This window comes from Oncorhynchus clarkii, chromosome 19 (genome assembly GCF_045791955.1).
Source record: "Oncorhynchus clarkii lewisi isolate Uvic-CL-2024 chromosome 19, UVic_Ocla_1.0, whole genome shotgun sequence".
NCBI classification, from domain to species: Eukaryota; Metazoa; Chordata; class Actinopteri; order Salmoniformes; family Salmonidae; genus Oncorhynchus; species Oncorhynchus clarkii.
The window spans coordinates 54,063,555-54,134,513 of record NC_092165.1 but is presented as its reverse complement, the minus strand read 5'-3'; the positions used below and the strand labels follow the sequence as shown (position 1 = coordinate 54,134,513).

Below are 70,959 nucleotides of genomic sequence, written 5' to 3'. Positions count from 1 at the left end.
CTGTTTGAATTATGTCTGTGAGTATAACAGAACTCATAGGGCAGGCAAACTTCCAAACAGGAAGTGGACATTCTGGGGCTGGTTGATTTTCAACTCATCGCCTATTCACTTCCAAATAAGATATGGATCTGTTCACACTTCCTACGCCTTCCACTAGATGTCAACAGTCAGTAGAATGTGGAATGAAGCCTCTAGTGTGATGTGAGACTGGATGGCAGCTATTTGATTCACTGGTCTGGCAGAATGCCAGTTCCTGGTTACGCACAGTACTTATATCGCCTTGCGTTCCATTACTCTGTAGACAAAAACTAATGCTCCGGTTGGAACGTTATTGGATATATATGATAATAACATCCTGAAGATTGATTATCTACTTAGTTTGACCAGTTTATTCGACCTGGAATATAACTTTTTGAAGTTTTCGTCCGAGTTCGCCTGGACCGGCGCCAGCTTTTGGACATGTGAGCTAAACGTGCTAGCAAAAGTAGCTAATTGGACACAAGTAATGGACATTATCGAACAAAACAATGATTTATTGCGGAACTAGGATTCCTTGCACTGCATTCTGATGAAAGATCATCAAAGGTAAGGGAATATTTATGATGTAATTTCGTATTTCTGTTGACTCCAACATGGCAGAGAAATATGTTTACTTCTGAGCGCCGTCTCAGATTATTGCATGGTATGCTTTTTTCGTAACGTTTAAAAAAAAATCTGACACAGCGGTTGCATTAAGAACCCGTGTATCTTTAATTATATGTAAAACATGTATCTTTCATCAAAGTTTATGATGAGTATTTCTGTTATCTGACGTAGCTCTGTAATTACTCCGGATATTTTGGAAGTATTTCTGAACATGGCGCCAATGTAAACCGAGATTTGTGGATATAAATATGCATATTATCGAACAAAACAAATGTATTGTGTAACATGATGTCATATGAGTGTTATCTGATGAAGATTATCAAAGGTTAGTGATTCATTTTATCTCTAATTCTGCTTTTGTGACTATCTTTGGCTGGGAAAAATGGCTGTGTTTTTTTGGATTTGGCGGTGATCTAACAAATATATGTTGTGTTTTCGCTGTAAAACGTTTTAATCTACCCATCGTGTCCGATTTTTAACAATATGTTTATCTTCCATTTGCTGTATTGGACTTGTTAATGTGTGAAAGTTAAATATTTCTAAATATTTTTAAATATTATTCTAAATATTATTTCTAAACATTCCGCTGCCTTTTCAGCGGAATGTTGGGGGGGGGGGTTCCGTTAGCGGTTAAGTCATATACAACTGTTGTTGACCCGTCATATACTCCTGGCCAAAGTAAAATAAATAAATAAATAAAAAACTTCAAAAACCCCACCTCAAACAGACCATTTTTTTAAAAATGCTGGTATTTCCTCAGAACATGTCATCTCACTGAGGATAGAGCTGACCAATTAGCGGTTTACTTACAAGAATATTTAATGACCAGTATAGACGGATTGGCTGACAACGGCATTAAAATGATGCGTGCATTGATGTCTAGCAAAAATGTCAAAAATCTTCCTTGTGGGAAATTGCAGATTGCTCATTTCGTATCTTGTTTTGAGGTGCTTTGACTGATGTCATGTCTTACGCTAATATGGCTCAAACTCACTAGCTAACCAACAATTGTAACGATGTATTTCAGAGACAATAAGCACTCATTGAGCAAATGTATTTATGTTGTCATTAAACATTGAGACTAATTATATAGTTTACATGTTGTCAACAGTGTAAGCCATACCGTCCGTTTTACCCCATAGTTGCGCACACGTTGCTTTTGTTGCTAAACAACCAACCCGTCTTTACACCCACAACATTTTGTTGGGGTACGTTGACATCATTCCAACACAGAAAAGTTGCTTTTTAACATACTTAATTACCATTTTTTGGAAGGAAAACCATTTCACTCATATTGTAAGTAATTCTAGGTCATATTTCATAGAAATCTGCAAACACTGGGCAGTTACTTCACATTTTGGGAAATTGTAACTGATATTTTACGAAAATAAGTTTAAACTTTATATTGCAATGACATATCAAAATCAGAGGTAGAAAAGTCTGATCTCCTACCTCTGTCCGGATGACACGCACAAGGAAGAGCAGATGGTAGACAGTCTTAGCAATGGCACCTAGCTGCAGGCAACGCTCCAGCAGTGACTCCAAAGATGGGTCGATCCTTCTCTGCAGCTTACTCCACAACAGTGTGAGCTCCCTAAAAGACAGAAAAGATGAAATAGCATAGAAAAATATAAAATTGGAACAAGACCCAAAAACACACACCAGCGCAGAAATAAGAATTTCAATTTATCCATATGCTTTGCAAAACTCTTGACATTGACCACTGAAAACTCACCAGGAGCAGTACAGGCTCTGCTGCTGCAGCTGTTGAGTTAAGAAGGTAGTACACAGGATGAAGGCTGTGTTATCCTCCCCCTCAGTCTCCAAATTGCATGTAATATCCAGCACATCCTTACAGTCCAGTCTGGATATCTGTGGGATAAATAAATACAAGGCCAAGTCGGTGGCCTTCAGAAAGTATACACACCCCCTAACTTTTTCCACATTTTGTTGTGTTACAGCCTGAATTTTAAATTGAGATGTGCCACTGGCCTACACGCAATACCCCATAATGTCAAATTGGAATTATGTTTCTAGACATTTTAACAAATAAATTAAAAAACGAAACGCTGAAATGTCTCGAGTTAATACGTATTCAACCCCTAAATAAGTTCAGGAGTTAAAATGTTCTTAATAAGTCACCTAAGTTGCATGGACTCACTGTGTGCAATGATAGTGTTTAACATGATTTTTGAATGACTACGTCATATCTACATCACCCCACACATACAATTATATATAAGGTCTCTAATCAAGCAGTGAATTTCAAACAGATTCAACCAAAGACCAGAGAGGTTTTCCAATTCCCAGCAACGGGCACCTATTGGTAGATGGGTAAAAAAATAAAGCAGACATAGAATATCCCTTTGAGCAAGGTGAGGTTATTAATTACTGCAAATATTGTTCAATCCAGGTGTGCAAAGCTCTTAAAACATCTGGATTAGTGCCCCTTCCACGGGACGGTTGAGCTAACATAAGCTAATGCGATTAGCACGAGGTTGTAAGTAACAAGAATATTTCCCAGGACATAGACATATCTGATATTAGCAGAAAGCTTAAATTCTTGTTAATCTAACCGCACTGTCCAATTTACAGTGGCTATTACAGTGAAAAAATACCACGCTATTGTTTGAGGAGAGTACACAATTTTAAAAATGAAAAGTTATAAACAAATGAGGCACATTTGGGCAGTCTTGATACAAAATCTTGAACAGAAATGTAATGGTTCATTGGATGAGTCTAAAACTTTACATGTACACTGATGCCATCTAGTGGACAAAAATGTCTTTGTATTATCTTTTACCAGATCTAATGTGTTATATTCTCCTACATTCCTTTCTCATTTCCACAAACTTCAAAGTGTTTACTTTCAAATGGTACCAAGAACATGCATATCTTTGCTTCACAGCCTGAGCTACAGGCAGTTAGATTTGGGTATGCCATTTTAGGCGAAAATTTTAAGGGCCGGATCCTTAAGAGACTTACCCAGAAAGACAAATTTGATTCTAACATGTATTGACTCAGGGGTGTGAATACTTATGTAAATGAGATATTGCTGCATTTCATTTGCAAAATGTTGTAAAATCATGTTCCAATATGTAATTATGGGGTATTGTGTCTAAATCTATTGAATCCATTTTGAATTCAGGCAGTAACAAAATGTGGAATAAGTCAAAAGAGGTACGAATACTTTCTGAAAACATAAACTACAGTATTGTGGAAAATATCACTTACATTTTAAGGGCAAAGGAGTTCAAACAAACAACACTGTCAAATTCACTAAGCCATCACATTTATTTCCTTACATAACAGCATTCTCTGAAAGCTATTTAAATAGCAGTATGAATAATAATGCAACTGAGCTGAGCTCAACAACACATTGACAGACCTCCATGATGGCCTCCTCGCCCGGCAGCAGTTGGCAGAGGAGAGAGACATAGGTCTGGCGGAAGGTGGTTTGGTTGGAGACAAGATGGCATTCAGCACAGGCCTTAGCCAGTACCACAGCCTTCGCCACCTCCCCCACTTTCTCCAGATGTTTAACCCGCATCTCCATGAAGCCCTCCCCCTCCAAGGAGATGTACGCGTCAACTACAGGAACATGACAAAGCAACAGATGCTAGTTGATTGGCTGACTGAAAACATAGTAAAATGTATGTGTATATATATATATATATATATAATTGATTTATTATTGCACTGTTGACAATAGAGTAAGGTTGTGATACTGACCTTCCTCTGCAGTTGTGGGATGACCGGTGAGAAGGGCGCTTAGGACAGGGTTACTCCACGCTCCACCCTCCCCTGTGATTTGGAGGAGGGCTTGTAGATCTATGCTCCCATACTCTAACAAGGCATCATGTGCCACCTGCAAAACCGTCAAGAACACACAAAAAGGGGGTTGTGTCACAAATGTCAGGTGCGGTAACAGTGACAGCATGGTAAAAGTAATAGGGCTGTGACGATACCAGTATTGCAATACTTTTTTCCACAGCAAAAAAAATGAAAACATGAAGCAGACCAAACTCTTTGGTATTTTAAAAACATGCAGTATATAAAATATTGTGTGCTATAGGTTGGAAAATAAATGTGACTCTGGATGACAACATGTTTGTTTCTAACATTAGGGACGTTTTCCTAAAGAAGTTATAATCCGCTGTGTGTTTTCTTTCCTTGCCATGATACTAATGAGTATCGTGATACTGGTATTGTCCTGGCCCAATAAAGTATGTAATGTAGGACAGGTCCTCACTATATCAAGATTTCGATTGGATGTTTTTTTTATTTTTTTATCCCTACTGCAACTTGTCTCATTTCCCCCTGCTAATGTGTTGTAACGCTTTCACTCCCTTCTTCCAGAACACATTTACTTTCAATGTAAAACATTTACTCAAACCCCTCTGGTGGATTCCCAACTTCCTATCAAACAGGCCCCAGGTGGTCAAGAACCACGGCACGTTATCAGACAGGCCCCAGGTGGTCAAGAACCACGGCACGTTATCAGACAAGCCCCAGGTGGTCAAGAACCAAGGCACGTTATCAGACAGCACCAGTGTATAACGTAGTATTCTCTAGGGAACATTGCTTGGGCTACTGCCATTCATCAACAACACAGCATGTCAATAGTACCACCAAGCGAAAGTAAATAAACCCCTCTTTGAACTATAGAGAAGTGGATGCAGTATAATCAGTCGACCAATCATTATTTTTCCCTTCCATCTCCTCTCTCTCATTAGCTACTATTTCTTAACATCTCACAGCCCATCCTTTACCTGAACAGAGCGGTGAAATTGAACCCAGGCCTCATAAGGGATTTCGTTTTCAGGCACAGATAGCAACAGTTCAAAACAGCTCCTGGAAGCAAAATAACAGAGACAACGAAGGACAACTTGTGAAACTTCATGACACAACGTTATCTATTTCTAACATGCAGCACAAAAAAAAAAAAAACTGTGAAGCCATGTCAACAACAAAAGAAGGCTATGCATTGGAGCACACAGTAGAAATGTGGTGATCACTATACTTCTCTGGCTTCAAAATAATAATCTAGGTACAACCCTAACAGTGTAAAGCACTTTGTTACTAAGTTGACTCACAGTGCTAGTCTCTTCAACACCAGGGCAACAGTGTCGGAGTCTGCAGTGAGATGTGGCCTTGCAGCAGCAAAGCAGTTGATGGCCAGGCAGTATACCTCCAGGAGAGGAAGACCATGTTCCACAGAATTCCTGCTCCCAGCGTAGTCCATCAGTGCCTGCAAAGACAGACATGGAGAAGTCAAAAACACTTTCAATGACAAAAAAAATAAAATAACAGGCAGCTGGGTTGTGGTTATTAAAAAATATGTTTTTGCACTTTCACTTTCATTAGGATTAAGACAACTATCTTATTTAGTTACGGAAAACACCCTGAATGCCAAAGACATTGTGTTGATGGCAGGCAGGGCAAGCACCATATGTCACTGTTAATTAGTCTTCCTGTGAGGTGTGGCAAGGCTCATTGAGAAGAGAGGCTACAGAGTGTTTCCCCTAGGATTTATTTTATTCTCCCTCCTAAATTGCGTGGAATTTGTTGTTTCAGTTTCTTACAAAAGGCCCATTACTTTTGGTCCAAAGTGATGAGTCTTGTTTTTACGCCATCTATGTGTAGAAAAGTACATCTAAAAAATAATATATATAAAAAAGTGTATGTATATATATATATATATATATATTTATTTGAATTGCCATGGCGGGGGGGGGGCTGTCTGATTGGTCCCAGCTTGCACTCTCTTTTTTACCTTGATTGGGCCTGGGGGAGCAGCCTATGTATTTGACAGCTCTAAGACAAGGTGTACCTAGAGAGCTGTGGACCCCCAGTCTGTCACATCAACATTTCCCCAAAGCCCCTCTTGCCAATAGTCCTCAGTGTGCACTTCTCTACCACCATTACAGTGGGTTGGCTAAATTTAACCTCCATCTAGGGTAAATATGAGAGTCGCTCCTCCAGAGAATAAGCTCCAGCCTGAGTATATCTAACACCCAATTAACTTCCAATTAATGGTTAGCAGCTATAATTAACCCAGTTTAGGGTTTTTGGTAAAATAGTTAAATGGGAAATCTGCAGTTCAAACAACAAAGTAATCTCCCCACCACTGATTCTGTAAACAGCTGAGGAATGGGGCTGGAGAAAAGTAAGCACCATCAAATTTATAGACAGAGCTATAGATGCAAGGACAATCAATTATATCAACATAGATTTAACCATGTTGAGGTTATACAGTGTGTGTTTAAAATGACATTGTTTACAAATACATTAGTTTAGAAAAAGTCTATAAAACAGACAAGACAGTTAAACTAATAGAGGCATTTAAAAGTTACATTCAAGAATGAATGGCTATATCATGAATTTACAAGTAAAAAAAGGTATGTAGCAATCTGATTGTCCCTTTTAAACTCTCAACTTTACGAATGTAGATAAAACAGCATAGCAAACTGATACTACAGAACAGTCAGTTAAAAACAAAAGTCTTAATTTTCAAATTATTTATACTTGAATATTGATTTTGACAAAAATGAACGTGGATGAACCACGTTGCCATCAACTAGCGAGAAAGCATGTTTTTGTACAGTGAGGGTCAAATAAACTCCTTAACTCGATAATGAAACAAGTAAGGTTTAAGTTGTAGTTAACAAATAAAATGGCTAATAAATAAACTAACTAGGCTAATTGATAAGTAGGCTGACGAAAAACACTTGCACTGCAGGCCTATTTACATGCATGCCTGCAAGTGCCTGAAACAACGTGAAACACCCCGCCCCACTTACTCTAAATATTCTAAACGTTGCAAATAGCAGCGCGATAAACTAGTTAACTACTAGTTTGTACAGACTGGACATAGTACTAAAATATTTTGCATGCCTGGTTGTCGTCCTGGACCACTGCATCCGTCTCTCTCTCGGACAAGCTTGCACAACAACCATGACAACATTGGTTGCTAACGTTAGCTAACTGGCTAACTATTAGGTAGCCCAACTGATGATAGCATGGCTATGTTTTGCACATCATTGGTGGTTATGTCATGCAGTTATGTTATACTTTGCTGGGATCGTTAATTGTGCATTAGATGCATATTGTTTGCTTATCCTGATCAAAATGTTCCAGCTAGCAGCTAAAGGCCATATTGGCGCTGGCGCATACACAGCCAACATCGCTAGCTAGTTAAGCTATGCGAAAAAAACATTGCTTTTCCTTTGAGTTTTGCATGCACGCACGCTAGCTACCTGGCAGAAGTTGTCGCAATATTCGGTGGATGATATTTCCGAAATGTCTTGTTGCCTGAGCGTTGCTTCAAGCGCTCTCAAGGTGGTGAGCAAGCATTCCATGGCGACGAGAGTGTCCTCGGCAGTGTTGGAAGGCCGATTACTCCAGTCGGGCTCTGGTTCAACATCACTATCCGCCATCTTCAGTCCCCGCCACCGCGCGTATGCATCCCCTTCATGTGACGCGCGTGCACCAGCGTGCGCTCACCACTTCTTCTTCGTGTTGTTTTCCGACAGACTAGATGCTTTGTGGCGTATTGCTGCGTTTTTCAGGTCGGAGTGGAAATTACACATTTTGTTCACAAAAAATGAACAAATCTAACTGCAAATACGCCACTATCCCTAACAAAACCACCACTTTGTTCCTAACAGATCCACCAGGCAGTTGGCCTGGGAGGCTGGAACTCCTTCTGTACAATATAATTGGGGCGGCAGGGTCCCCTAGGGGTTAGAGCGTTGGTAACCGAAAGGTTGCAAGTTCAAATCCCTGAGCTGACAAGGTGCAAATCTGTCGTTCTGCCCCTGAACAGGCAGTTAACCCACTGTTATTTGTTCTTGGCTAGTAAAATATTAAATAATGGATGACTAGAACAATCACTCTCAGCGGGCCTACTCGGCCAACCCAACATGTGACTAACATAAATTGAATAATGTGTCCTCGAACAAAGGGGGGGGGGGGTCAAAATCAAAAGTAACATTCAGTATCTGGTGTGGCCACCAGCTGCATTAAGTACTGCAGTGAATCTCTTCCTCGTGGACTGCACCAGATTTGCCAGTTCTTGCTGTGATATGTTACCCCACTCTTCCACCAAGGCACCTGCAAGTTCCCAGACATTTCTGGGGGGAATGGCCCTAGCCCTCACTATCCGATCCAACAGGTCCCAGACGTGCTCAATGGGATTGCGATCCTGGCTCTTCGCTGGCCATGGCAGAACACTGACATTCCTGTCTTGCAGGAAATCATGCACAGAATGAGCAGTATGGCTGGTGGCATTGTCATGCTGGAGGGTCATGTCAGGATGAGCCTGCAGAAAGGGTACCACATGAGGGAGGAGGATGTCTTCGCACAGCATTGAGATTGACTGCAATCACAACAAGTTCAGTCCGATGATAGTTTGACACACTTCCCCAGACCATGACGGACCCTCCACCTCCAAATCGATCCCGCTCCAGAGTATAGGCCTCATTGTAACGCTCATTCCTTCGACGATAAACGCACATCTGACCATCACCCATGGTGAGACAAAACCGCAACTCGTCAGTGAAGAGCACTTTTTGCCAGTCCTGTCTGGTCCAGCGACGGTGGGTTTTGTCCAATAGGCGACGTTGTTTCCGGTGATGTCTGGTGAGGACCTGCCTTACAACAAGCCTACAAGCCCTCAGTCCAGCCTCTCTCAGCCTATTGCGGACCATCTGAGCACTGATGGAAAGATTGTGTGTTCCTGGTGTAACTCAGGCAGTTGTTGCCATCCTGTACCCGTCCCGCAGATGTGATGTTCGGATGTACCGATCTTGTGCAGGTGTTGTTACATGTGGTCTGCCACTGCGAGGATGATCATCTGTCCGTCCTGCCTCCTTGTAGCTCAGTCTTAGGCGTCTCACAGTACGGACATTGCAATTTATTGCTATGGCCACATCTGCAGTCCTCATGCCTCATTGCAGCATGCCTAAGGCACATTCACACAGATGAGCAGGGACCCTGGGTATTTTTCCTTTGGTGTTTTTCAGTCAGTAGAAAGGCCTCTAGTTTCTTAAGGTTTCATAACTGTGACCTTAATTGCCTACCGTCTGCAAGGTGTTAGTGTCTAAACAACCGTTCCACAGGTGCATGTTAATTAATTGTTTGTGGTTCATTGAACAAGCATGGGAAACGGTGTTTAAACCCTTTACAATGAAGATCTGTGAAGTTATTTAGATTTTTTTACAAATTATCTTTGAAAGACAGGGTCCTGAAAAAGGGACATTTCTATTTTTTTGCTGAGTTTAGTCACAAAGTAGCTAAAAAGTAGTAAGTAGTTGCAAAGTTGCTGATTAGCAAACATGCTAAAGTTATCTGTGATGAGACTTAAAAAATGTAGTGTCCTTCCATATGGTTATTTTCTGTCCCTGAGGTAGTACAGGTTGTCACGGGTACCAAGACCTTCACTACATCCTGTGTTGCTAACAGCAGGCGCCCATCTCACTCACATGTAGCCGCGCTGTCAGCACACAAGGCAATTTACAGAAGCAATCTCATCCCCATTTATCTTAACGTTTGTTTTATATTGACTGGACTGGAGGTCTGGCATGATGAGAGAGATGGGAATTTCAGCAAATTGATGGAAATTATGTCCTGTTAAGTTTGTCTCTCTGTTTGGAATGGAGATATTCCCGTTAGGGGTCCTTGGAATCGTGACTTCTCATCATTGGCATTGTGAACTCTAGACTCGTCCTTATTATACGTATGCACATTACTGTTTATTGTCCTTATTTCTCAATGGGATGGAATGGCTCAGCTATAGGCTACTGTATGCCCGATATTCACAACATCAACAGATCTGTTCAGTAGCTCTATGCCACAACCACTTCAGAGCTGAAGTGCAGTGAAGGGTCATTTTTAAAATAAAAGGAAATCTACTGGGGGGGGATCTACTATAACAGTAAGGGAAATCCAACACTGCTTGTAGTTTTTGATACAAAGCAGTCGTCTGTCTGTGAAAATATTTGTCCTCAATGGGAATTTTCCAGTTGGTAGAAATTGGTTGTTCTTGAATTGCGGTGGCATTTGAGCATGGCATTTTGGGATTTTTTCTTTCTTTTTTTTTTTCTTTTTCAAAATGTATTTGGGTACATCTTCCCATTTTACATCAACTAATATAGCATCTTAATGACTAATGTTTACCATTATAATAACATTGTGCCAACTGTAGGTGTAACACGAATGATGCAACACCTGAGAAACGTTTGGTTGAGATTTTTCTTAAATGATGCTGAAATCATAAATCCTTTAAAAATAATTTACTGAATTGATATGATGACTAATTTTGCTCACAATGTAATTTCTGTTAATTTAAATGGACTAACACCAAGTGACATCAAATTGTCAATGGAATCCTCAAATGTATGCCATATTAAAAGGGTGTAATTAGCTAATACTTTTCTTTAATATAGACTCCTTCCCCCTATTGTCTCCACCCCCCTCCAGGTGTCGCCCATCTTCCCAATCCTCCCCTGTGTATACCTGTGTTCTGTTTGTCTGTTGCCAGTTGATCTTGTTTGTCAAGTCAACCAGCATTTTTGTGTCTCAGCTCCTGCTTCCCCCAGTCTCTCTCTTTTCTCACCCTCCTGTACCTTTGCCCCACCTCTGGATTATTGACCTCTACCTACCCTGACGCTGAGCCTGCCTGCCGTCCAGTACCGTTGCTCCACCTCTAGTTACTGACCCCTGCCTGCCTTGACCTGTCTATTGCCTGCCCCTGTTGAATTATTAAACCACTGTTAATTTGATGTTGTCTGCATTTGGGTCTTCATACCTGATCAAATCTGTAAATGGAATTAAAAAATATATAAATATTAGGATGAGCAATGTTGGAATGGCATTGACTACAATACAGTATATACATATGAAATGAGTAAAGCAGTATGTAAACATTAATAATGGAACACTAGTCACTTCAATAAAGTGACCAGTGATTCTATGTTTATGTACATAGGCCAGCAGCCTCTAAGGTGCAGGTTTGAGTAGCCGGGTGGTAGCCGGCTAGTGATGGCTATTTAAGTCTGTTGGCCTTGAGATGGAAGCTGTTTCTCGGTTTCAGTTTTGATGCACCTGTACTGACCTCACCTTCTGGATGAACAGGTATTGGCTCGGGTGTTTTTTGGCCTTCCTGTGACATCAGGTGCTGAAAATGTCCTGGATGGAAGGCAGTGTGCCCCCAATGATGCGTTGGGCAGACAGCACCACCCTCTGGAGAGCCCTGCAGTTCCGGGCGGTGCAGTTGTCATACCAGGCGGTGAAACCGCCTGACATGACGCTTTCAATTGTGCATCTGTAAAAGTTTGTGAGGGTCTTAGGGGCCAAGCCAAATTTCTTCAGCCTCCTGAGGTTGAAGAGGTGCTGTTGCACCTTCTCACCACACTGTATGTGTGGGTGGACCATTTCAGATTGTCAGTGATATGTACACCGAGGAACTTGAAACTTTTCACCTTCTCCACTGCGGTCCCATCGATGTGGATAGGACCATGCTCCCTCTGCTGTCTCCTAAAGTCCACGATCAGCTCCTTCGTTTTGTTGATGTTGAGTGAGAGTTTATTTTCCTGGTACCACTCTGCCAGGGCCCTCACCTCCTCCCTGTAGGCTGTCTTGTCATTGTTGGTAATCAGGCCTACTACTGTTGTGTCGTCTGCAAACTTGATGATTGAGTTGGAGGCGTGCGTGGCCATGCAGTTATGGGTGAACAGAGAGCACAGGACGGGGCTGAGCACGCACCCTTGTGGGGCCCTGTGTTGAGGATCAGCATAATGGAGGTGTTGTTTCCTACCTTCACCACCTGGGGGGGCAGCCCGTCTGAAAGTCCAGTTGCACAGGGTGGGGTTCAGACCCAGGCTTGATGATGAGCTTGGAGGGTACTATGGTGTTGAAGGCTGAGCTGTTGTCAATGAACAGCATTCTTACCTAGATATTCCTCTTGTCCAGATGGGATGGGGCAGTGTGCAGTGCGATGGTGAATGCATCGTCTGTGGCTCTATTGGGGCAGTAAGGTGGAGGTGATCCTTGACTAGTCTCTCAAAGCACTTCATCATGACAGAAGTGAGTGCAATGGGGAGATAGTCATTTACTTTTGCATTCTTGGGTACAGGAACAATGGTGGACACCTTGCAAGTTGGGACAGCAGACTGGGATAGGGAGAGATTGAATATGTCCGTAAACCCTCCAGCCAGCTGGTCTGCGCATGCTCCGTCTAGGCCGGCAGCCTTGCGAGGGTTAACACGCTAACATGTCTTACGTCGGCCATGGAGAAGGAGAGCCCACAGTCCTTGGGAGCGGGCTGCGTCGGTGGCACTGTGTTATCCTCAAAGCGGGCGAAGGTGTTTAGTTTGTCTGGAAGCAATACATCGGTGTCCGCGACGTGGCTGGTTTTCCCTTTGTAATTCATGATTGTCTGTAGTCCCTGCCACATACGTCTCGTGACAGAGCCGTTGAGTTGCGACTCCACTTTGTCTCTGTACTGACGTTTTTCCTGTTTGATTGCTTTACGGAGGGAATATCTACACTGTTTGTATTCAACCATATTCCCAGTCACTTTTCTATGGTTAAATGCTGTGGGTTCGTGCATTCAGTTTTGCCCGAATGCTGCAATCTATCCACAGTTTCTGGTTTGGGTAGGTTTTAATAGTCAGTGTGAACAACATCCCCAATACACTTCCTGACAAACTCAGTCACCATGTCCGTGTATACTTCAATATTATTCTCAGAGGCAACCAGGAACATATCCCAGTCCTCGTGTGTTACCTTCCGCTCCGATATCAAAAAGTTATTTCCAGCGGTATGTTATTTGGATTATCACTGAAGGATTATCACCCCCCACCACCCGCCAACCCCTCTTTTACGCTACTGCTACTCTCTGTTTATCATATATGCATATATGCAGTCACTTTAACCATGCCTACATGTACATACTACCTCAATTAGACCGACTAACCGGTGTATGTATATAGCCTCGCTACAGTATATAGCCTCGCCACTGTTATTTTCCACTGTCTTTTTACTCTTTAAAAAAATCTATGTCTTTATCTATTGTTCACCTAATACCTATTTTTTTTACTTAAAAATTGCACTGTTGGTTAAGGCCTGTAAGTAAGCATTTCACTGTACGGTCTACTTCACCTGTTGTATTCGGCGCACTTGACAAAGACTTTGATTTGATTTCCTGCAATGCATATTTTCATTTTTCGTTCACTACCTGTACAGTAGGTGGCGGCAATACACCAATAGTTGTAGTCTGTCATAAAACCTTGAAGATAAACTTTCATTATAACGTTGGAGAAGATACGTCCCTTACAAAGTCCTACAGGAGTAATGCACTAAAAATCATGCAGGAATCCTGCAGAATATACAGTACTAGTCAAAAGTTTGGACACACCTACTCATTCAAGGGTTTTTCCTTTCTTTTTACTATTTTCTACATTATAGAATAATAGTGAAGACATCAAAACTGACATAACACATATGGAATCATGTAGTAACCAAATAAAGTGTTAAACATATCAAAATATATTTTATATTTAAGATTCTTCAAAGTAGCCACTCTTTGAGAAGCTCCTGGGTAACAGGTGCTAACACAAAGGAGAAGTGGTAGAAAAGGGTCATGGGTTCACTAGAGTGTATCCGCTTGAGTGAGCCAGAGCCACACACAGACACTAAACACCTGCAGAGGGGTTGCCTTGGTGATCGCATGAGCCAGAACCACACACAGACACTAAACACCGCAGAGGTTGCCTTTGTGGTAGAGTCAGGGAACATCATACATGGCGTTAAGGGCCCGTCTCCTTTAACGTTCCCTACGGTTTTCAACATGATGGCAGGGTTTGCTATTGATTACATGCAGGGCACCTTACTTGGCATGTGTCGGTAAATGACTACACTGTGGTTTGAGTCCAAATATCACCCTGAGTCCTGGTACATTGGAAGAGAAATAGAGCACATAAACAAAAGACTGCTTGCCACAGATTTCCGACACTCCCTGCTATTCTATAGCTTCACCTGTTTAAATGGGATTTTTCCCAGGCTGAACTTCCACCATTTTCTGCTACAGGGCACCTATTGTCTACTGAAAGACACGGTTACATCTCATGACATTGGGATGTTCTTTCCAGAATTTGTTATTAGGTTTGAACAATTGTATGGGAAATATAGCTGACATGACAATGTCCACATATTTGTGCATGCACATACATCTGTCTGAAACTGGGGACCTTTGTGGGCTCAGTGCATTAATCTTTGAAAGTTGTAATGGGAGACTTGGTCAACTCTTCCATGGGACTCAAGGTGTATGAGGACAAATAGTGGAAATGTTCACCATCTACCAACACATCCAGAGACTCTACTCACTATTACATTCAACACAGAATCAAACCAAGCTAGCAAAAGGTTTGTTGAAGAAATGTTAAGGGGCTACAAACTCGGCCAAACAAATGTGAAAAAAGTTATGTATTTTTACTAGAGTATCCTGTTGCACGGAACCTCGAGGGAGGCTTTGCTCCTTGGAGAGTCAGACGTTACTTACGAAGAACCATGTCAATTTCACCATAGAGTGATCGTTAATGGGAATCGCATTCATTCCAAAACAGGAAGTACCTTATGGAAACGAGTGAACCATGTCGTGGTCACCCAACATGGGTCAATGGGGATGGTCAAGTATTTTGTTGACGTTGGCAGTGAAGAGGGCTACGCTTTTATAGACCCAGTGATGACAAGATGCACAATAAAATACCTAGGGAGAGGAGGCACTGCCTCTGGGATTCTTAAAGAGATTGGCATTTCAAATGAGGTTCAATTAATCAAATGCACAGACATCCGTACCACCTGTGGTTAGCTGAAAGACATCCCAGGTGTACAAGGGAACTACATCTGTTTACAGCCCAACAAATGGGAGGTAGACTGAGAAAGGGTTGAACCACTTAACTGTACACAACTTTATTTTACACAATTTATTCACAGTATGTGTGTGAATGAAGGTGTTTCTTAAATTGGCAGCATGATATATAAATGCATTATTACATTGACTGAAGTATGGGCCTACTGAAACCATTATAAATTGTGTTGGTATCGATCAAATAAAAATAGCATACACTATTTATTGCATGTGGAGATTATCATTTATTACATTTCTCATCTGCTGAGTTGAAATGTCTATTGCACCATATTTCAAAAGTCTATATTCTCTGTTGTCACAACATACTGTATCTCAAATCCTGTAGTTAACTTGAAATTGCCATATCTTGCAGGAATGACAAAATCCTGCAGGGTTCGTTTTTTGTAAGGGGTGTTAGGAACGTGTTCGCTGAACTCAAATGCTATTACTTTGATTGGCTAGAGTTATGCTTACCCATTTGCAATCCCTTTAGGGTTGCTTGCTGGCTAGCTGGTTATAGCTGGCTAGTTATCTGTTGTGTATTTAGCCTATTCCACTGTTTGTAGAATGCATGCTGGCATTTTAATATAGCGTAGTAAATGGGAATCCGGACACACTGTGGACACATTTAAATGTAGATTCATGACACGTTCTGAATTCCATTATCCAAACTCTATGATCAGAATACTACATCTGCATGAACTGTCAAGTCTAGACACTACTGTACATTTAAATATGTCTACCATGTCCAGTGTGTCCAGATTCCCTTTTCCCAAGCTATATTCAAATTCCAGTATGCATTCACCAAAAGGTGGAATAGGCTAAATACGATAACAGAACAACAACTTATGACAGTAGCTAACTACTGTAGTTAACTAGCCAGCTAACCTATGTAGCTAGCCAGCACGCTAGCAATCAATGCTAAAGGGATTGCAAACGGGATCATCAAATTCATTTATAAAGCCCTTTTTACAACAGCAGATGTCACAAAGTGTGATACTGAAACCCAGCCTAAAACCCCAAACAGCAAGCAATGCCGATGTAGACGCTCAGTGGCTAGTTAAAACTCCTTAGAGAAGATGGAACCTAGGAAGAAACCAGGCTCTGAGGGGTGACCAGTCCTCTTCTGGCTGTGCCGGGTGGAGATAAGAGACATAGCCATTAAAGCCATTGTTTTTCAAGATGTTCAAACGTTCATAGATGACCAGCAGGGTCAAATAATAATCACAGGGGTTGTAGAGGGTGCAACTGGTCAGTACCTCAGGAGTAAATGTCAGCTGGCTTTTCATAGCCGAGCATTCAGAAGTTGAGACAGCAGGTGTGGTAGAGAGAGCGAGTCGAAAACGTCAGGTCTGGGACAAGGTAGCACGTCCGGGGGAACAGGTCAAATCAAAATCAAATTTTATTTGTCACATACACATGGTTAGCAATGTTAATGCGAGTGTAGCGAAATGCTTGTGCTTCTAGTTCCGACAATGCAGTAATAACCAACGAGTAATCTAACCTAAAAATTTCACAACAAATACCTTCTTCACACAAGTGTAAAGGGGGTTCCAGTCACAGGCATAACAGTTGAAACTGGAGCAGCAGCACAACCAGGTGGACTGGGGACAGCCAAGAGTCATCAGGTCAGGTAGTCCTGAGTCATGGTCCTAGGGCTCAGGTCCTCCGGGAGGGGGAGAAATAATTAGAGGGAGCATACTTAAATTCACACAGGACACCAGAAAAGACAGGAGAATTACTCCATATATAACATCCAGCTATAAGGGCAAGGCGAAAAAGGGGTAGGCAAGAGAATGGTTGTTGACAGGCAAAAGGTCAAAACCAGTTCAGAGTCCAGGCGGCACAGTGTGGCATGCAGGTGGGTACAGAGTCCAGAAAAACAGGCAAAGGTCAAACCCGGGAGGACAAGCAAAAAGAGAATAGAAAAGGCATGCACACGTGAAAACCACACTGGTTGACTTGGAACATACAAGACAAACTGGCAAAGAGAGACAGGAAACACAAGGATATATACAGCAGGGATAACAAGCAACACCTGGAGGGGGTGGAGAAAATAACAAGGACAGGTGGAACTGATCAGGGTGTGACACCAGCTTCTTCACCTGCAGGATTGTCTGAGACCAGCCACCTGGACAGCTGATGAAACAGAGTATTTCTGTCTGTAATAAAGCCCTTTTGTGGGGGAAAACTCATTCTGATTGGCTGGGCCTGGCTCCTATGCCCTCCCAGGCCCACCCATAGCTGTGCCACTGCCCAAACAAGTGAAATCCATAGATCAGGCAGAGCTGCCAACTCTCACGGCACACCTCTTGTATCTCACTCATAGAAAAGTACTGCTTTTATTTTCTAATTAGTCCGTGCGTTAACTTTTCAACTGTGCTCCAAATCGTTTTGAAATCAGACGGTTGTTGCTAACGTGCGCTAACGTGACCAGAATGACGTTATATACAACAGCCAACTGTCAGGGACATAGACATGTCTTATATGGGCAGAAAGCTTAAATTATTGTTAATCTAACTGCAGTGTCCAATTAACTGTAGCTATTACAGTGAGAAAAGACTATGCTATTGTTTGAGGACAGTGCATAACAACAACAAAAAATATATAACGGCAACAGGTTTGATACATTCACCTCTGAAGGTAAATAATGGACTTATATTCAGTAATCTTGCTCTGATTTGTCATCCTGAGCGTCCCAGAGATAAAATGTAGCATAGTTTTGTTTGATCAAATCCATTTTTATGTTCAAAATGTAGGAACTGGTGTCTACAGTTTGACACCACTGCTGTCTCTGGCTCCACACTCATCTGGCCCGGCCATCAAGATGTGTGAAAGTTAGTGTATAAACTAATGATCCATCATGTATGACATTCCTGGGAGTGTGCAAACTTACATTTGTTATTACCATAGCATTTTATGTTCTCTATAGTTATGTACTTGGAAATGTATCAATTGACCAATTCTGCACTGGCAGACTCCTGGCAGACTTGATACAAAATATTCTGCATAATTCTTCACTGGATTTGTCTGAAACTTTGCACACACACTGCTTCTATCTGGTGGCCAAAATCTAAATTACACCTAGAATCCTTTCTGAAAGTGTGGCATTTCTATAGCATTTTTAATTTAAAAAAAAGTGTTTTTTTGTTTATTTTCTCTTTTACAGATCTAATGTGTTATATTATCCTACAGAAATTTCACATTTCCACAAACTTCAAAGTGTTTCCTTTCAAATGGCATCAAGAATATGCATATCCTTGCTTCAGGTCCTGAGCTACATGCAGTTTAATTTGGGTATGTCATTTTAGGCGAAAATTGGAAAAAAGGGTATGATCCTTAACATCACGAGCTGAACCTCAATCGTTGTCCTGTGTAAGGGATCAAGGGGATTGGATGCATGTTTTAAAGAAACGCCCCTCAAGATTAGAGTGGCGGTGAATGGAGAGAGTGAAAGTTCTTGCTGAGTTTAAAAAACTCCAAAAGAATAGCACAGTAGCGCTGTTTTATGTACAACGTTGTCAACAAAATTAGGTTGCTGTTACTCATGCATTCTTTTGACAGCATGTACTAGTCGACATAATACACACTTGCACCAGCCCCCTCGTTTGGTGATAAGCATTTAGGCTGTGACAACGAAAAGTCAGCAGACAGACCTACACTACAGTATGTTTTAGCAGGGAATTTTGGTAGGGTAATTTATTAGTAACTATTAAAATAATTTGGTCAAACAGATTGTGAACCAAAAGTGTATGTTTTTTTTTCTAGAGGGGGGACAATAGAAAAATAATTTGGTCAGGGTGTAGGTGCAGATTTATGTCATCTTGTCTTCAGGAGATTTTATTATTTATTTACTGTCACATCTGCTCCTGCATTGCCCTCTACTACTCATCCTGTGTCTCCCTGAATTGCCACCACTCCCCCAGTACTCTCTCTCTCTGTGTGATTGTGTGGGCGGAGACAGGTGTGCTGGATTCAGAGCAGATCCCCACCAGCTGCAACCTGTTCCATAATCACGACCTCTACAAATATTCAGCCCTGCCACACGGCCAGATCGTAATCACCGGTCGGTACATACGTACTATTAGACACTGGTTTCCTCTCCACTGTAGTTCCGCCTCTGGTCCCTGTCTCCAGTTCCACGTCATCCTGCTACTCCGTCCTGGATTCCCCACTCTATTACTCCCTTGGATTTTTCCAGCGTAATCACCTATTTGAAATCTATGGCTGTCTTTTTAAAATTAATTATGAGGCAATGAATTTTTGTTATACCAATAAGCATTGGATATTAAATGCTGCAGGAATCAAATATAATTGTCGTATTGTGCACATGTTAGGCAGAGATGGTAGGTGTACTCACAAATCATAAATGCGTCATATGTTTATGTATGGTAAAATGAAGGCAAGGATCTTCAACTAGTAGGAATTAACAACATAAATATTGATATTCATTCGATTTTGAGAAATGAATTGTTACAACAATGACATTTTCAAAAACCCAGCACTTAAGAGGCCAAACCTCCTGTGGAGCAAGTAGAATTTTCTTCCAGCCCTATTTTAAAGAGCAAGGTGTTACAAAAATACAAAATGTTTGTGTCCTTACCTTGAAAGCGGTCTATGGACAAGGAGAGCGCAATCTATGATTTGGTTACCCACTGCCTCAACCATCAATATTACAATTTTATTTTAAATTTCATCACTCCAAAATTGCAAAGTTGTCTAATTTTGAATGGTTTGTTTAATGTTAAAAGCATCCTATATACACTTGACCTGTGCTTTTAATTGTTATATTTTCCACACTGGTCATACGCTTAAACCATGTTAAAGATGTAGAATTTCAGTAACTGTAAAATTTTCCATTCTAGGGGTTGTGCCAGGGGGCAATGAAATTCACATAGCAAATCTCACCCCAAGCTTTCATCAAAAGTTGGCAGCCCTGGATTAGGGCCTAATGCATTTGTCAATTGACTGATTTCCTTATATGATCTGTAACTTTGTAAAATCGTTGAAATCGTATATTTTTGTTCAGTATATTTCCCGCTCCTCCGTGCAGGAGACCGGCTGTACCGCCCGTTTGCACACAGGCCTACTAATAACATTTTGGACTGTGTTCTCTCTAGTGGCGTGTGTAGGTAATGCATGTTGACCCGGATATGATTTCGTCAACAAACACGTGTGAAAGAATCTAGCAAACTAGCCAAGCTAAAATACGAACAGCACGGTTTTGTGGAAAATATTATCGACAGGGCGAGTTTAATACGGTGTTATGACAACAGAAAGGTCTTGCAATCATTTTTAACTAAGGTACGTTAAACTAGTTTTGAAAAGTGTTATTTCTCGCGTAGATTAAGATTTTGATTAGAAGACGGGTTCTGTCTCAGTAACTGCCGTAGCTAGCTAATTTAGCTACTACTAGATAACTAGCTAGTTAATGTTTATATCAAGTCAAAAACTTAACATATGGCAATTTTGACAGTTAAGTCAGAAAATATGCCAATGGTGTTGTAAATTGCTTGTAAACATAAAGCAGCACGCGGACAAATTAATCCATGCAATAGCAACTATTTTGCAAAACCCATTATATTATTCCAATAGGTATCACCTAGCACCACCATGGGGAAATCCAAGCAGATCGGAAACCACAACAGTACCAGGAAGAAGAGTATTGGCAAGACATGGAAGACAAAGAATTATACGAAGCACTTGGACCAAATCCATGCAGACATGAAGCCCTCAGCTGCAGCCAAGTTGCTCAAACAGGAGGTGGACTATGATGTCACTGGTAGTGCCCAGCACTACTGTTTACATTGCGCGTAAGCACTTTTATGCTCTTTCTTGCATCTATCCAAGAGGTTCACAGAAACCAAAAAAAATGGCAACTGGAAAGCCGTAATTTAATGTGCATGTGTTTTGTTTACAGACGATATTTTGTTGACGTGAAAGCCCTGAAGGAGCACTTTAAAACCAAAGTGCACAAGAAACGGTAAGATCCCCACTTTTCTTTTGAAACAGACAACTGTTCTTTGAATACATGTGGATACAGTTCCTGTGACACACCTTCCCTCCCCCCAGCACCCTAACTTTGTAGCTGGGCATGTTGATGTTTTGATGACTGAGCAGCTACATTTCTTCACTTTCCAACACTCTGTTCAGGATTAAGCGGTTGAAGGATGAACCCTACACTCAGGCAGAAGCAGATAGAGCTGCAGGTATGGGTTCTTATATACCTCACAAAACCGTAGAGGTGAAAACACAAGATGTGGAAGAGAAGATGGACTGAATGTGGACTGCCGTTCTTTAAGAACACCTTTCTTTTTGGTGACTTTGAACTATGGACATTGCTTTACATAAATGCATTACCCATATATATTTATATGTACATGCACCTGTAAATATGTAATGTCTGTGGCGCAAAATGTGAACTTGTTGACAGAAACAATAATAAACTAAAAGGAAATTGAAATTCTATTTGAAATGTTTCTTTTGTGTTATTGACTGTATGTTTTTATGTGTAACTCTGTTGTTTTTGTCACACTGCTTTGCTTTGGCCAAGTCACAATTGTAAATGAGAACTTGTTCTCAACTGGCCTATCTGGTTAAATAAAGGTGAAATAAAATACATTTCAAAAATAATAATTTGTCATTCTGGCAGCAGGCCTGAGACAATCTAGTGAAAAATGCAAAATATTTATACAGTCTGTATTCAATTCCTGTGCAACACGTAAAACATTCAATATAGCTCTGAATTTAGAATACACTATATAGACCAACTCAATAAATTGCTTGAGATTGTAACTTGAGCTGAAATGCTACTATAAAGCAGTTTGTACTCCTATAATTCACTGTTACCCTTAAATCCAATTATAGTACCATTCCATTAGTGTTTAGGATTTTTTTTTTTAACACTTTCATTGATTTTTTACAATGTGTTGTCATGCATCTTTCAATTTATTGAGCAGTTGTGTTCTGTTTATTATTGGCACCAATGTCAGAAATCTATATTTGTAGCAGCAAGAAGCCACAGATGTTTTGGGACAAGCACATCCAATATGGAAAGCTGTTTTAACATAAATTCATACCATTGTTGATATAAAATATGAATTCTGTTTTATATACATTTAGTTGATTTAAAGGAATTCTCTATACACCACCTTTCAAAAGTTTGGGGTCACTTAATGTTTTTGAAAGACAAAATCGCTTTTTTGTCCATTAAAATAACATAAAATTGATCCGAAATAGTGTAGACATTGCTAAGGACTTGTAGCTGGAAACGGCAGATTTTTTTAATGGATTATCTACATAGGTGTACAGAGGCCCATTATCAGCAACTGTCACTCCTGTGATCCAATGGCACGTTGTGTTAGCTAATCCAAGTTTATCATTTTGAAAAGCTAATTGATCATTAGAAAAGCCTTTGCAATTATCTTAACACAGCTGAAAACAGTTGTTCTGATTAAAGAAGCAATAAAACTGCCATTCTTTAGACTAGTTGAGTATCTGGAGCATTTGTGGGTTTGATTACAGGCTCAAAAGGGCCAGAAACAAATACTGTTCTTCTGAAACTCATGTCTATTCTTGTTCTGAGAAATGAAGGCTATTCCATGCGAGAAACTGAAGATCTAGTACCACGCTGTGTACTACTCCCTTCACAGAACAGCATAAACTGTCTCTAACCAGAATAGAAAGAGGAGTGAGAGGCCCCGGTGCACAACTGAGCAAGAGGACAAGTACATTAGAGTGTCTAGTTTGAGAAACAGATTCCTCAACTGGCAGCTTCATTAAATAATACCTGCAAAACACCAGTCTCAACAGTGAAGAGGTGACTCTGGGATGCTGGCCTTCCAGGCAGAGTTGCTTTGTCCAGTGTCTGTTCTTTTGCCCATCTTTATTGGCCAGTCTGAGATATGGCTTTTTCTTTGCAACTCTGCCTAGAAGGCCAGCGTCCCGGAGTCACCTCTTCATTGTTAATGTTGAGACTGATGTAAAAGGCTCTGCATGGTCAATCTGGACTCTGCAGTGGCCTTACAACATTTACTGCGATGCAGCCTCTGCAGAAGGCAGAGCTTTCATGCTTCACAGAGCAGAACTTTTGTGACAGAAGTGGTCAAGGAAGTGAGTTTGTGTTTATACAGGACCTCCGGCCCCCAACTACCGTCAACCATTCATGTCAGTGAGGTGCTATATGGATATATATATAATATATAAAAATCGAATTACTGATATTGATAAAATCATTTCTTGATATACATTTTTGAATGATTGATATCAAAACATACAATTATAGATGAAAAAAATTATATAAATATATGTTTTAACGGCTTTCCATTCATCCAATGTTCTCTGGCAAGTCCGACATTATTATGGTTATGATGAACCAAGCAGATATTCCAACGAATAACAAAATAGCATACTGGCCCTTTAATGCTGTCTTGCCCCTCAGGGAATGTATTCGTTGAATGGAGAAGAGATGTGGGAAATGAGAATATCAAGAAATTACATATATAGCTAGCTAGCTAGCTGTTGGTTGCAACAGAGTAGCGGATAGTTCTACCGAGTAGAGTACATTTTAACCGTAATTGGTAGCTGTATTTCCAATAGATAAGGGTACTTTTCGCCGATTTTCTTTCTAGAGAGCACGCCTGCGTTTGTGTAGGGGCGAGAGCAAGGAATGGCCGCGGACGTGGATAAAAGAATCCCGGAGGACAAGAAAGCTTGTTTGGGGGAGGATGAGCGTCTGGACAAATCTCAAGGCGGTGAACGACCGTCGCCTGGCAGGTCCAAGCGATCTTGGATCATTGGAGCAATGTCAACATTGCTTATGTTCATTATTGTTCCCCTTCTTGCCTTTGGTTACACATATTATCAGGACTCACAGCTACTTAAACGTCATGTAAGTTCAACATCTGTATCCATGTTTTACGCATCTTGTTCAGCAGATGTCTTTAGTTCTGCATCTGAATTGACTGTAGTGGTGTAAAGTATTTAAGTAAAAATATTGTAAAGTACTACTAAAGTCGTTTTTTTGGGTATCTCTACTTAACTATTTATATTTTTGCAAACTTGTACTTTTACTTCACTACATTCTTAATGAAAAAAATGTACTTTTAACTCTATACATTTTCCCTGACACTCCAAAGTACTCGTTACATTTTTGCAGGAAAATAGTCAAATTCACAGTTATTTATCAAGAGAACGTCTCTGGTCATCCTTACAGCCTCTGATCTGGCGGACTCACTAAACACAGATGCTTTCTTTGTAGATGGTGCTGGAGTTTGCCCCTGGCTATCCGTAAAAAAAAAAAAAAATATATATATATATATATATATACTGTTGTGTCTGGTTTGCTTAATATAAGGAATTTAAAATAGTTTATACTTTTACGTTTTACCATTACCATTTACTTTTGATACTTAAGTACATTTAAAACCAAATACTTTTACTCAAGTAGTATTTTACTGTGTAACTTTCACTTTTATTTGAGTCATTTTCTATTAAGGTATCATTACTTTTACTCAAGTATGAACATTGTACTTTTCTCACAACTGATTGTTGTGGAAAAAACATGATAAAACATGAAAACAGGAAACATAAAACATGAATTACCTTTTGAAATTATTGCAAAGATTGCATTTTCTCTGCCAAGTCTTGTGCTGATGGCAGTTATTTTTCTTAGCTGTTAAAAGTTAATCGTAGTATTTGAAAACATGTGGCTTATTTTACATTTTTGGGAAGGTTTTAGAAGTTGAACACACACCTTTTGTCTTTGTGGGATCCAACACTTTTATACCCCATAGTGTTTTTTAAACTTTTTTTTTTTTACCCAAAATCGTTTTATTAGGGGGTTGTATGTCTGCCACAGCTGGTCCCACAATTAACACCCCACTTACAGAAATAGTTGTCTGGCTCACAAGTTGTTCTCCTTATTCCATCCATTGAGCTAACATAAGAGGGCACGCAGTCAGTGTATTTTTGTGTAGAAGGGCCTCAAGGTTACAACATTCTTTTGGGAAACTAATCCCCTCACTTCCTTGGCATGTTTAATTTCAAGTACACTCATTTGATAAACTGATATATTTGTAGCTGCTTTCTTTATCCAAAACAATGTTTTCAAAATTGTAGTGTGCTTAGAGGTTAGTGTTAAAAAGGTTAACTCTGATCTGTCCCAGACATTGTTCAGGAATGTCACTGGAGTGTGAGAACTGACACGGTAAGATGCAAAAAGGAGCCCTTATTGTGTGTTCCTCCAACAGGAAGTGGCCTTGAAAGCACTGGGCACAGAGGGCCTCTTTCTCTTCTCCTCCTTGGACACAAACCATGACCTGTACCTTAGTCCTGAGGAGTTCAAACTCGTCGCAGAGAAACTCACAGGTTCACCACCAGCCTTCTTATGCACCCTAACACATTCAAATCCAAAATACTCCATCCCCACAAACCCAACACGAATACACAGTCATTGGTTTGTATCCTTTTGCCTGCCTCCCTGCAGGGATCTCACCTCCAGCAGATTTTGAGGAGGAAGTGACCCATGACCCCAATGGAGAGACCCTAACCCTGGAGGCCAAGATGCAGCCTCTGCAGCTTGACACAATGACGAAGAGCAAGGACGGCTTCCTCGGGGTAATAAGAGTAGACCAGCCCAACACTCACGTTATAATAACAGTGATAACTTACCTTACCTGTGAATTGCACTGAATTATAAACTGGGTGGTTCGAATGGAGAATAGATAACACTCTACATTGTAAACATTTTACTGCTTTCGAAGCTGTGTCTCTGAGTGGATTCAAAAGATGACCTACCAGTAAGTTGCTTTTATAAAAGGACTTATGGTGATAAATTACAGTAAAGGGAGAAAAAGGTTCAAATAGACAGTCCAAGGTTTAGCAGAGAAAGCCTCAGATAACAATTAACAATTAAGTCTCTGCCTCTCCAGGTTACTCATAGTTCCCTGAGTGGGCTGCGTTCCTGGCAGAGTCCTGCTGTGCCCTCCATGTCCTTCTCTGCCAGCCAGTTCAGGGCCTTCCTGCCCCCCAAAAACAAAGGGGAAGTAGGGGACACCTGGTGGGTCATTCAGAGTGAGCTCAACATCTTCACTGGGTACCTGCCAAACAATCGCTACCACCCTCCTGCACCACGAGGAAAAGAGGTACGGTTTTAGGAAGTGACTGTATCTGATATTTTATATTGAGTTTGATTTTAACTGTCTACTACACTTGATCATCACTCAAACTCTTGGCGATGATTATATATACAGTGCCTTGCGAAAGTATTCGGCCCCCTTGAACTTTGCGACCTTTTGCCACATTTCAGGCTTCAAACATAAAGATATAAAACTGTATTTTTTTGTGAAGAATCAACAACAAGTGGGACACAATCATGAAGTGGAACGACATTTATTGGATATTTCAAACTTTTTTAACAAATCAAAAACTGAAGAATTGGGCGTGTAAAATTATTCAGCCCCTTTACTTTCAGTGCAGCAAACTCTCTCCAGAAGTTCAGTGAGGATCTCTGAATGATCCAATGTTGACCTAAATGACTAATGATGATAAATACAATCCACCTGTGTGTAATCAAGTCTCCGTATAAATGCACCTGCACTGTGATAGTCTCAGAGGTCCGTTAAAAGCGCAGAGAGCATCATGAAGAACAAGGAACACACCAGGCAGGTCCGAGATACTGTTGTGAAGAAGTTTAAAGCCGGATTTGGATACAAAAAGATTTCCCAAGCTTTAAACATCCCAAGGAGCACTGTGCAAGCAATAATATTGAAATGGAAGGAGTATCAGACCACTGCAAATCTACCGAGACCTGGCCGTCCCTCTAAACTTTCAGCTCATACAAGGAGAAGACTGATCAGAGATGCAGCCAAGAGGCCCATAATCACTCTGGATGAACTGCAGAGATCTACAGCTGAGGTGGGAGACTGTCCATAGGACAACAATCAGTCGTATATTGCACAAATCTGGCCTTTATGGAAGAGTGGCAAGAAGAAAGCCATTTCTTAAAGATATCCATAAAAAGTGTTGTTTAAAGTTTGCCACAAGCCACCTGGGGGAGACACCAAACATGTGGAAGAAGGTGCTCTGGTCAGATGAAACCAAAATTGAACTTTTTGGCAACAATGCAAAACGTTATGTTTGGCGTAAAAGCAACACAGCTCATCACCCTGAACACACCATCCCCACTGTCAAACATGGTGGTGGCAGCATCATGGTTTGGGCCTGCTTTTCTTCAGCAGGGACAGGGAAGATGGTTAAAATTGATGGGAAGATGGATGGAGCCAAATACAGGACCATTCTGGAAGAAAACCTGATGGAGTCTGCAAAAGACCTGAGACTGGGACGGAGATTTGTCTTCCAACAAGACAATGATCCAAAACATAAAGCAAAATCTACAATGGAATGGTTCAAAAATAAACATATCCAGGTGTTAGAATGGCCAAGTCAAAGTCCAGACCTGAATCCAATCGAGAATCTGTGGAAAGAACTGAAAACTGCTGTTCACAAATGCTCTCCATCCAACCTCACTGAGCTCGAGCTGTTTTGCGAGGAGGAATGGGAAAAAATTTCAGTCTCTCGATGTGCAAAACTGATAGAGACATACCTTAAGCAACTTACAGCTGTAATCGCAGCAAAAGGTGGCGCTACAAAGTATTAACTTAAGGGGGCTGAATTTTTCAGTTTTCGATTTGTTAAAAAAGTTTGAAATATCCAATAAATGTCGTTCCACTTCATGATTGTGTCCCACTTGTTGTTGATTCTTCACACAAAAAATACAGTTTTATATCTTTGTTTGAAGCCTGAAATGTGGCAAAAGGTCGCAAAGTTCAAGGGGGCCGAATACTTTCGCAAGGCACTGTACATTGGCGAAAACCAAGTGTTACTTTGACTATGAGATGATATTACAGCATAGTCTGTCATGGTATCAGTAGAAAATGTAAAATGTCACAACTTGGTTGAAGAAAATATATGAACCTAGCAGTGACTGTATTTGTTTCCCCACAGGTTCTCATTCACTCCCTGCTAAGTATGTTCCATCTACGGCCCTTCATCAAGTCTCGTTTTGCCCCTCAGGGAACAGTGGCCTGCATCCGAGCCGCCAGTGACTTTTATCTAGACATTGTCTTCAGGTGAGGGAACTCTGAGATTCCTCATCAAGCCTAGTCCATTGCGTTTACAATTAGTTACCATGTTATTACCCCTGTACCTCCACAGGATCCATGCAGAGTTTCAGCTCAATGATGTCCCAGACTTCCCCTTCTGGTTCACCCCGGGCCAGTTCACTGGCAACATCATCCTCTCCCGGGACTCCTCCCACGTCCGACAGTTCACCCTCTACGTCCCCAACGACAGGTCAGTGAATAACACGGTTGACTGTTAGCGATAACCAGAATTACCTCTGTAGTCTACAGACTTTGTGTCTTATCCATTCAGAGTAGACCTTTAGGATGATAGTAATGCTACTGATATATCTGTAAGTGAATGTAAGATGGCAGACACTGACTTCTCCCGGTCTCACAGGACTCTGAATGTGGACATGGAGTGGCTCTATGGAGCCACTGAGAACAGTAATATGGAGGTGGACATTGGATACCTGCCACAGGTAGGCTACTGTGCCTTGTCATGCTATGGTATACCAACATTTGATTTGGTGTAATGTGACATAGTAGGATGTGTTGTATTTGTTATGGGATCTCTGTGGGTGTTTTGTCAATATGCCTACTACCGTGCTCCGAGCACGCAAATTGGAGCACGGGACTGTCAGAGTATGAGTCCAAATCAAAGTACGGAGCACGGAGGGCACCTCTCCGACGCATACTCTATTTGTACATATTTTGAAGCATCGACGCAAGCTTCAACGGAAAGTATGCACAGAAATATGACACAACAATTTAAAAAACGACTCAAAATATCTTGAAATCAATGGAAGAGAATATTTTAGCTGAGGCAAGCGAAAATAAACTCAGACTTCGGAATGAAATGGTGCCCATTCACATATTGCATGACAACAATATTTTGTCTTGATACATTAATAAATACTGTGTTAATTGTGGCATGTGCATCGATCAAGCCCATAGTACGTAAATATGGCTAACAGGCTAGCTAGCTACCCACAAAAAAATTGACAGCTAGTCATCTACCTTGCATAACAACCGTTGTAGGTCTTTGCCTGTTAAACTACCCAGCTGATAATTGTGAAGTAAAACGTTGGCTTTGTGGAAATCTTGTTTTTCGTTTCTATTGCCAATGTCGTGGCTGGAGGCAAGTTCAGGGAATGGGGAGGTACAGCGTGAGGTTATACAGTCAGGGGAGTGCGAGTGCTTCTCAAATGGAATGTTTTATGCGTTCTCCACACTCTCGTACTCAAGATAATGTCCTCGGAGAATGCACTCGTAGCATATGAGAGTGGAGCACGGTAGTATTCATATTAAGAAACGCTGTGTGTTGTCAGATGGAGCTGCAGGCCGCTGGTCCCTCCACTCCCTCCTTCATCCAGGATGAGGAGGGGAATATTATCGATAGCCGAGGGGGAGGCAGCGACCCTATCCAGTTTGTCTTCGAGGACATCCACTGGACGTCTGAGATCAGCCGCGAGGAGGCTGCTCGCCGCCTCGAGGTCACCTTCTACCCCTTCAAGAAGGTACAGCTCCATACGCCTGCTCAATTTTGTCCCATCTATTTAGGGGATTGTTCTCGTCACCTTTGAACTTCGGTCACAACTTGGTAGTTCCCAAGCTCTCTCAAAAATAACTTGATAGACTCCGCACCACTGTGATGATGTACATCTCTCCTTCCATTGTCCACAGGTGTCATACCTGCCCTTCTCAGAGGCCTTTCAGCGAGCACAGGAAGAGAGCAAGCTGGTGCACTCCATCCTCCTCTGGGGGGCACTAGATGACCAATCCTGCTGAGGTGAGACGGTTCACCTGTGACACTGCTCTATGAAGATAATAATGATTATAATCCACCTTAGTGCTCACTTAGGGCCATTTTAAGTGATGAACTTACAAAATATAAAGTATATCCTGGACCTGGGGGTAAAGGGGTGTCATCTTGGGGGGGGGTTGAAGTGAGTGACTAAGGGAAAGACATCCAGTTAAAGCAGGATACCCTTTTGTGCACTGAATATTACAATGTCTTTAGCTTTGCATCTGACCTTTTTGCTTCCTCCAAACACATCACAGGTTCGGGGCGGACTCTCCGGGAGACAGTCCTGGAAAGTTCGCCCGTCCTGGCCCTGCTCAACCAGAGTTTCGTCAGCAGCTGGTCCCTGGTCAAAGAGCTGGAGGACATGCAGGTGAGTGAGCGGCCCATATTGCTCAGCCCAGCCCAGCTGGTAGGCAGTTTAATCGAATGACTGGCTCATTGTAATGGAATGGATGGAAAGGTGTTAAACATGGAAACTTTGTATTTGTTCCATTCCAGATATTACAATGAGTCCATCCTTCGATTTAAAGTGACACCAGCTGGCACCACTGGCTCATCCTCAAGGTTCAAGCCGAAAATAATGATACCACTTTTAATGGATAGTGTTCATTACTAAATCAAAGTTTGTCTCAAGTGACCTAATGTTGAACATATTCCACTCCATCTGTTGTCGAGGTCCTGCTTTCTGTTTTGATTGATGTGGTGGTGATGTATCCTAATAATCTTAATCTCAGGCTAACAAGCAGAACCCGGTTGAGAGTCAGAGGGCCCGCCTACACCTGGAGAATTACAACTTTCCAGTAGAAATGATGGTGGCGTTGCCCAACGGCACTATTGTAAGTCCTTACAGTTCCATCATGTTTCCATCTCAACATCCCAGTTGTTTATCAACAACCTTTAAGTGGATACTTCACGTTGTTGATTCTGGGCGTTGCTAAATAGCCAACTAACACATTTTAAAAAAGGGTTTGGAGGAAATGACAACAGTCTACGGAGGGTTGAAAATGACTTGAATCTCTAATGACTTAAATTCTCTAGGTTCACCACATCAATGCTAACTACTTCCTGGACCAGACGTCCATGAAGCCGGAGGAGGAAGCTGCCACATTTAGCTTCTCTGGGGGGTTCGAGGACCCATCCACTGCTACGTACATCAACTTCCTCAAAGAGGGTCTGGAGAAAGCCAAGGAGCACCTGGCACAGTAAAGACGAACGGTGGTCAAAAGTGTGTGTGTAAAAACTAGAGGAATTCCTCTGTGAAGGATAATGATCAAAGAAAAAGCAAACTTGTGTGTAGAGATCAGATTCCTAAAGTGCTGGCTTGGCAGCTGTTAACTTTTCAGGTTGTTTTACTAGCATCCAATATGATCAGTATTACAACAACCTCTTCAAACGACAGTGGCCACTATACCAGTTGAGCCCTTCTGAAGCCTTTTTTTTTTTCCATAACTAAACTCAATACTCAGTTGCTAGATGTTCTTTCAAGTTAACATGCTTCTAATCCCATTCCATATAATCACTAATGTTGCTGTTACTTACCAACTATTTTAAAGTACAATGTTCAGGGTCAGAACAGTGGCCAGGCTCCGAACATTGCTTTGACCTCACCTACTAGTGGTTAATTAATTTGACTTATTTATGCCTTCTGTTATCATGTCATAACAGTGAGTGAGATTTGCTCAAACTTTTCTTTATATCTACATTTTCATATCAAAACAGACTGCACCATAATGCATTGTTCTGTTTTATTTGTTATATCTCGCAATATGCAAAGAACCACACGTTTTATTTCTGTTGGGGGGGCAGGGCAGGGCAAGTCGTTCCCTCTAGAGTTTCAGCAGTTTGTGACGGCCTTGCCTGAAAGTCCAAAGTTGGCTGGGTAGGGCCTGATGTCATTGCTTAAGGTTCTGCAGGCAGCACCCCCGTTCTGTTCCCCCGAGGTTGCCAACAGCTGTCATGGAAACCTGGAAACAAAGCTGTATGGTGGCACAATGTGTAATGTAATAATTGTTTGTTTTGTTAATATTTTATATGAGGGCCAACAGTCTTATGTTGACTGACTAGTTATTTCTTAACACCTTGACCATGAGATCAGAACTTAAGGGGTGACTACACCAAAGATTATATAACAAAATGAACTTAAGAGGCAAGAAGAAGTTAATCATTGTGGATTCTATCATGTGTACATGTGATAAACTCTGAAATGGGTCATATCTTAGGAAAGGTTTCTCCATCAGCCTCTTGTTAAGCGCTGCAATGTAGGTAGCACATTTAGCCATTGCAGAGGTGAGTCATCCCCTTGAAATAGGCTTTTTGACTGATAGTGGCAAATTGTCTGCAAAAAAATAAAAATGGATCTTTACTAAAAAGTAGTCTTGAGTGAGCTTGCACTGAACACTGGATGAAACCGACGTGTCCCAGATAAAGACGTTATAACATTCATAACGTCTATTTGTGTTGTACTGTGTGAACATTGATCAGAAATTAGATCTGAGTAAATTTCAGGTTGTATGTGGGTAACATGAAACATTTCTAAAGGTACTAAGTTTAGACCCCCTACCCCCCCCCCCCCCCCTCATATGCAACAAGGGGCAGTGATTTCAGTTCCTCCAATTAATGAATTTTAAACTATGGTGCCAGAATAATAGTGCGAGTTGTGCTGGGGTGGAAATGCAGGCAGGCATGGCCTTTAGATGGGGAGATCCATTGTTGGAAGGAAATGTGAATTCCACCATAGAATAACAGTATCCACAAGGCCGAGTCACCTGGAAGTGAGGACCATACCAATCTGCGGAAGGAGTGGGGGGCTGCAACAGGACAAGTCTTCCAATGCAGCGAGGGTACAATCTCCAAACCACCAATACCCCTCCACATAACGGTTATTTACAGTTGAGTTTCCAGCCCAAAATCACACATTTAAGTCAAAATAGTCAGGTACATCCAACAACTTATTGTACTAGAATATATGGTTTCTAGAGTCCTGTTTAATGCAGTGATTGGACAGCCAGAGAGAGTCAGTATGTGTTGCTAGGCGAGGTGAGTTGAGTTCATGTCTTCACCAGAATGTCCACACCTCCAACTCCATGACGTGGAAGTCGTCTCTTTCCGAGAGGCAGCAGTTGTTGAAAGTGTAACAGGGGCTACTCCTGCCCAGGTACAGCATCTCATCCAGCCACAAGCCAAAGTGACCACTGGGGAAGAGAGAGCGAGAGAAACTCAGGTCCTTGTTCATGACTTTAGAATAGAGTAAAGTGATGTGTTTTCCTAAACATTGACGCACACTACAGTGGGACAAAAAATGATTTAGTCAGCCACCAATTGTGCAAGTTCTCCCACTTAAAAAGATGAGGCCTGCAATTTTCATCATAGGTATACTTCAACTATGACAGACAAAATGAGATTTTTTTTCTCTCCAGAAAATCACATTGTAGGATTTTTAATTAATTTATTTGCAAATTATGGTGGAAAATAAGTATTTGGTCAATAACAAAAGTTTATCTCAATACTTTGTTGGCAATGACAGAAGTCAAACGTTTTCTGTAAGTTTTCACAAGGTTTTCATACACTGTTGCTGGTATTTTGGCCCATTCCTCCATGCAGATCTCCTCTAGAGCCGTGATGTTTTGGGGCTGTTGCTGGGCAACACGGACTTGCAACTCCCTCCAAAGATTTTCTATGGGGTTGAGATCTGGAGACTGGCTAGGCCACTCCAGGACCTTGAATTGCTTCTTACGAAGCCACTCCTTCGTTGCCCGGGCGGTGTGTTTGGGATCATTGTCATGCTGAAAGACCCAGCCCGTTTCATCTTCAATGCCCTTGCTGATGGAAGGAGGTTTTCACTCAAAATCTCACGATACATGGCCCCATTCATTCTTTCCTTTACATGGATCAGTCGTCCTGGTCCCTTTGCAGAAAAACAGCCCCAAAGCATGATGTTTCCACCCCCATGTTTCACAGTAGGTATGGTGTTCTTTGGATGCAACTCAGCATTCTTTGTCCTCCAAACACGACGAGTTGAGTTTTTACCATTTTACCAAAAGGTTCTATTTTGGTTTCATCTGACCATATGACATTCTCCCAATCTTCTTCTGGATCATCCAAATGCTCTCTAGCAAACTTCAGATGGGCCTGGACATGTACTGGCTTAAGCAGGGGGACACGTCTGGCACTGCAGGATTTGAGTCCCTGGCGGCGTAGTGTGTTACTGATGGTAGGCTTTGTTACTTTGGTCCCAGCTCTCTGCAGGTCATTCACTAGGTCCCCCCGTGTGGTTCTGGGATTTTTGCTCACCGTTCTTGTGATCATTTTGACCCCACGGGGTGAGGTCTTGCATGGATTCCCAGATCGAGGGAGATTATCAGTGGTCTTGTATGTCTTCCATTTCCTAATAATTGCTCCCACAGTTGATTTCTTCAAACCAAGCTGCTTACCTATTGCAGATTCAGTCTTCCCAGCCTGGTGCAGGTCTACAATTGTTTCTGGTGTCCTTTGACAGCTCTTTGGTCTTGGCCATAGTGGAGTTTGGAGTGTGACTGTTTGAGGTTGTGGACAGGCGTCTTTTATACTGATAACAAGTTCAAACAGGTGCCATTAATACAGGTAACGAGTGGAGGACAGAGGAGCCTCTTAAAGAAGAAGTTACAGGTCTGTGAGAGCCAGAAATCTTGCTTGTTTGAAGGTGACCAAATACTTATTTTCCACCATAATTTGCAAATAAATTCATTAAAAATCCTACAGTGTGATTTTCTGGATTTCTTTTTCTCATTTTATCTGTCATAGTTGAAGTGCACCTATGATGAAAATTACAGGCCTCTCTCATCTTTAAGTGGGAGAACATGCACAATTGGTGGCTGACTAAATACGTTTTTTGCCCCACTGTATATACACACACAAAATTATGTGGACACCCCTTCAAATGAGTGGATTGAACTATTTCAGCCACATCCGTTGCTGACAGGTGTATAAAATCGAGTTCACAGCCATGCAATCTCCATTGACAAACATTGGCAGTAGAATGGCCTTACTGAAGAGCTCAGTGACTTTCAACGTGGCACCGTCATGTGATGCCACCTTTCAAGTTGTCAAATTTCTGCCCTGCAAGAGCTGGCCTTGTGAACTGCAAGTGCTATTATTGTGAAGTGGAAATGGTAGGCCACACAAGTTCACAGTTGCAACACTCACGACAGAGTTCCAAACTGCCTCCGCAAGCAACATCAGCAAAATGTTCGTCGGGAGCTTCGTGAAATGGGTTTCCATGGCCGAGCAGCCGCACACAAGCCTAATGCCTCGTTCACATCGACAGCGTCATTGCATTTTGGTACTCCAGAAGTACATTAATTTCCAATAGAACGCTGCGTTTGTGTTGCAGTTGCAGTGTGTTCTGTGGTGCATACGTTGGATTTATCGAACGTACAGCTTAAGTCGGTTTAAGTCGGTTGGAGTCATTAAAACTGTTTTTTCAACCGCTCCACAAATTCCTTGTTAAACTATAGTTTTGGCAAGTCGGTTAGGACATCTACTTTGTGCATGACAAGTAGTTTTTCCATCTATTGTTACCAGACAGATTATTTCACTGTATCACAATTCCAGTGGGTCAGAAGTTTACATACACTAAGTTGACTGTGCCTTTAAACAGCTTGGAAAATTCCAGAAAATGACATCATGGCTGTATAAGCTTCTGATGTGTTAATTTACATAATTTGAGTCAATTGGAAGTGTACCTGTGGATGTATTTCAAGGCCTACCTTCAAACTCAGTGCCTCTTTGCTTGACATCATGGGAAAATCAAAAGAAATCAGCCAAGACCTCAGAAAAAAAATTGTAGACCTCCACAAGTCTGGTTCATCCTTGGGAGTAATTTCCAAACACCTGAAGGTACCACGTTCATCTGTACAAACAATAGTACGCAAGAATAAACACCATGGGACCATGCAACCGTCATACCGCTCAGAAAGGAGACGCATTCTGTCTCCTAGAGATGAACGTACTTTGGTGCGAAAAGTGCAAATCAATCCCAGAACAACAGCAAAGGACCTTGTGAAGATGCTGGAGGAAACAGGTACCAAAGTATCTATATCCACAATCGATATAACCTGAAAGGCAGCTCAGCAAGGAAGAAGCCACTGGTTTGCAACTGCACATGGGGACAAAGCTCGTACTTTTTGGAGAAATGACCTCTGGTCTGATGAAACTGTTTGGCCATAATGACCATCCTTATGTTTGGAGGAAAAAGGGGGAGTCGAAGAACACCGTCCCAACTGTGAAGCATGGGGGTGGCAGCCTCATGCTGTCAGGGTGCTTTGCTGCAGGAGGAACTGATGCACTTCACAAAATAGATGGCATCATGAGGATGGAAAATTATGTGGATATATTGAAGCAACATCTCAAGACATCAGTCAGGAAGTTAAAGCTTTAACGCAATTGGGTCTTCCAAATGGACAATGACCCCAAGCATACTTCCAACGTTATGGCAAAATGGCTTAAGGACAACAAAGTCAAGTTATTGGAGTGGCCATCACAAAGCCCTGAACTCAATCCTATAGAACATTTGTGGACAGAACTGAAAAAGCGTGTGCGAGGAAGGAGGCCTACAAACCTGACTCAGTTACACCAGCTCTGTCAGGAGGAATGGGCCAAAATTCACCCAACTTATTGTGGGAAGCTTGTGGAAGGCTACCCGAAACGTTTGACCCAAGTTTAAATTGTTTAAGGCAATGCTACCAAATACTAATTGAGTGTATGTAAACTTCTGACCCACTGGGAATGTGATGAAAGAAATAAAAGCTTAAATAAATAATTCTCTCTACTATTACTCTGACATTTCACATTCTTAAAATAAAGTGGTGATCCCAACTGACCCAAGACAGGGAATTTTTACGCGGATTAAATGTCAGGAATTGTGAAAACTGAGTTTAAATGTATTTGGCTTAAGTGTATGTAAAATGTATGCATCAAACTGTATGCGTAGATGGCTTGACAGAAATGGTAGCAGAAGGTGAATGTTGAACTTTTGTTGCACACATATCCAGATGATGCTGCATACCCTTTTGCACAAAAACACTGTCGGTGTGATCAATGCGTAAGATCACCATGCGCAACGCCAAACGTCGGCTGGAGTGGTGTCAAGCTCGCCACCATTGGACTCTGGAGCAGTGGAGTGATGAATCACGCTTCACCATCTGGCAGTCCGATGGACAAATCTGGGTTTGGCGGATGCCAGTAGAAAGCTAGTTGCCCCAATGCATAGTGCCATCTGTAAAGTTTGGTGGAGGAGGAATAATGTTCTGGGGCTGTTTTTCATGGTTTTAGGCTAAGCCCCTTAGTTCCAGTGAAGGGAATACTTAAAGCTACAGCATACAATGACATTCTAGATGATTTTGTGCTTTCAACTTTGTGGCAACAGTTTGGGAAGGCCCTTTCCTGTTTCAGCATGGAAATGCCCCCATGCACAACGCGAGGTTCATACAGAAATGGTTTGTTGAGATCAGTGTGGAAGAACTTGACTGGCCTGCACAGAGCCCTGACCTCAACCCCATCGAACACCTTTGGGGTGAATTGGAACACCGACTGCAAGCCAGGCCTAATTGCCCAACATCAGTGCCAGACCTCACTAATGCTTTTCTGGCTGAATGGAAGCAAGTCCCTGCAGCAATGTTCCAACATCTAGTGGGATTGCCTTCCCAGAAGAGTGGAGGCTGTTATTGCAGCAAAGGACCAACTCCATATTTTTGACGAGCAGGTGTCCACATACTTTTGGTCATGTAGTGTAGCTGTAGCATCAACATGCAGTAAGTGTCAAGCAAACAGAAACAACATCAGCATCAAGAAAACCATAACCTAAGACATATTGGTATGACTCTGAGTGACCCCACCTTCCTCCTCCGATAGCAAAAGAGTCCAGGTCTCCCTTTATGAAGAAGGAGTTTTCTCCAGTCCACTTGAAACACTGTGGGACGTGACAAGGACAGAGTCAGTATAGGATACCAACACAGGAGTACCCCTCTGTGCTTATGAATGACCTTGCCTTTCTGTAATGCTATGCATATACAGTACACTATTGATAGCAATGAGTTCCTACACGTTGTTTGTGCATAAAAATGCAGAAAGGGACCTTTTTCTTAATCCACATTCACGCACGAATCGATTATGTGACGTTGGTAGAGACCTTGATGTGAATAGTAATTTGGTTGCTATGGAAACTCCTGCAATATTATGTCAGCAAGATTTACAACGAGCAGTATTGTCTTTTCAGTTAGTTTGGCAAAATAACAATTCTGCACCATTTCAGATTAGAACATGTGGGAGAGAATTGTATGGCATTGTATGCGTCATAGTGTGTGTGTGTCATAGTGTGTCATAGTGCGTCATAGTGTGTGTGTGTCATAAGGTGTGTGTGTGTGTGTGTGTGTGTGAGCCATATTGTGTGTGTGTATGTGTGTGTGTCTTGGCTGACCTTGAAGCGAGGAAGCAGCATGAAGAGGAATGTCTCTCCTGTGCCGTAGAAGGTCTCGCTTGGCCTCAGAGGGTGAGAGAGGAAGCTCCCAAACACCTGGGGCAGAGAAACAAACCTACCATTAACCAAAATACAACTCTTTGGTAACCAAACAAGACAGACTTCATAAAATGGAGAACTTCATAGGTGACCACAACGAACTCTGTCTGTGGCTCCTGGAAAATCGGTATGTTATTCAAACTAACCCCACAGTAGTCTTGACCTGTGGGTGTCCAAGTTAATAGTGCAAATGAAATGCAAAGCAGGTAGTCTATGGCACACATTCTGTGTAATCTCTAACACCTAAGTCAGATAGATATTCGAAATATGGTGCGTGGAACATTAGGGGTGTCGTTTGTAACGTGAAAATAACAAATACGAGTACATAAAAAGGACACCTGATTAAGTGAGTCCTTGATGACCATGAGTATAGGCGAGTCGCTGCCTTTCAGCCTCCGGTAGAGGGACTTGAGGCTGGAGCCGTGACGAGACGTGCTGTAAGCCAGCTGCCACGTGTGGCCCACTGTCCTGGGTGGCAGTTCCACTGAGAGCTGGAGAAAGATGGACGGATGGAGAAGGAGAAAGAGTGGCGGGTGAGTGAGAGAGACGGAAGGGGCAAAAAGATAGGAGAATATACACTTATTACAAGTTTAAAATTAGTGGAAAAGAAAGTGAAAGGGAGAGAGGGAGATAGTTGGTATCTAAGTGAATGGGACTGGAAACCATAAGCCACTTGCAGAGCTGACCTGCAGGGCTCATTAGATAATGTATTGGTTCAAAGTGATCACAGCACTGCTCTGCTTAATTCATTTTTTTATTTAACCTTTATTTAACTAGGGAAGTCGGTTAAGAACAAATTCTTATTTACAATGACGGCCTACTCCGGCCAGACCCTAACCTGGACGACGCTGGGCAAGGTGAAGTTAAAAAAAACGTGATTTTCCTGTGTTTTATTTACACTGAGTGTACAAAACATTAGGAACACCTTCCTACTATTGAGTAGCACCCCCGAGAGCGGCCTGAACTCTACAAGGTGACGAAAGCATTCCACAGGGATACTGGTCAATATGGACTTCACCCTCTGAATGGCACACATACACAATCCATGTCTCAATTGTCTCAAGGCTTAACAATCATTCTTCAACCTGTCTCCTTCCCTTCATCTACACTGATTGAAGAAAGAGCAGGTGTTCCTAATGTTCTGTACCCTCGGTGTATATTTCCACACCGAGTTTGGAATAATAATGTGAAATTGTGAAAATTATGATTATGCTCTTTTAAATGTAAGAGCTGTTTGAAAAGACCGCTTGAAATGGCTAATTGCAGCCTATTGTGGTGGGACGGAATTTCGGCCTGCCTGGTGCACCAGGCGGTAAATTAAATAATAAATAATGTTCCCTCTACGCTGCACTCGTGTGTGGCAGCATATCTATTCCAGGACTGCCACGCAGAAGAAATGCCAGGCCGCGCTGAGACGCAAGAGATTCAAATTCACAGAGTTTGCCCCATGAGGTTTGTGCTATATAGATCATTGTTTTTTCTGTGATCGAATCAACATTATATCAGCCCCTTTTCAATGCAACAAACCAAACTAAATCTAACTTTGAAAGATTGAGTCTGTCATTTTGTTGTAGGCAGAGCCAGAGTGCAAAGGAGTAGATTTCTATTGGCTGGAGTAGACCACAAGCAGTCTTTCAATCACCTGCGAGTGATTGAGCTTTTCAGATCAGTTCAGATCAGAGTGCATATCAGTGGATATTCGTGGATATTCTTTGCTCGTTAGCGAGTTATAACCCCAGTTATAGATAAGTATAGGTCAGCAATGGGGAGTTACTGCATCCTACAAGAGCACAAAATGTGTACACTACATTTCAAGCTGTCTTTAAAAGGACAGTCCGGTAAAAAGCTCATGTCTTGTATTTTGAGACAGGCTTGAATAAGCAAATAAGCCAATATGCAGAGGGGTAGCCTACATTGTTTTATTCTCTGTATGGTAATAATTATTATTTTGTAAAGTGGTTTCAAATAGGTGACTGTAATTTATAGGCCAACAATATGCTCAAACAGCCACAATAATGTCTAAAACGGTGTTCACCGTAAAAGCGCGCCGGAAGTTGCATATAATTCTCACAATGGTCAAGTTTCCGCTCACAAGACCTACAATTTTCTCGGTGCCTCAAAAAATAATAGGGAACATTGTTAAAAGACACAATAATAAAATAGAGTTTCAAACCCCTCTGTCAATAACAGTTCATTTTCAGTTTGCCCCTCCCCACTCAGACCACTCCTAGCAAAATTCTTGCTTAAAAATTGCTAAGAAGCTATATTTTTGACCATTTTAATAAAAAATAATCACAGTAAGGTACTTAATTGTTACCCAGAAATAATATGATAGAGATAAAAATGGCTATATTGGATCTTCATACCTGATCCCTTCCTACTTGACCCTCCATCGTGAAACATGGCCACAGTAGAGGTTTTGCATATTTTCAGTACTCTACTCAGTACGAAGGTTCAGTAAATTAATTGCACTGTGTTTGACTGAAGGCCAGGGCTGCTCAAGGGAGCCTGAGGCAGAAGTAGTGAGGTCTCAGCCTCTGGATTTAACTTTAAACCCAGACCAGTCAACGCATTTGTGGAAGTAGAGGCAACAAGAGTAACGTGTGTAATTTCTTCTATATGTGTGGCGCTGGCTAGCGACATTAATTTCCCATTTGGGATTAATTAAGTAATTGTCTCTCCTTCTTATCCAAGAATGGATGAGATCTGTGAATGATCTTCCATTGTGAATGTGTGTGTGACTAGATGAGACAGAGCGTGTGTTTTGTGAAGTTCTGTCTATGAATATGTGCTCACACTCACCTCTCTGACAAGCGATGCGTCTAAGATGCGACTCTGGGCTACGATCTCACACAGTCCCTCTGGATCTTTGTCCATGTCCAGGGGGAGTCTCCCTCTACCATCCTCCACTGTCACCAGCTGCAACACAAGACATGCAACCTAGTTATAAACCCATTAAAATCCCATTGTCGCGAAAACTTGACACACCCATGTCAAACAATAACCCCTGACCCCACCTAAACACTTCTCAAACTTTTAAACAATTGCCCAAACTTCCCCAGGCCATGGTGTGCACAAGGGGTCTTTACTTAACGCTATAGTCAAAAGCAATGTATTGCTGTTTACCTGTATGTCCACATCAGGCACTCCAGCCTTTCTTTATGACTCTCCTCAACTCTAAAATGCAGCCCCAGTAAAATACACTTACCTCCCATTCCTCCGCAGTCTAAAATCCCGACTTACCTCCCAGTCCTCCCCAGTGAAATCCCGACTTACCTCCCAGTTCTTCCCACTCTAAATCCAGACTTACCTCCCAGTCCTCCTCAGTCTAAAATCCAGACTTACCTCCCAGTCCTCCCCAGTAAAATACAGACTTACTTCCCAATCCTCCCAAGTAAAATACAGACTTACTTCCCAATCCTCCCAAGTAAAATACAGATTTACCTCCCAGTCCTCCCCAGTAAAATGCAGACTTACCTCCCAGTTCTTTCCAGTAAAATACAGATTTAACACCCAGTCCTCCACAGTCTAAAATACAGACTTACCTCACAGCCTTCTCCAGTAAAATACAGATTTACCTCCCAGTCCTCCTCAGTCTAAAATCCAGACTTACCTCCCAGTCTAAAATCCAGACTTACCTCCCAGTCCTCCCCAGTAAAATCCAGACTTACCTCCCAGTCCTCCTCAGTCTAAAATCCAGACTTACCTCCCAGTCCTCCTCAGTCTAAAATCCAGACTTACCTCCCAGTCCTCCCCAGTAAAATCCAGACTTACCTCCCAGTCCTCCCCAGTAAAATCCAGACTTACCTCCCAGTCCTCCCCAGTCCGCCCATGGTTCTTGGACACCTCCTGTTCTTCTTCCTTCTCCTCCTCTTCTCTGTCTTCAACCAGTACAAACTCCTCCTCATCGCCCTCCTCCGACCCTCCCTCCAGCATGCACAGGCCAGGCCTCCAGTGGTTCATGTAGGCATACAGCTCATCGGAGCTACAGACGACAAGACACGACAGACCTTTGATTAACTAAAAAAAACTTGAAGCCTACATTCCTCAGCATTCAACAGCAATTCAAATCGCTACAGGAGACATGTTAAACTTGATGTTAATGTTAGACATTGTCATTGTGAGGTGTTAATGTTCACAGAATCTAAACGGAATGTTAATGTTAAACTAAAACAGTCTGTTTCTGTGGCTCCAGACTGCAGACGGTTACCTCTCCTGGGAGAAGGCGAACCAGGAGTCCCTCCGGGGTAAGGTTTTGTTTGTCCCCAGCAGCAAGCCTGCAGCCACACCTTTCTTCTTCCCAGTGGATTGCTGGAGTCGCAGCCTGACAAACACCAGACCTCCAGAAGTCCCTGAAGACAGTCTAGAGGGGCCTGGAGAAGAGGGAGGGGGAGAATGAGGGAGAGAGAGGGAGCGAGAAAGCGAGAGAGAGAACGAGAGAAAGGTGGAAAGAGAGGGGGAAGGATGGAGAAAAATTAACTAAACAGTATTCCTTGGGATAAAACCATGATAATAACCTATTGACTTGATTCCTTTCCTTACCTGGTGTCTGATTCCACACAGACTGCTGCTTCTTTGTACCCTCTCTGTCCACCAGCTCCATCCTCACTTTATTCCCTGTCCCTGCTGCCTCTTGTCCACCACAACAGAAGGTGGCAGCACTGCTCAACACAGTTCCTCCCACAGTCCTGGATGACTGCACAGCCAGCTCTTCCAGCGGACTACCCTTCCCCTCCAGCTGCCACTCAGCCATGTCACTGCTCCTCTCCTCCTCAGAGAACCCCTGGACCAGGCTCAGAGCCAGGGCAGACCTCAGCTCTGATGTAGCAGCAGACACCGGTGCTGGGACAGTCTCCCCCTTGTGGTGGGGAGGGCTACTGCTGCTTCGCCTCCCACCCTGCTCGAGCATCTTGACAGATTTGGAGCCAGTTTTCTGTATGTTTTTAGTTCCATTCCACCTAGTAACAGGTTAAATAATCATTTTTAAGCCTCGAGACAATTGAGACATGGACTGTGTATGTGTTTCATTCAGAGGGTGAATGGGCAAGACAAAATGAATGGTGGGTGTGCAACTCAATATTAGGAAGGTGTTCCTAATGTTTAGTATACTCAGTGTATGTTGCATGTTCTGCAATATCTGACCCAGCAAACATTCCTTGACACCATAGATGTCCAAGGGCCAATTTCATTGGCTATGATAGACAGGAGAGGGACAAGGCCAAGTGCATCATAAAGGACCCTACACACAATCTTGCCAAATGTTTTGAACTGCTGCCCTCTGGAAGGAGATACAAGGTCCCACTGTTCAGCAAGAATAGGAGCAGGAGCAAGTTCCATTCCGATGGCCATCATGCTGCTGAACAGTGGTACAGCTGTAGGATGCTGAACAGTGGGCCATAGGACAGCTGTAGGATGCTGAACAGTGTGCCATAGGACAGCTGTAGGATGCTGAACAGTGTACCATAGGACAGCTGTAGGATGCTGAACAGTGGGCCATAGGACAGCTGTAGGATGCTGAACAGTGGGCCATAGGACAGCGGGCCATAGGACAGCTGTAGGATGCTGAACAGTGGGCCATGGGACAGATATATGATGATGAACAGTGGGCCATAGGACATATGTAGGATGCTGAACAGTGGGCCACAGGACAGCTGTAGGATGCTGAACAGTGGGCCATAGGACAGCTGTAGGATGCTGAACAGTGGGCCATAGGACATATGTAGGATGCTGAACAGTGGGCCATAGGACCTATGTAGGATGCTGAACAGTGGGCCATAGGACAGCTGTAGGATGCTGAACAGTGGGCCATAGGACAGCTGTAGGATGCTGAACAGTGGGCCACAGGACAGCTGTAGGATGCTGAACAGTGGGCCATAGGACAGCTGTAGGATGCTGAACAGTGGGCCATAGGACAGCTGTAGGATGCTGAACAGTGGGCCATAGGACAGCTGTAGGATGCTGAACAGTGGGCTATAGGACAGCTGTAGGATGCTGAACAGTGGGCCATAGGACAGCTGTAGGATGCTGAACAGTGGGCCATAGGACAGCTGTAGGATGCTGAACAGTGGGCCATAGGACAGCTGTAGGATGCTGAACAGTGGGCCATAGGACAGCTGTAGGATGCTGAACAGTGGGCCATAGGACAGCTGTAGGATGCTGAACAGTGGGCCCTGGGGCCGCTGTAGGATGCTGAACAGTGGGCCATAGGACAGCGGGCCATAGGACAGCTGTAGGATGCTGAACAGTGGGCCATGGGACAGCGGGCCATAGGACAGCTGTAGGATGCTGAACAGTGGGCCATGGGACAGATGTAGGATTCTGAACAGTGGGCCATAGGACAGATGTAGGATGCTGAACAGTGGGCCATAGGACAGCTGTAGGATGCTGAACAGTGGGCCCTGGGGCCGCTGTAGGATGCTGAACAGTGGGTGGACAGTAGACCACATAAACTGAATAATGATGTGTGCATTATTATTATCTTTCCAGTGTTTCCCATTTTCAATGCATTATAGTGTATTATTTTCTTGTGTATCTATCTGTATGTTGCCTTCACAAAATGAATTTCCATGTAAATGGACAATAAAGTATATCCTATCGTATCATATACCCCATTTCCACTGCTAGATATTAGAGATGATACAGTATTTAAAGCTGCAATATGTTAACTTTTTGGGAGACCTGACCAAATTCACATAGAAATGTGAGTTATAGATTTGTCATTCTCATTGAAAGAAAGTCAAAGAAGTGGTAGATCTGTTCTATCTGAGCTACTTCTATGCAAGCTATGCTTCCTGTTCTTAAGTTTAGTTTTTGTGTCTTTCCCTTTCGGTTTTGTACACCAGCTTTAAACAGCTGAAAATACAATATTTTGGGTTACTGAAAATATATTTCACAGCGGTTAAGATGGTACAATGATTCTCTACATTGCTTGTTTGTAACAAACTAAAAATGTCAGAGACCCACACTACACAAGTCAGAGTGCATATTCGAGATACACCAATTTAACACAGGTCTGCGCAGAATATAGGATCATAATAGTGACCTCATAAGTTAAACGCCTTCCAAGGCATTGTGAAGATATGTTGATCTGTGCAGCGCTACACCAAATCGGTGTGTGCCTTGAACGTGCACATAGCCATTTAGCGCTGACCTGTGTGTGGAGGAGTTGAAGTGCACGTGGGAGATGTCAGAGTAGAAGGAGACCGAGGCCAGGCTGTCCACTGAGCAGGACAGCAGGTACTCCTCACAGCCGTGCTCTATCACCAACGGGTGGGTCTTACAAGGGTCAAAGAACATCTTATTGGACGTCACCAGCAAGATACCAGAAACCACACCCTGGTGAGAGAGAGAGAGACGGGTGAGAGACAGGTGAGCATGTGTAGAAAGAAAGGTGATAGATGAGAGATGAGTGGGAGGTGAGAGAGGTGAGCAGGTATGTTATTAGGATCCCCATTAGCCGTTTCTGAAGCAGGAGCTACTCTTCCTGAGGTCCACACGACACACGACACACAACATAATACAGAACATCAATAGACAAGAACAGTTCAAGGACTGAACTACACACATTTTAAATAAGAACAATAGAACCAAAATAAGTTGTACGGACAGTTGCATGCATACATACATTAGTACATATAAACCGTGTACAAAACATTAGGAACACTTTCCTAATATTGAGTTACACCTCCCCATTTTTCCCTCAGAACAGCCTCAGTTCGTCGGGGCATGGACTCTACAAGGTGTCGAAAGCGTTCCACAGGGATACTGGCCAATGTGGACTTCAATGCTTCCTACAGTTGTGTCAAGTTGACATGATGTCCTTTGGGTGACGGACAATTTTTGATACACACTGGAAACTGTTGAGCGTGAAAAAAACAGCAGCGTTGCAGTTCTTGACACACCGGTGCACCTGGCACCTACTACCATACCCCGTTCAAAGGCTCTTACATTTGTTTGTCTTGCCATTCACCCTCTGAATGACAACTGTCTCAAGGCTTAAAAATCCTTAATTAACCTGTCTCCTCCACTTCATCTACACTGATTGAAGTGGATTTATCAAGTGACATCAATAAGGGATCATAGCTTTCACCTGGTCAGTTTATGTCATTGGAAAGAGTGTTCTTAATGATTTGTACACTCAGTGTACATATGCCTATGAGTTATTTAGGTCAGATAGATAGGGGAGAGGCGCTGTGCTGTGAGGTGTTGTATTAGTGATCATGCTGTTTGCTTGACTAATTTGAGATGGAAGGGAGTTCCATGTGATCATGGCTCTATATAATACCGTGCTTGCTAACGCCACTGCTTATAAACTCAGCAAAAAAAGAAACGTCCTCTCACTGTTAACTGCGTTTATTTTCAGCAAACTTAACATGTGTAAATATTTGTATGAACATAACAAGATTCAACAGGCATAAAGTGAACAAGTTCCACTGACATGTGATTAACAGAAATTTTATAATGTGTCCCTGAACAAAGGAGGGGGTCAAAATCAAAAGTAACAGTTAGTAGCTGGTGTAGCCACCAGCTGCATTAAGTACTGCAGTGCATCTCCTCCTCATGGACTGCACCAGATTTGCCAGTTCTTGCTGTGAGATGTTACCCCACTCTTCCACCAAGGCACCTGCAAGTTCCCGGACATTTCTGGGGGAATGGCCCTAGTCCTCACCCTCCGATCCAATAGGTCCCAGAATTGGGCAATGGAATTGAGATCCGGGCTCGTCGCTGGCCATGGCAGAACACTGACATTCCTGTCTTGCAGGAAATATCATGCACAGAACGAGCAGTATGGCTGGTGGCATTGTCATGCTGGAGGGTCATGTCAGGATGAGCCTGCACGAAGGGTACCACATGAGGGAGGAGGATGTCTTCCCTGTAACGCAAGCTTTGAGATTGCCTGCAATGACAACAAGCTCAGTCCGATGATGCTGTGACACACTGCCCCAGTCCATGACGGACCCTCCACCTCCAAATCGATCCCGCTCCAGAGTATAGGCCTTGGTGTAACGCTCATTCTTTTGGACGATAAACGCGAATCCGACCATCACCCCTGGTGAGACAAAACCGCGACTCGTCAGTGAAGAGTACTTTTTGCCAGTCCTGTCTGGCACAGCGACGGCGGGTTTGGCCCATAGGCGATGTTGTTGCCAGTGATGTCTGGTGAGGACCTGGTCTACAAGCCCTCAGTCCAGCCTCTCTCAGCATTTTGCGGACAGTCTGAGCACTGATGGAGGGATTGTGCGTTCCTGGTGTAACTTGGGCAGTTGTTGTTGCCATCCTCTACCTGTCCCGCAGGTGTGATGTTCAGATGTACTGATCCTATGCAGGTGTTGTTGCATGTGGTCTGCCACTGCGAGGATGATCAGCTGTCCGTTCTGTCTTAGGCGTCTCACAGTACGGACATTGCAATTTATTGCCCTGGCCATATCTGCAGTCCTCATGCCTCCTTGCAGCATACCAAAGGCACATTCACGTAGATGAGCAGGGACCCTGGGCATCTTTCTTTTGGTGTTTTTCAGAGTCAGTAGAAAGGCCTCTTTAGTGTCCTAAGTTTTCATAACTGTGACCTTAATTGCCTACCATCTGTAAGCTGTTAGTGTCTTAATGACTGTTCCAAAGGTGCATGTTAATTAATTGTTTGTGGTTCAATGAACAAGCATGGGAAACAGTGTTTAGACACTTTACAATGAAGCTCTGTGAAGTTATATTTCTACGAATAGTAGAAAGTAAATCCAGGTATGGTACAGAAACAATATGATGGTAGGAAAATCTGGACACCATCTAGATACCACCCAATCCTAAATCAATCTCTCCTCTACTTTGAGCCATACTGTGGACCTCAGCCCTCTGTACATAGAAGGGCAAGACGTGCTGCTCTGTTCTGGACCAGTTGCAGCTTTTCTAGGTCCTTCTTTGCAGCACTTGACCATATCAATGGGCAATAGTCAAGATTAGGTCAAACTAGAGCCTGCAGGACTTGTTTGGTCAACTGTGGTGTTAAAAGTGCTGAGTATCTCCACAACAATTGAATCAATATGCCTTTACCTTGACAATTTATAGTCTAAGGTGACATGCTAGTGATAGATCATTAGAGGGCCTTGTGAAATGCCACACTTTACATGTTTTCCATTAGAGAAGCTTCCATTCAATAAAACCCTCTGTTCTATTGGATAGATAGCTCTCAACCCATAATATGGTCGAGGATGTAAAGGCATAGCACATATGTTTTTCTAATAACAGATTATGGTCAATAATATCAAAGGCTGCAATGAAGTCTAACAATACAGCTCCAACAATCTTCTTATTACCAATTTCTTTCAGCCAATCATCAGTCATTTGTGCCAGTGCAGTTCAAATCAAATCAAATCAAATTGAGTGCCCTTCTCTGTAAGCATGTGGAAAGTCAGAGAAATACAGAGAAATACAGTAGCATTGTATCTGCTCCACACAAAAAAATCCCCCAAAGGTTTGCTATGAGCCAGTTAGCTATGAGACAGTTAGGAATGGCTATAGTCAGCTACCATCCTCAGTAGCTTTCCATCTATGTTGTTAATGCCAGGAGGTGAGAGAGGTGAGTGGGTGGTGAAAGAGGTGAGTGGGTGGTGAGAGAGGTGAGTGGGTGGTGAGAGAGGTGAGTGGGTGGTGAGAGAGGTGAGTGGGTGGTGAAACAGAGGTCAGGAAGAGGTTAGAGAGGAGTAAGCGAGAATGACTCGTCTCCACCCACCTTGCGGTCAGTGATGTAGCGGCAGAAGAGCTTGAGGTACGGCATGGCCGCTGGCCCCTCCCCCAGGGAACACTCAGGTGGGAGGGCCAGTAGGCAGATCTGTCCATCAGGCATTGGCACTGCCTCCACATCCTATGAGAAACAAAGCAAGCACTGTTTTTTAAATTTTTAAACACAGCAGAGGAAATGCACTTTTTTAAAGTCTAGTGGAGCAGCGGTCTAAGGCATTGCATCTCAGTACTAGAGGCGTCACTACAGACCCTGGCTCGATCCCGGGCTGTATCACAACCGGCCGTGATCGTGAGTCTCATAGGGCGGTGCACAATTGGCCCAGCATCGTCCAGGGTTATTAGGGGAGGGTTTGGCCGGGGCAGGCCCTCATTGTAAAATAAGAATTTGTTCTTAACTGACTTGCCTAGTTAAATAAAATAAAAATCAGCAGTGTTTAAAGAAGGCATTATCCACTCATTAAAACAGTGCTTTACATTGAAAGCTAACTAAGCAGCTTCCAAAAGAACAGCATTTGAAGAAACAATCAATCATTGCCATTAGCCAAAAGTTTTTCCAGTCCTGCATTGACTCTTGTTCTATTGAGCAATTTCAGCTCTGCTAAGCTAGTTTAGCCTCTCTTAACAAGAACAGGCAGGTTCACCACACCAAAAGCAATAACACACTCCATTAAAGGCCCGACATGACACAGAAAAACATGGTTAAATCATTTAAAAACATTGTTAAATGTACTTCCTCTTCTGTGTGGATTGTGGAATAAATTAATCCACATTGTCCTTACCAGTAACTTGTCATACTCTGTGTCCGGTGACGGGGAGTGAGGGCTGGGCGATGGGGCCGGAGAAAGCCCTGGGTCAGTGTCCAACTCTGGCTCCAGCCTGAGGTCGGGGTCAGGGTGCGTTGCCACGGGAGATGAGCCTTGGCCAGAGCCTTTACTCTTGGGAACGCGGAGGTGCTTCAAAATGGAAGAGCGTAGAAACATCACAACACAGAACAACACAAACTCAAGCACTGCTGTTAATAATAATACTCTGCCAAGTCTAGGACCTCCCACTTCCTCTTTCTAACTGAACTTTACATCTGCGGTCTCATCTGTTGCCTACTGGAGTGGAGGGATGGACACTTGATTGGTAACCATGCAAATAGGTTTTCCCAGAATGCCATGTGGTGAAGGCTATGCTCTGTCACTCACTTTGCATGTCAAATCCATAGTGGAAGGGACAAACAAAACAGCAACATATGTCACTACGCTGACTTTTGATCATTATACTGGACAAAAAAACACACGTATGGAGATAAAAGATAACAATGTACACATTTTGTCCGTTTCTCTTCAAATGATATGAAGCTGATCATACCCGCAGGCCTGCAATTAGTGTGTCAGGTCTCCTCACCGTGAGATGTGACATAAATAACCGGTCACATCTCATGGTGAGGAGAATGTTCAGAATGCTGATACAAAGACAGAAGATACCAGTGTCATAAACTGTATGTATGCATGTTTGTAGCATCTGATAAGGTTGGGAACCATGGTGACTTTTTCTTACCTCCCGGGAGATGAGGGAGGAGGAGGTGGAGAGATGCCTGTTCAGCTTGGTCTGATCTCCCAGGCTACTGTACTGGGAGGTGACACTGAACACAGTGTCTTCATGGTGGGCCTGTGAGTACACACATAGTGCAGAAATCCACATTAGGTACTCCAATATGAAAATAAAATCAGACCAAATAATACCAATCTTTTAAATTAATTTGAGATTGAGGCCTACTTATTTTCTGAACGCTTATTAGCTGGATCTACACATATGACTACAGACACAGGAGATAGGGCTGCTGCCCTATGAGGTGTTCCGGCTCACACAGTCAAGGCTTGTGTAAGGCTACTTACTACTACACCTATCAATACAGATTACTGAAGAAGCACAATAATATCATGCGAATCCTCCATCCGCTGCCTCCCACACAACACAACCAAAACTCAGCTGTTGACAGATGGGGCCCATTGACCTAAATTATGTTCCTAACGCTTGACAGACTCCATGCAGACAGGGAGCGCAACTTTCACTGGGGACGGGGGGACATGACCCCCACCACATTCTAAAATTGCATTTTTTATCATTGCAGTTATATCAGTGCACCGTGATACAAAAACACGGCTTTGGTGTGCTTCAGGACCATGCAGATGCCTCAGAGCGGTCGGGTAGGCTGTTTGGCGGTTACAGCCAGCTAGATTTAGGACCGCGCAGACACACCAGAGCGTGCAGACAGGCTGTGAGAAGGTGTGGGAGAAATTAGGTACATATATGGATAAATATACTGTCCTATATAAAAGAGGGATGCATTTGCCATTCTGGTAAGGTACATTGTCTATTGTATAGGACAGGAAGCCAGAGTGGGGCCATGGGAGAGGGCAATACCTAGGGCAGCTGGACATACAAAGATCAGAGGTTATCTAAGGACGGGGGGTTCAGCCAAAGGACCAATTGATGGATTACAGACATCAATCACATCACAGGAGACAAGTCTGTTTGATCTTAGACAACCATATGAAGAGAAGGCGACCAGAACAGCTAGGCACCCTAAAGCTAAAGGAGATGAAAGACACCAAAAGGGACACATGGAGTTAATTACAGGGTATGAACACAGGCCACAGGAAAGGGGAATGTATAGTATTTTTAGTATAGCTGAGCATGCTAAAAACAGAAGAGACACATAGTCTGCTGACCCTAGATAACACACAAACAGGAGAACGCATTAAGCTGAGTGAAGGGTCAAAGCAAGGGTCTTGTCACCATTAGGATCTAATGGAAAGCAGATGGGGGCGTTATTGGGCTGAACAAGCAGGAAGCACGGATTGGGATGTAACTTAATTTGCATATGGGAGGGACTTATATGGTAGGTGTATAACTCAGAGCGAGGGCTCTGAAAAAGTGTGTGTGTTCCGCGGACCGCTCCGGCTTATGATACTGTTGTATTAAAAGTCTATATTGATTTTCACAAAGTTCTTGGTTGTGTCATATTTGAACCAATTTGCCACTACAAAGGCAAAGCTTCTGACCAGCACGGTGCTACTTTCTGCAGATGCTGTCTGCGTGTTGTAAAAGCAAACAGAGCAGAAACTGGCTAATCTTTATTTGACTGATGTAGCTGGCAAGATAACTTCTGTTTCATTTAACAGAAAAAAAGTGTTTATTCCCAGTGCTGAGCTAGTAGTGTAACTGACATGTAACGTTAGCTAATTAATTCATCCCATCTCAACTAAACTTCTGTCTGAAGAGAATGGACTAGGTGGTAGCTACCATGGACAGTTCAGCTCTCGCCTCTACCTATCTGTCAGATAGCAGTATCTAACAGCTGTTGTGTGTATAGAAATGTTTTGTTGCCTTTTTGTCCCATTTGAATAGAAGAAAATGAACTTGGCTAGTTTTTGCCAGTTGATGTACCATTAGAGCCTGCCAAAACTTGGCTAAGGTTAGCTAGCTAGCTAGCTCACCAACTTTAGGTATTAGTTTTTCTCCAATCACATCAGATCTGAATCAAACAATGAAACTTGCGGCAAAACAATGAAAGACTGATATTCTGACGTTTTTTGACAGTGCACTGAGTTCTTTTGTTGTCAGTATAGCAATGTAATGTTAGCATTCCCCAAGAGAAGATGGCTTTCACTTCAGCAGTAATAAATTCATGAACTTCTTTGAGGAAAAGATCATGATCATTAGAAAGCAAATTACAGACTCCTCTTTAAATCTGCGTATTCCTCCAAAGCTTAGTTGTCCTGAGTCTGCACAACTCTGCCAGGACCTAGGATCAAGGGAGACACTCAAGTGTGTTAGTACTATATCTCTTGAACAATGATGAACATAATCATTGCCTCTAAACCTTCAAGCTGCATACTGGACCCTATTCCAACTAAACTACTGAAAGAGCTGCTTCATGTGCTTGGCCCTCCTATGCCCCAAAATTTCCCTCGCTAGAAGCCTGTGTTTCAGACATAACGAAGTGGATGGCTGCAAACTTTCTTGCTGTTTTAGGCTGCATTTCTGTACAGCACTTTGATATATCAGCTGATGTAAGAAGGGCTATATAAATACATTTGATTTGATTATTGATCTGTCCGTTTCCCTAGCTAATTACCTACTTTTCACACTTACACGGTAATAACATATCTACAGACTACACTGTCATGGTGCACAGTAAGTACGCAACACAATATTGATGATGATGATGAATGGATACAGATGTCTGAATGCCCAGTCACGTTCATATCATCTCAAACATAAATTACTGCAGTTTCAGACCATCCATTGAACATCCTGTATGCCAGTGAAACTGAATTACATGCACTCAGAAGTGTAATTCCTGCGCTGGAGGTGTAAAACACAAAAGGGGACATATTTGCATTATTTTATGATCTTGGTTTGGCTCACAAGATCAGCATGTCTACAGATTCTCCCTGGTTTTGTTTGCTTGGAAATGTTGATACTGAAGACTGTTATCAGAAGAACCTAGCATTTATAGCAGGTAAGAAATGCATGTTCATTAATTGGAAGGTTGGTTATCCTCCCACAATATCACAATAGATGGCAGAAGTGTCAAGTTATGTATCACTAGATTTGATGTATTACTAGATTAAGGGTACACTGTGCAATTCCTAAAGTCTGGGTGCCTTATATGGAATAGCCTACTGTATGACAAAAGGGGTCTGTATTGAAAACATGAGATTTTCTTAGTCGAGCAGTCGCAAATAGAAACAAAAATGTCACGGCACACGAGACGCCTGTGTGATTTGCGCCTGTCTTAGTGGAGGCCATGGAGATGCCACGGTCCAAGAATATGGGAATTGTGGCTCAGATGCACAAGCCTGTCTCTCTCCAGAATGCGCTCTCCCCTGCCATTTTGTGAGTATTCATTGTTTCATAACTTCCTTGCTTGCTACGTCTATCACTTCCCCATTACATACATCACCAGTAGTAGCCTACATTATCCTTTAATTCACATAATTTCTAATCTGCAATTGTTTGTTTGGTAAATGGTAATTTCTGTTAATGCATTCAATAGGTTATTATTCCAGTCATTTACTGTTCTCATTGTCAGAGTGGACATGTGTCTTACAGAACTCACAACCTATGCTACCCCTTGTTTCTCACATCACATTTATGAGTTGTCAATTTATTGATCGTCCTTTGTTTGAAATGCTTTTGTCAAGGTTGAATAAGGACACGCACATGATTTCACATATAGAAGTAGGACTAGTCTACCTGGCCTACACGCAAATGTAGTTCGATAAATGTGCCCATTTTGGGGATGTCTAACAATATTTCTGATTGTCTTAACTCACCAAAGTAATTTTATTCACCTCAAACAGCAAGTAAACAAAGTCTGTTTTTAGAATCAATTGAGAATGAGTTCTCAAACTATTTGAACAATATTTCCAGCTCTCTCCTTTTTGATAACCACTCGGCATGAAAGGGAAAAATGTAATTCTCTGATCCAGTGGAAACGTCATAAAATACCTGATTACTTCTCATCCATTGCACCTGCAGCTGTCTCTCTCCTGAGCTCACTGGAGTGGGAAACTGAAGGCCCAGAATATTTTATACAATGTTTAAAGTTTGCTGGTATAAGTTTTTGGGTGACAGAGTTGATACAATGTTTCAAGATGGTTGGAGACAATGTGATTTATAGGATATTTATTTTTATCAGGATATTTTCTACTTGCAGGCTGCAATGTCTTTGTGTTGGCTTTATGTAGGTTATTATGTATTAGATAATTGGCAATGGCAATAAAAGTAACTTTTAATTTTCATTTAGATAGAATGTAGATTAACCACAGACAATGATTGTGAGATACAAAGACTATTGTAAATTAAATGAAACTGTTCCATGAAAATGTGCACATGAAACTCATAACTGGTATGCAGATTGGTAGAAATGGTACAATATTCAGGCACTCCAAATGGAAAAGATTGCCCACCGCTGGCATAGCCTATTACCGGTAACTTCAGAAGAGTAACTCTGCCAAGGTCAGCAGCAGCGGGAGAAGGCGGGTCAGGAACAGGTTTTTGTTTCTTCTGGTTATGCGGTCTTGATCTCTGGCTCCCTCAAATAATTTGTGTGCGTGCATAAAGCATCAGACAAGTTCAGTACTTATAGCCTAGTTGACTTTATTAAACACACATGCAGGCCTCAACCACGACCCTGAGAGCACTTGATTCAGTGTATCATGCAGCCCTCAGGTTCATTACAAATCAAAAACGCTGTTGGATGGTCGTCATTGACCTTGCCTAGGCTTAAACACTGGTATACACTGATTTATAAGGCCATATTGGGTAAAATGCCATTTTATCTCTGTTCTTTTTTAGTCAGGTCGGTAAATAAATAACAATTACGGTCCCATTCTCATTTGCTTCTAACAGTACCAAAAATTAGAGCAGGTGATGGTAGAAATAGTTTTAGTTACTTAGCTCCGTGGTCCAGGAATTCTCTCCTGAATATTATAACATTTGATGACCTAGTTTCGTTGGTAGAGTTTAAACACTTGATCGATGTATATATCATAGAAGAGTGTAATTGTTTTTAGGCCAGCTGTTTTTAGTCAAGACTTTCGTGTTTTTTATGTAAAAATGTTTTTGTTGTACTGTATGTGTGTTGATAGTTTTGTTTAATGTTGTGCTAGTGTATGTAAGTTGTTTTGTCTGAAACGTTGTTCCCCATGCTGCTATTGGAACAGGTCTCTCTTGGAAAAGAGATGTTCTCAATGAGAAAAACCTGTATAAATAAAAGCTAAAAAAAAAAAAGCTAAAAAATAAAACATAGGGTGTGTCTATATAGGCCTATGGAAAAATACAGGTTTTAAAATTTCAACCAATTGATGGACAGTCGGGGACAGTCCTAGTAGGAATGCAGGAAATTGGCATTGGATGCCCCAAAACATTCCGAGGGAGGACCCTCTGCCAGATTATGTCCCCTCCACTTCTAAAACTAAAGTTGTGCCCCTGCATGCAGTCATTATTCAAGCATAGCTATGTGTGTGCGTGTGTGTACATGCTTGCAAACGATACTGTTGAAAATATGCCTTCCGTGTGAGTGTTAAAACATATTTAAACTGATGGCGAGCCATAGTGATACAGGCTACAAGTTCGGCATTATTTTAACACTGGTTTAGTGAATCCATCTCACATCCTACATGACAGATAGACATGGAACTCATTCATATTTCCATAACTGTAAAACAAAGGTCTATAGTCCAAGTACCTAACTGCAAAGAATACAAAGGGCCTAAGTGGATCATAGACATTCTGTCTACTTTACATATTCCGTCCGAATTCAGTTATCAACACTAACATCATTGTCACACTATGATTCCAGATTCAGAGCAACACTGGTCCTTAAAAGTCTCTTAATATGCTGTATATCTTTTCAATGTATATTTTCTAGACAGATGTGCATTAGAAAGGGATTTTCTAGACACCCCAAAAAAGTTATTGAATACATGGTTTTGCCTTGATTTAAGTTACGACAGTAGTTCCACATATCCATATCTGCTTTACGAAAGACATGATCTGATAACAACGTTTAAAAGCTGTAGTAATAGAAGCTTCTAAATCTGTATATAATAGAATTACCAGCATTTATTTTCATCACATACCTTGGAACACACTGTCCTTCCATTATAACTGTTGTAGAGCTTCTGAATATACCGGTGGATACCCATTGAAATAGGGGAAGATCTGGGACTAATCTCTGAACACTGTTTCACTGAAATACAGCTTGTCTGACCTTTGAACATTTATTATCAGTATCTTTCAATACCATATATACAGTATTATGCAATGTATCGGTTATCAAGTGTGTGGGTAAAGCAGGTCTTAAATATGTTATCATTATTGATCTACGAGTAGGTCTACATGAGATTGTGACTCACCATACAGTCTGCTTTGTCATCAGATGGTTGACCCTCTTCCCTGGATTTAGCTGTGGCGCGCTCTGGTACCCATGTAGCTTCTACGAAGGCAAGATGTAAAAACAGCGATAGATGATGACTCTTTCCACCAATTCTTTCTGCTCCTGAAATCCAACAGCTGTTTCTCCAAATCTACTTGTTTGCGGTCCTGTAAATCATTTTAATTAATGCAAAACAACTCCCTCCTCTTAAATCTAGCCCTGTGTGTGGCGTTCATCTTTACAAAATGTGGCACTGCTCTCCAATACCTACATGAGGCATTATGGATGTTTTGGAGATTTATTAAGGTACTGAGGATTCTCCTTGAATGTCAGGCCTGCCTGCAACAAGGCAGCTGTGTTGGCGCTAACAAATTGCGCGTACACTTGTGCTACAACCTAGGCAAGACCAGAAGTAAAATCCCCCAAAAGAATATCAAAGTTCTGTGTGGGTGCCCTCGGTATTGAATATAATCCGAAAGAAATACTACAATCTAGAATACAAGAGGCAGAAGGCATCTTGCAGTTCTTGGATAATTGTTTCCTTGATTGAAAGAGAGCGACTTATTACAAAACTGCATAATCAGATTTAGGGAAAACAAGTAGGTCATAAGTATTTGAGCTAAATAAACACGGTCTATGGTGAAAATGCTACCAATTACATGTCACAAACATGATTTGTTACAAGTAAGTTAACAGATTTTACACAAGTGATTTTTCAGGTATACTAATAATCGTATCTAAATGGATATCACTAAAAGTGTTCTGTAAAAGGGACTCGAAAATAAGCCATTTAACCACAGACAAGCACATTCAGAATCACTGTTGTCTTACTTTGAGTGCTGGCAAAACCTGTCCCCTCAGTTATGGATGGCATGAGGAAATGACAATAGGATCATGTGCTTATGAGTGAATGTTTCTGAGTGACAGAGTCCACTGGTATTTTGTATCCATGTCATCCTGAGAGAAGTTCCCAAGCATTCCTAGCTGCAGTTTTGCAATTCCTCATAAGTAATTTAAATGTTTTATTTAACCTTTATTTAACTAAGCAAGTCAGTCAAGAACAAATTCTTATTTACAATGACGGCCTACACCGGCCAAACCCTGTCGACGCTGGGCCAATTGTGTGCCGCCCTATGGGACTCCCAATCACGGCCGGTTGTGAGACAGCCTGGATTCGAACCAGGGTGTCTGTAGTGACGCCTCTAGCACTGAGATGCAGTGCGCCATTCGGGAGCCCAATAAATAAATGCTAGAGAGAGGAATTCTCCTTACCAACCTTCCTTTGAGTGTGTTATCTGTCATTTCATAGGTTGTTTACTATGAAAATACAAAACACATTTATAAACACCATATGAATAATTGGATAGGGAACTAACGCAGCTACCAAGCCCCTACTGGGGCAAACAAAGCACAGGCTGACTTAGATATCGAGATAATCATGTTAAGAGATACCTCACCTTGGAGGTAATACCGGCGCAGTTGGGGGTTCCGGATGTGGCGGACGTGGTCAAAGGGACGCCCCACGGCACGGTGGGACTGACCGCTGTCCCTGGCCTCCTTGGTTGGGCCGGTCTGAGGCCCTGTCTCCCAGGGGCCGGCGATGAAGCCGGGGGGCTGAGCAACACCAGGAGGGAGCTTGGACCCCAGTCTGGAGGGGAGACAGACATGTCGCAAGGATCTGTACACAATTCCTGGAAGCTGAATAAGTCCCAGTTCTTCCATGGCCTGCATACTCACCAGACATGTCACCCATTGAGCATGTTTGGAATGCTATGGATCGACGCCCATACTTTTTAAGGTATCTGTGAAATCCATAGATTAGCGCCTAATGAATGTATTTCAATTGACTGATTTCCTTATATGAACTGTAACTCAGTAAAATCTTTGAAATTCTTGCATGTTGCGTTTATAGTTTGGTTCAGTGTATATTGGTAGGATTGTGGGAGTTCAGAATAGGCTGTTGCTGTTCCTGGCAAGCACCTCCACTCCTCTCTCCCACGTAATGCCCTTGACTGTTTGTGCTTGTTTTTTTCAAAGGAGAGGTACATTCACAAGGGTGACTATATGAAAAAGGGTGATGGAGTGCTCTAACGCGTATACAGTGCATTCAGAAAGTATTCAGACCCCTTGACTTTTTCCACGTTGTTACGTTACAGCCTTATTCTAAAATATATTCATTTGTTTTTTCCCCCTCATAAATCTACACACAAAACCCCATAATGACAAAGCAAAAACTGTTTTTAATAAATTTTTGAAAATGGAAAAAAATATATAATAATGAAAATACCACATTTACATAACTATTCAAACCCTTTACTCAGAACTTTGTTGAAACACCTTTGGCAGCGATTACAGCCTCGAGTCTTCTTGGGTATGACACTACAAGCTTGGCACACCTGTATTTGGGAGTTTCTCTCATTCTTCTCTGGAGGTTCTCTCAAGCTGTCAGGTTGGATGGGGAGTGTCGCTGCACAGCTATTTTCAGGTCTCTTCAGAGATGTTTGACTGGGTTCAAGTCTGGGCTCTGGTTGGGCCACACAAGGACATTCAGAGACTTGTCCCAAAGCCACTCCTGCGTAGTCTTGGCTGTGTGCTTAGGGTCACTGTCCTGTTGGAAGGTGAACCTTCGTCACAGTCTGAGGTCCTGAGAGCTCTGGAGCAGGTTTTCATCAAGGATCTCTCTGTACTTTGCTCCATTCATCTTTCCCTCGATTCTGACTAGTCTCACAGTCCCTGCCACTGAAAAACATCCCCACAGCATGATGCTGCTACCACCATTCTTCACCGTAGGGATGGTGCCAGGTTTCCTTCAGACGTGATGCTTGGCATTCAGGCCATAGAGTTTAATTTTGGTTTCATCAGACCAGAGAATCTTGTTTCTCATGGTCTGAGAGTCCTTTAGGTGCCTTTTAGAAAACTCCAAGCAGGCTGTCATGTGCCTTTTACTGAGGAGTGGCTTCCTTCTGGCCACTCTACCATAAAGGCCTGTTTGTTGGAGTGCTGCAGAAATGGTTGTCCTTCTGGAAGGTTCTCCTATCACCACAGAAGAGCTCTGGAGCTCTGTCACAGTGACCATCAGGTTCTTGGTCACCTCCCCAATTGCTCAGTTTGGCTGGGCGGCCAGCTCTAGGAAGAGTCTTGGTGGTTCCAAACTTCTTCCATTTAAGAATGATGGAGGCCACTGTGTTATTGGGGACCTTCAACGCTGCAGACATTTTTTGGTACCCTTCCCCAGATCTGTGCCTTGACACACTCCTGTCTTGGAACTCTACAGACAATTCCTACGACCTCATATGGCTTGGTTTGTTGCTCTGACATGCAATGTCAACTGTGGGACCTTATATAGACAGGTGCGAGCCTTTCCAAATCATGTCCAATGAATAGAATTTACCACAGGTGGACTACAATCAAGTTGTAGAAACATCTCAAGGATGATCAATGGAAACATGATGCACCTGAGCTCAATTTCAAGTCTCATAGCAAAGGCTCTGATACATTTGCATAACTTTCTATTAACCTGTTTTTGCTTTGTCATTATGGGGTATTGTGTATAGATTGATGAGAGAAAACAATTCTTTAATCCATTTTAGAATAAGGCTGTAACGTAACAAAATGTGGAATAAGGGAAGGGGTCTAAAAACTTTCCGAATGCACTGTACATCTCCTGTTTTCTGCTGCAGTGCTCCTTTCACCTCAACATCTCGGGAGAGAAAAATAACATGTCAGGAGAGAAGCACTGTATAGGCTGACACATTCTGGGAATAACTAAACAACGCATCTCTCACAACAAGTCTAAGCAGTGCTTTTCTTCATTTTTAGCCAATAAAACATTTAATCGCAGGTCTGACCTGGTCTTGACGTTGCCAAAGTAGCTGGGCTTGTTTTTGTCCCTCTGTTGTAGTTTATGTTCCATGGCTCCGAGGGTTTGCAAGAAGGCCTTCTCAGGGACCTATCGGCGACTACTGTGATGTTGACAACAGCAATATTCTGGTAGGTTGAGGGGCTCTGCTGGCATCCCTCCGTTCAGTCTCCATGCTTATTAAGCTCCTGTAATCGTGCCTACAGGAGAGTAAAAGTTGAGAGTGAGACTGAGTGCATAAGCTCCAAGTAATGAAGTCAGGTCTTTCAATTCAATTCAACTCGAGAATCAACGATGACTCAGAGCATTTTAGCAGGGGTATAAGCTTATGCTGGAAAAATTGACAAATAAGCAATGTAGATTATTTTAGAAAAATAACATTTCGTATTGAGACAATGCTCTCAAAGACTATATGCAAGAAACATGCAAGGGAAGAGAAGCTGCTCCAGTTTCAACTGTTATGCCTGAGGCTATGAAAAGCCAACTGATATTTACTCCTGATGTGCTGACCTGTTGATCCCTCTACAACCACTGTGATGATTATTTCACCCTGCTGGTCATCTTGAAGAACGATCTGGCCTTAATTGCCATGTACTGTTATAATCTCCACCTGGTCCAGCCAAAAGAGGACTGGCCACCCCCCAGAGCCTGGTTTCTCTCTAGGTTCCTGTCTAGGGACATTTTCCTAGCCACCGTGTTTCTACATCTGCATTGCTTGCTGTTTGGGGTTGTAGGCTGGGTTTCTGTATAGCACTTTGTGTCATCTGTTGATGTAAAAAGGGCTTTATAAATACATTTGATTGATTGATGGAATGATAATGAATGGTATTTTTGTTGCCTTATTTCTTGACAAGCAGACGTAACATATTTTATTTGCAACACAGTCGATTAGGGCTAGCGCTCAAATTCCTTTGGGCCCGAGTTCTGATGCAATGGATGGAACTATATTTTAAATGTTCTTTCTTTCACCAGAAGATCTGTTCCTACACTAACCTTAAGTACGTAAGGGATACGGATTCTTACTGTAGAAGGAAGCATCCCTACAAATCATTGTCTTGGAGAATATTGCAATAGATTACTGTAGTCTTTTTAAACATGGATGTTCCTCACTTCCATATCGAAAATTCGAGGCATGCGACAATAAAACGTAGCAGTGGGGTACACTGAATTCGGAAATGTTAATATTGAAAGGATTTAGGGACTGACCTGTCAAAAAGAATGCCCGGAATGTTGATCGAAAGCGAGTGATTTCGGAAAGCTTCATATTACGCCCGGTGTTATGTTTTGTGATATCACCAGACAACAGCAAAAAGTTGAGCATATACGCTCCGCCCATTTCGTCCATCCTCCAGTGCCGGAGATTGAGGAGTCTTTGAGCATATACGTGGAATCATTGCATGGCTAGAACAACTATTTTCTGTAATCATCAATCCAACCCCAATGTTTTCACGCACCCCCATACAAACAGTTTAAATGACAATGGGCACTTTTCAAAATTCCTTTGGTTTGTGGCACTCATTCATTGCAGAGAAATAGCCTATGCATAAAGCAGTCGGAACAAATAGCATGGTCTTCCTCAATTTAGAATAGAAAACTAGAGTGGCTTCCAGTTTAGGGAAATATTACCCTTATTTATAAGGGGGTCCGCAGCCATTCTGCAAAAAGCCTCGCATTTGCTTTTCCTGCCACACGAGGCACTGTCGTCACATCGCTTCGCTTGTTGATGCTCAAATTTTATTGGCTGGAGAAAAGGCATGTGTAATGATCCGACCAATCACATTATAGAATAGAGTGCTTTTTCCGGGCCTAGTAAAACGATAACATTGCTGAAGTCTGAAAGACGAAAACGAGAACGTGTTAGTCGAAAAGAAAATAATTATTGAAATCTCTCAGACGTTACATTAACAAATGTAAGTTGCATGCTTATAGTTTTCTTTATATTGTGTTAAGATAATCGAAATATATGGTATAATTTCGATTTACGCTTGAGGGTCAATCAAAGGACCGGCTGAAGCTTGTTAGCTAGCAAGCTAACATATAAACTGCGGTTAGCAACTGCGGTCAGCTAGCTAATCAATTTATTGTGAACCGGTTAGCTAGTCAATTTATTATTAATCATTTGCTTTGCGTGATATGTTAGGATTATACTTTTGGTGTTCGGAACTGTTGCTCATTGAAAATCCACTCATGCCATTTGATCAACCTCATTTACAGCAACATTAAAGGTCCAATGTAATACAGCTGTATTTATCTCGATGTCAAATCATTTCTGGGTAATAATTAAGCACCTTACTGTGATTGTTTTAAATTAAAATGGTCAAAAAGAAACAAATAGCTTCTTAGCAAAGAGCAATTACTCAAGCAAGACTTTTGCTATGCCTGTCTGAGTGGGGAGGGGAAAACTAGCTGTTATTGCAAAGAGGTTTGGAACTCTCAATTTGCTGGTATATCAATAAGAAACAAACTCCATCCCACCACAACAGGCTGACAGGTGGTCTTTTCAAACAGTTTTTACACTAAAATGGCACGATCATCGTTTTCACAATTTCACAGTATTATTCCAACCCCAGTGAGGAAAAAAAAACGATATCACGTTTTTGACTGCACTAAGCCTTTTAATATAATCCTCAACACACTTTTGAGGTAACTTCGTCTACTAATTTCATAGTTACAGAGTTGGCTCGAAAAGGCTGGATGGCTAACATTAGCCATTCGTACATAAACTCTTCTAACTTTATGTAGCTAGTTAAAGCTGTGTATAACTTTCAGCTGAATGTGTGGCCTGCTGTCAATAATCTACATAGTCCATTTTCAATTGTCAACATGTGTCTTTGTTTCCCTCACAGATGTTGGAAGACCTCAGTATCAGCGTCTGAAGACTGTTTATGGCATGTCCTTTGTTTACTAAACACACATTAGCCAACTGAGCCCAGCGCTGATTAGGTGTCCTCTGCACATTGTATGAGCAAGATCATTCACCATGGAAACCGAAGCAGTAAGTTAGCTTGCTAGCCCTTTTTATAGATTAAATGCATGCATTCTGAAGTGTACTAACAAGAGGTTGTGATAGCCTGGGTGCCAGTCTGTTTCTACCCTCCATCCCACTCATTGGCTTGACAATGACAGCAAAGCTGGCAAGACCACAGATCTGGGACCAGGCTAAGTTTGTGGTGTGTTGGAAAAACTAACAGCATGTTTCTTACCACTATTCAGGAGGTTATTCCTATTTGGCAGAACAAGCCTCATGGGTCGACTCGCAGTGTGGTGAGGAGAATAGGCTCTATTGTACCCATGAAACCACCGCCCAGGGCATGTTTCCAGGTAAATATGGTCATTATCAAATTCAACACATGCAATAGCATAAGTACACGGTACAGACAATGACTTTCTGTCAGAAGGCCGACCTTGTGGCCAAATTGCATTAAAAGTGCTAACAGGGAACCTGCACCTGTTTACCAGGAACTCCCAGGTCTCCCTCCTCTGCGGCCCATGGATGGCCCCACGGTGCCCACACTGGCAGACATTGCCTGGATCGCAGCAGATGAGGAGTCTGAGACCTATGCCAGAGTGCGGTAAATATGTGCTTTTCTCACCCACAGTGCAGAAGAATGTGGCTGCTGAACTTGAGTATGTTCCTTCACTGAGGCCGCAGATATGTCAGCTATCGTGGGGTCTAAATAATTGGCCTATTGTTCATGCTAGCATTACTTATGACAAAGGACAGTCTGGTAGATGTGATAGAGGCTTTCACCTCCTGTTCTTTTAATGCAAGTGTTTTCTTGTGGTCCATTTTCTTTTCTCAGGAGCGATTCACGCCCTCTTAGACATGAGTGGCGACCCACGCCTCTCCTGGTTATGCACAGGAACTCCTCTGTGCCCAACTTCCGTCGCGATGTCAAGAAGGTGGAGACGCTGAGGAAGCCTGCGGTGACGGCCATGAACCGTACCACCTCCCTGCAGGATGAGCTGAGCAGACTCCGCTCCCAGATCGCCAAGATCGTAGCCACAGAATCTGGTAGGGAATTTGTCAAGCAGTTTCCCCACAGCTGTCATTAAGTTAAATTCACCAGTGAAAGGGGCTCTTTCTCTGGCAAAGCTAGCTAGCTATATTAGGCCTATCAGGGCTCTACAGTGCGATCATTTTACTTGCATATTCTAAATATTCTGCGACCTGGAGCACACATGCTCCTTGTAAAAATAGGTAGAGCCCTTCCTAAGTGCCTATCAGTGGAGGCTGGTGGGAGGAGCTATAGGAAGACTGGCTCATTGTATTAGCTGGAATGGAATTAATGGAATGCAGTCAAACATGTGGTTTCCATATGTTTGATACCATTTAATTTTTTCCATTCCAGCCATTACAATGAGCCCGTCCTCCTATCGCTCCTCCCGCTAGCTTCCTCTGGTGCCTATATACAGTATCTGACGCTTTGTCATTTATGCAGCAAGGTGATTGTCTTAGAGTAGCTTGGCTTTATGTGTTGCTTTTAAAGTGTCATAATCTTCAGTATGGCTACCGCATGCAGTGATGTGTAATAATAAGAGCCTCCTGTTTTAATCAACCTCGGATATTACCATGTGTATATTTTAGAAGACGTATGTGTCTTATTGGTCCTTGGGATTGTATGTCTTATGTCGTGGATGCATTAGCATATACCGTAGTCATTGTTGCAGAAATTATGAGGACAGTGTCACATGCTATAGCCATGCGCTGTTAGATGACACTGGAGTTCTTATCAGGCAGATAACCTGATTTTCCTAGATGAGTGTAGGGCTCGCCCTCTGAAAGTGATGGGCTTTGGGATTAAAACTGAAAGCACACTAACCTGCCTGCCCATGCATCAGAAGCTCATCAGAGGACTCTGTATTTTAAATAGCCTGACCATGTGACCCCAGTGCAGGAGATGAGTTGATTGCCAATCTGCATCCCTTTAAGGCTCTGTCTGTCCCAATTCTGAGGTTTATTTATGGGAAAATAATCAAATCTGAAAAGTGTGATAACTAGCCTGTCTCTGCTCTGTTTGTCACCCTAAAGGCTCCAACCCCTTGACCCCCGACCTCCTGTCCCCCGACGACACCAGCATGAGCTTTTCCATGGCGCCCTTCGAGACGGCGCCCTACCAGCCCGCCGCCTCAGCCTCCTTCGTCATCAGTGACGTGACGGAAGAGGAAGAGGAGGAAGATGAGGAGGAGGATGTGGTGTCTGTGGTTTCGGAGCTTATGCCGGACCCCATGCCGCTCGCAAACATGTCTGCCTCTATGACGGCCTCGGCGACCTTTGACCTGGACCATCCCAGCATGGACTTCCGGGAGGCGGAGGAGGACACAGTGTCGCTGTCCAAGTCCACCAGCTTTGCTGACGTCATGGACATCCTGAAGGACATGAACCGCATGAAGATGAGCAAGGACAGGTAGGTTAAAGGGCGAGTCAGGATACGGAAGAAAATGGCTTCCTCTCATGTCTCTTAATACACACACAGTGTAAATACCATGTCTGCAGAAGGTGTATGATAATGCATTGGCAGGAAACACAAGGACAGCTGGTCGTTGTCCTGTTTTCCACAGATAGAAAAAAGCAAGAGGAATCAATTTGGTCAAGGATGGGCAACTTTGATGGGTGGGGTCACACAAAATCTGAACTCTTTATGAGGGGCCACAGTGGCTTGCCGGTCTGCATTCCCACATTCATACCCGCTAGTAATGGGGGACGAAATCAATAGTTACATATCGCAATATTATTTTGGGATGATATTATACCGATATTTGACTTATATAAACTTGTTTTTGCTATTGTAAGTAATGTTAGATTGTGCTAGTCGGCTGTATAGCTTGTAACTCCTTTTCTCATGCTCTCTTATCTCTCTGCAGCAGACATGTAGTGAGCCATATGTTTGGAAAATCAAATCACAAAATCACAATGCATATAGAATCGTGAGAATTGCATAACATCATATCAGCATTTAAGTGTATACAGTAACCCAAAAAGTGTTAAACAAATCAAAATATATTTTAGATTTTAGATTCTTCAAAGTAGCCACCCTTTGCCTTGGTGACAGCTTTGCACACTCTTGGCATTCCCTCAACCAGCTTTATGAGGTAGTCACCTGGAATGCATTTCAATTAACAGGTGTGCCTTAAAAGTACATTTGTGGAATGTCTTTCCTTAATGTGTTTGAGCCAATCAGTTGTGTTGTGATAAGATAGCCCTATTTGGTAAAAGACCAAGTCCATATTATGGCAAGAACAGTTCAAATAAGGAAAGAGAAATTACAGTTCATCATTACTTTAAGACATGAAGGTCAGTCAACCTGTAATATTTCAAGAACATTGAAAGTTTCTTCAAGTGCAGTCGCAAAAACTATCAAGCGCTATGATGAAACTGGCTCTCATGAGGACCGCCACAGCAAAGTAAAGGACACAAAAAATTGACACATATGAAAGGACACATATGAAGAAGAGACTTGCTTGGGCCAAGAAACACGAGCAATGGACATTACACTGGTGGAAACCTGTCCTTTGGTCTGAGGAGTCCAAATTTGAGATTTTTGGTTCCAACCGCCATGTCTTTGTGAGACACAAGAGTAGGTGAACGGATGATCTCTGCATGTGTGGTTCCCACTGTGAAGCATGGAGGAGGAGGTGTGATGGTGTAGTGGTGCTTTGCTGGTGACACTGTCAGTGATATATTTAGAATTAAAGGCACACTTAACCAGCATGGCTACCACAGCATTCTGCAGCGATACGCCATCCCATCTGGTTTGCGCTTAGTGGGACTATCATTGATTCCATATGTGTTTTTTCAAAATTTTGACGTCTTCACTATTATTTGACAATGTAGAAAATAGTACAAATAAAAACCCCGGGATGAGTAGGTCAAACTTTTTACAGGTGCTAATATATTTAATCCCTTTCTGAAAATCTGTGGGCCTACAAACAGGGAGGCCTTGGCCGCCAGTTGCCATTTCTGAATTAGGTCATGGATTTCAGTTATCTTTGTACCAGACCATGCTCTTAATGTGTGTGGCCATGCAGGTGCAACAGAGGCTGCACCTCCCTGATGGGCGAGTCGGACTCCGCCTCGCTGATCTCAGAGGCCTTGAGGAAGAAGTTTACCCTGAAGGATGAAGACATCAGGGGGATGAAGAAACACACCTAGAGCACCCGTAGTCCTCCACCTCCCCACGTAAGTCAGCCACACAGAAAGTAGTCCCTCTCCACAGACATTCAGGCTTGCAAGATTAGACAGAAACATCTATCAAGCAATGTTCAATTGCCAGTGGACTTTCCAATGTTTGTTGCATGACAGCATTTTACTCTTGGTTCACAGAGGATTGTCTCTCATTGCGTCTCTCTCTTCTGCTGCCAGGCCTGTGCCTGACGACCCAGTCCCGTGGAGACCCGGCTGCACCTCATCAACCGTGGCAACGGTTAAACCAGACGGAAAAACAAACCACCACCTCCCAGCAGGCCCAGTCAGTCTGAACCCAACCAAATCTAAACCATACCCTAGCTATTAAAAATATTGCCTAGTCAGACCATGGTAGCAGCTGGCTGATAGGCACTATAAGATGGGTGCTGTTTGACGTAGCACAGAGAATTTTTGACCGACCTTAACTTGTTGATTCTTCCTCAATTCCAGACTTGGAAGACAACTAATGTCTTCTAAAGGTCAATGTCTAGTTTCAGCGGGTTTGAATTTAGAAAAATCTATTTAGTCTGCCACCCATTAATAATGATTAAAAAGAAAAGTCAAAAGGTTTGACAGCCGTACCATATAAAATGCAAGTCAGTTGGGAACAGGTTTTTGATGTCCCAATACCTTGGCACCGAGTCTATGAACTGACATATAAAACAATTATTTACATTAATTTTAATTTAATCTATTATAAAATACTTACTACAAAAAGAATGCTCAATATATATGGGACATTGGACAGTCAGCCTTGTGCACCCTCTGCCACGAGGAAATAGAATCAATAGAACAGTCAGCCTTGTGCAGACTCTGCCACGAGGAAATAGAATCAATAGAACAGTCAGCCTTGTGCACCCTCTGCCACGAGGAAATAGAATCAATAGAACAGTCAGCATTGTGCAGACTCTGCCACGAGGAAATAGAATCAATAGAACAGTCAGCCTTGTGCAGACTCTGCCACGAGGAAATAGAATACTGTCCATCGGTGGCTCGCTTTTGGAGTCAGGTCCAGGAATGGTTATGTCTTATCAGGGTTCAGATGGACATGCCGACTATTGTCATGGCATCGGAACAACCACGATCAGTCAATGGGGAAACATCATTGTAGTCTTGGGTAAAGTATTTATTTTCAGGGCAATATCGGTAGAAATGTTACAAATAGGGAGGTTCAGGAGCCTCGTAAGACATCACAGTAAAATGGAGGGATGTATTGCAGAAGGAAATTGTTAAATGGCGTTATACTGTGAAAGGTGGATTAATCTGTGGACATGGGAAGGTTGGCGTAATACTGGGAAAGATGGGTTAATCTGTGGACACCGGAGGGTTGGCGTTATACTGGGAAAGATGGGTTAATCTGTGGACATGGGAAGGTTGGCGTAATACTGGGAAAGATGGGTTAATCTGTGGACACCGGAGGGTTGGCGTTATACTGGGAAAGATGGGTTAATCTGTGGACATGGGAAGGTTGGCGTTAAGATCGGGAAGAAAATGTGAATTGGCTGCTGTGGGTGAAAATCCAGCACTTGAAAAAAAGAGTAAATTAGAAATATAAATTTATAGTTATTTAATGACAGGTACTGTAGATGTGAGTGAAACAGATGTAAATAGCAGAAGTATTGTAGTATGTTTATTCCAATCACAGTAGGGAAATGAACAAATAAGGAGATTGGAAATGATGCAGACAATTTCATGGATAGAACCTACATTCTATCTGCAATATTAAAGCTGATCTACACCCCCCCTCCCCCCCACAAAAAAAATGGAATTAATGTTTTGCTCCATGAGGTAATCCAACAATGTGTACACCGCCATCGTGCTCATCTTCTCTCATTGATTAAGTCAGGTGGGTGTCCACCCTGTAGTGCCACATGTCATGATGAAACTCACTTGACTTTGAAATAGTCAAGATGGTGGCGTACAGATTGTTGGTTAACTTCATAGATCCAAAAATGTATAACAGCATATTCTAAATTCAAACGAACCACCTGCAACTAGATATGGATGTTTTAGAATACATTTGGTCTTCCAAGTCAGGAATTGAGGAAGTCTCGCCAAGTAAACGTTGCTTAAATTCTATGTGCTATGCCAAACAGTACCTAACCTGTAACGGCTGATGGAGCATCACATTAGCCATTACAATATGCTAGCTAAACCACACCCCTCCTGTTATTCAATCAACAATCTGTTTACACTCACTGTCTGC

The 70,959-nt window shown here is 42.4% G+C and overlaps 5 protein-coding genes across 13 annotated transcripts in view; 3 read left to right on the top strand and 2 right to left on the bottom strand.

Moving 5' to 3' along the window:
* LOC139375380 (RLF zinc finger) overlaps nt 1–8,165 on the bottom strand; it is a 13,697-nt gene extending 5,532 nt beyond the window's left edge. The window contains exons 1-7 of the mRNA XM_071117103.1: nt 7,905–8,165; nt 5,742–5,896; nt 5,418–5,499; nt 4,378–4,513; nt 4,034–4,236; nt 2,381–2,517; nt 2,098–2,239 (exon numbers count right to left, since the gene is read on the bottom strand). Coding sequence (XP_070973204.1) covers nt 2,098–2,239; nt 2,381–2,517; nt 4,034–4,236; nt 4,378–4,513; nt 5,418–5,499; nt 5,742–5,896; nt 7,905–8,084 — 1,035 coding nt within the window. The 5' untranslated portion in view covers nt 8,085–8,165. The remainder of the gene's footprint in view (nt 1–2,097; nt 2,240–2,380; nt 2,518–4,033; nt 4,237–4,377; nt 4,514–5,417; nt 5,500–5,741; nt 5,897–7,904) is intronic.
* A 12,540-nt stretch (nt 8,166–20,705) lies between these two features.
* On the top strand, nt 20,706–22,708 carry LOC139374343 (zinc finger protein 593). The gene is made up of 4 exons (XM_071115384.1): nt 20,706–20,860; nt 21,152–21,369; nt 21,477–21,539; nt 21,710–22,708. The coding sequence occupies exons 2-4, from the start codon at nt 21,170–21,172 to the stop codon at nt 21,834–21,836; spliced, it is 390 nt and encodes a 129-aa protein (XP_070971485.1). The 5' UTR covers nt 20,706–20,860; nt 21,152–21,169; the 3' UTR covers nt 21,837–22,708.
* Nucleotides 22,709–23,968: 1,260 nt separating this feature from the next.
* On the top strand, nt 23,969–32,926 carry LOC139375379 (selenoprotein N). The gene is made up of 12 exons (XM_071117102.1): nt 23,969–24,446; nt 25,807–25,924; nt 26,043–26,173; nt 26,488–26,700; nt 28,562–28,686; nt 28,772–28,909; nt 29,078–29,159; nt 30,009–30,197; nt 30,364–30,469; nt 30,742–30,854; nt 31,219–31,320; nt 31,523–32,926. Exons 1-12 carry the CDS (start codon nt 24,225–24,227, stop codon nt 31,688–31,690), a joined length of 1,707 nt encoding a protein of 568 aa, XP_070973203.1. The 5' UTR covers nt 23,969–24,224; the 3' UTR covers nt 31,691–32,926.
* On the bottom strand, nt 32,216–62,888 carry LOC139375377 (oxidation resistance protein 1). Its single transcript, XM_071117101.1, has 16 exons — nt 62,774–62,888; nt 61,557–61,767; nt 59,166–59,356; nt 57,689–57,768; nt 51,315–51,425; nt 50,549–50,722; nt 49,759–49,890; nt 46,186–46,370; nt 43,578–43,993; nt 43,246–43,408; nt 42,843–43,020; nt 41,838–41,954; nt 39,374–39,526; nt 38,937–39,032; nt 38,356–38,429; nt 32,216–33,675 (listed from the first exon to the last, which is right to left on the bottom strand). Exons 2-16 carry the CDS (start codon nt 61,619–61,621, stop codon nt 33,540–33,542), a joined length of 2,271 nt encoding a protein of 756 aa, XP_070973202.1. The 5' UTR covers nt 61,622–61,767; nt 62,774–62,888; the 3' UTR covers nt 32,216–33,539.
* Nucleotides 62,889–63,334: 446 nt separating this feature from the next.
* On the top strand, nt 63,335–70,497 carry LOC139375376 (mitochondrial fission regulator 1-like). 9 transcript variants are annotated; one of them, XR_011627787.1, is made up of 9 exons: nt 63,335–63,477; nt 64,414–64,562; nt 64,802–64,888; nt 65,027–65,139; nt 65,371–65,582; nt 66,600–66,975; nt 68,597–68,747; nt 68,931–70,079; nt 70,127–70,497. XR_011627787.1 is itself a non-coding variant. In XM_071117100.1 (8 exons), exons 2-7 carry the CDS (start codon nt 64,548–64,550, stop codon nt 68,718–68,720), a joined length of 927 nt encoding a protein of 308 aa, XP_070973201.1. In that variant the 5' UTR covers nt 63,335–63,477; nt 64,414–64,547; the 3' UTR covers nt 68,721–68,747; nt 68,931–70,497. The 9 variants fall into 9 exon arrangements, 2 of the variants coding, with proteins under 2 accessions (XP_070973201.1, XP_070973200.1); XR_011627785.1 differs by having other exon boundaries at nt 68,931–70,126; nt 70,221–70,497; XR_011627786.1 differs by having other exon boundaries at nt 68,931–70,173; nt 70,221–70,497.
* The last annotated feature ends 462 nt before the right edge of the window (nt 70,498–70,959 follow it).

Excerpts from the sequence above, each read along its gene's own strand:
- LOC139374343 (XM_071115384.1), top strand. The coding sequence starts at position 21,170 with ATGGGGAAATCCAAGCAGATCGGAAACCACAACAGTACCAGGAAGAAG. Across the intron at positions 21,370-21,476 it reads CACTACTGTTTACATTGCGC|ACGATATTTTGTTGACGTGA; the intron begins GTAAGCACTTTT and ends TTTTGTTTACAG. Across the intron at positions 21,540-21,709 it reads ACCAAAGTGCACAAGAAACG|GATTAAGCGGTTGAAGGATG; the intron begins GTAAGATCCCCA and ends CACTCTGTTCAG.
- LOC139375376 (XM_071117099.1), top strand. Across the intron at positions 65,583-66,599 it reads GATCGTAGCCACAGAATCTG|GCTCCAACCCCTTGACCCCC; the intron begins GTAGGGAATTTG and ends GTCACCCTAAAG. Across the intron at positions 66,976-68,596 it reads ATGAAGATGAGCAAGGACAG|GTGCAACAGAGGCTGCACCT; the intron begins GTAGGTTAAAGG and ends GTGGCCATGCAG.
- LOC139375377 (XM_071117101.1), bottom strand. The coding sequence starts at position 61,621 with ATGGAACATAAACTACAACAGAGGGACAAAAACAAGCCCAGCTACTTT. Across the intron at positions 46,371-49,758 it reads GCTACATCACTGACCGCAAG|GGTGTGGTTTCTGGTATCTT; the intron begins GTGGGTGGAGAC and ends CTCTCTCACCAG. Across the intron at positions 33,676-38,355 it reads TTTGCTATCGGAGGAGGAAG|TGGTCACTTTGGCTTGTGGC; the intron begins GTGGGGTCACTC and ends TCTCTTCCCCAG.